The sequence below is a fragment of the Lotus japonicus genome, chromosome 5, assembly GCF_012489685.1.
Source record: "Lotus japonicus ecotype B-129 chromosome 5, LjGifu_v1.2".
Taxonomy (NCBI): domain Eukaryota; kingdom Viridiplantae; phylum Streptophyta; class Magnoliopsida; order Fabales; family Fabaceae; genus Lotus; species Lotus japonicus.
The window spans coordinates 12,573,547-12,644,704 of NC_080045.1; the positions used below are offsets into that span (position 1 = coordinate 12,573,547).

A 71,158-nucleotide genomic window follows, 5' to 3' on the forward strand; every position below is an offset into this window, starting at 1 on the left:
CTGAGCGGTCTGGTAAAGGGCCGAGATACCAATCCAACCGTGCGCTCAGAAGCTCCACTTAAATAGTTTCTCTCACACTTGTAGAGACTTCGAACACAGACATCGAGCCTATAAATACATGTTTCTTCGTTCATTTATGTAACATGTTGTTCATTCTTAGAATTTCTTAAGTTCTTCGGACTCATGGATTCTCTCTTTGCTCATTTACTGACTTGGGTGTCAGAGTATCTTCTGGATGTACTCCCCTTATGCTCGAGTCCAGCACCACCACTCTCTCATGCCTAGCTAGCCACGACAAAGCTCCGCCACTGCGTGCAAAAAGAGAAGTAATCCAGAATTCGGAAAGAATATTTAACAACCGAGATTGTATTCCTTTCGGACTACTTAGCTCGTTGGGCTATATCTCTGAAAATTGTTATTAGTACCCGCTGCTTGGTTGGACTATATTCTTCCCGACATAAAACATGGTTTATACGCCCATACAACTACTAAGAACAAATGATGAACTAATATATGCAAAGAGACACTTGGTATTATATCTATGTTATATATAGGGCCTCTAATAGGTTCTCACGTATTAAGTATCTCTACGGGGAACTCATCCAGACACTTAGGCAAAGAAATTGTATCATAACTAGGCAATTTATCTTAGTAAGCATGTATAAAAAATGTTAGTAAAAAAGCATGTTAGAAGATTTCATAGTCCAAAGTACAAGTTTTGTTTGCATAAATAGACATGATTGAATTTTTTCTTTAAAATTATCCTCCCCTTTCTTTTTCTTTTATTACTTTTTAATTTCTTACCCTTAACTACATTCCTTTTCTCCTCCTCCTTTTTGTCTATGTTTATATTTCTACAAACCTCACTAGGGAAAGAAGCGCAAGGATAATGTTTCTATCTTTAAAAAGAATAAGAAGGATCCAAGATAGGGACCTCTTTCTCTATGTCTTAGATCTAGATTACTTGCATCAAAAGAAACCCATACTCAACATGTAATAAAAGAGGAGAATGAAAATTATTAGATGGAAGAGGAAGTGAAGGAATACTAGGCGCCACAATCATCCATTAGAGGAAGGTAAATGAGCCTTGGTGTTGGACGGCCACAAGCTAGGAAGCTTGATAAAACACTAGAAGTTCCAAGAAAGGACATGAGAGAGAGACTAAAGCTCAAAAACACTACAAGCAAAGTGCTCATTAGCATCAACCGAATGCCGGCTTATGAGAAAAAAACCAACAACGTCACAACTGTTTTACCGTTGGCACTGAGGCAAAGATTAAAATGATTAATTGAAGCTAACTTGTAGAGTCGGTTCTAAGCCGACGCTACACATGTGGCATGGTGGCCGACGCTACCACACTAAAGTTATAGTGTCGGTCATATAAATCGACTCTAAACGTTATGTTATAGGGTCAGCCATAAATAAATGTATAAAAAAACAAAACAACTACACAACATAATATAAAACTCATAAATTGAAAAACTTAACAAAATAACCCACATGGTTGTCAAGATTTGTATTTCCTTCAAATACATTTAAGACTATTTTGAAAACATTTTTCCTATTCTATACATTTACACCATTTCGTTTAGTTTTTCAATTCATCAGTGTTACATATTATATAATATGGTTATTTAATTATTATTACATTAATTCATTCATATATTTCATACATCAATACCAACTTTTACTTACAACACATCAAAACATGAGAATATTCCTAGAATTCCTATATAGTGCTTCTCGATTACATACAATACATCAGAATATGAGAATGTTCCTATAGTTCCTGAAAGTGCTTCCCAATTTTGCATATAAATGGTCAAAAATAATAAAGGAACAAAACATTGTTAACTGGTTTCATTATATATTCTTTATGGGCTCTGAGATTGTCTCTTGACATATATTGTGTGTCGTCCTTTTTCATATACTGTGAGAGCACCACTTTTCATATAGTGCAGGTACATTTCTCTTTGAGAAATCGTTTTGTTGTTGTCTAAGCACAATGTATTTTGGTTACACTTTGACAAACAAATTCATCACATAAACACAACCTAACAAAATAATACTAAAAATATTAGCTTTCATAATCTTTTAAGCAAACTAAAACCCTCAAATCAATTTAAATTTGTAGACATACATGTGCCAAGTCGCCCTTGATCTTAAAATTACACTTTTGAAAAACGATTCATAACATATTCTGTCTATCACAGACAAACACAACCTATCAAATAAAACTAAAAAAGTCAGTAAAATTAAACTCATCCTCAGTAAATATATCTCACAAGTTAGGGTTGATCCCGACATTTTGGAGGCCCTGGGTAAATAATAAAAATAGACCCCTAAATTTTTTTTTTAGAGAAAGTTTAATGGAACACTACGCCAAAAAAAGCCTTTTACAGCGGTTCGGACCCGCTGTAAAGCTCGTCGTTGTAAAAGACTATACAACGGTCCAAACCGCTGTAAAAGATAGATTATTTACAGCGGTTTTTAAAGGACAACCGCTGTAAAAAAATTCACATTTTTTTTCTCGGGCCCCTTCTTTTTTGAGGCCCTGGGCTGTGGACCTGCTTGCACAGGCCCAGGGCCGGCCCTGTCACAAGTGAGTTACTTATCAAACAAAAATCAAATAAGATAATCATATACCGCCAAATTCGGCAGAAGGTAGTGAATATGATGACAATGTAGTAGTGGGGCGACAATGGACGGCGACAGTTGGGCGGCCCACCACGATGGGGTGTCACCTTGTAGAGTTGTAGTGGGAGTAAGACGGCGACGACGCAACATTAGGGCGACATGAGTGGACGACATTGGCACTATTAGAAATTGGGAGGCCTATACTCAACCACAAAAGCTAGCTCAAGAGTTGAGGTTTGCACAACCCTTATAAACACTTGATTGGCCTTATCTCTAGCCAATGTGGGACTTCTAACACACCCCCTCACGTCCAGGATTGAACAGACTGGAACGTGGGAACAACAACGGGTGGCCCAAATATGGGAGGTCTCCACACAACAAATGGATCTAGGATAGGCTCTGATACCATATTAGAAATTGGGAGGCCTATACTCAACCACAAAAGCTAGCTCAAGAGTTGAGGTTTGCACTACCCTTATAAAGCTTATCTTGGCTCTATCTCTAGCCAATGTGGGACTTCTAACACACCCCCTCACGTCCAGGATTGAACAGACTGGAACGTGGGATTAACAACGGGTGGCCCAATAATGGGAGGTCTCCACAACAAATGGATCTAGGATAGGCTCTAATACCATATTAGAAATTGGGAGGCCTATACTCAACCACAAAAGCTAGCTCAAGAGTTGAGGTTTGCACAACCCTTATAAACACTTGATTGGCCTTATCTCTAGCCAATGTGAGACTTCTAACACAACAATGCGACGGCAAGAGCGGGGTGATGACGGTGCGGTAATAGGGAGGCGGGAGAGGCTGAGGAAGAGAATGAGGATGGTGGATCTAGTGGCTGAGGGAGAAGGTGATGGTGGCGAAAGAGGAGGGAGGGGGCAGAAATACTTGAGGGAGGGTGATAGTGGCGGGGCCGGGACGAGGGTGGATGCTAGTTGAAACAGAGAAGAAAATGTCGTGTTACCATATATATAGTTATAAAAACCTTCCTCTAGTTTGCGAAGTAGGAATCGACCGGAAGTTGTGATTTCCTAGCTAGTTTCCTAGTTACATGTAAAATTAATTTCAAAAGAGCCGAGATTCCCATAGTCCCCTTCTCTAAGTTAAATTATTTAGTAAATAATCTAACATGTCACATTACATATATCATATATATGTAAACAAGGACCAGATGGAACTCTGCCCCAAAATCTTTTACAACATGTTTCTGCGTGTCTTAGTTTGAGAAAGAAACCAAAACTCATAAGCAAGCAAGGTTGAATATTTCTCCAGTTTTGTTAATTTCTTGAACAAAACTGGCACATCGTCACGTGTTTAGTGAAGTGGCAACGTTCCAATACATTACAATTGGGTTCCAGTCTTTGGTCTTAAATCTTAATGCATGCAGTGTGTGACTGACTACGTGTATATAACAGAAACAAACACACCATGTCCCTCTTCATGACAGGCATCAATTATACACACATGGACTTGTCCCAACTGCACTTCATCTACTCTTTCCCCAAACCCCATTGAGTACATTCAAAGTTTAAGCAGATAAAGGAACAAGATTTTTAACTTTATTACACCCTAACTAAAAATGAGTTAGTTAAATTAATCAATCTCATTAGAACTTATGGAAATATGACAAAAGATTACCTGAATATTTTTCAACAATCTTATCCAACTAAAACAGGTTGAGATATTCTCTCCTTAAATTACATTTAGCTTCTTATCTAATAAAATTATGTCATGTTAATTTAAAAAGAACATGCATGGATATGATATTTATAACATTACATAGGTGATTACTAAATGACATGACACAATTTTATTGGGGACAAAAAATGAGACACAATTTAATGATAAAAGATCTTCATCTAATTAAAAGTTGTATGCTTTTATGGCAAAGCTATAAGTTGCGTACTTTTTCACACACTTTTAAGTTTCAACTTCAAAATACTTAATTAAACGTGACGAGAATTGACATTAATTGACACTTGTGGTAGTTTATGACAGCCACAAATTAAAGTTGGTTTTTTTTAAAGAAAAACACATTGCAAATTTCACATATATTTTCATATGCGAAATTTGTCTCAGTTTCAATCAGTCAAATTGTGTTTAATATTTTTCTAACTTCTTGCTCTGTAGGTGTTAAAAATCGCCAAAAAACTGAGTAGGGCTCATATGCCAATAGTGTACGGAGTTCAATTACCTTTTTCCTTCAAGAAATTATAAGCCCTTTATATGTCTAATTAACCGTGACAACATGTAGGTGTGTGTTAAATCAAATATGGGTATGTTATGGAAGCATTAATGTCCCAAACCAACACATCCACACTTGTATCTTGCAACTTACTGCTGTGTGGATGGCGATGATTTCAATATGCAGCTAGCCTCACTGTCCCCACCATCACTAATAATTCATTAAAATCCTTCCCCTTTTTCAATTTTTTTTTCATTTTTTCCTCCTTATAAATGAATCCAACATTAGCACATTCTTCTTACTTCTAATAGTAAGTTTTAACAAAAATCCACAAGAAAAAAAATTGAGCATGCTGCATATGGAGCTTAGATCTACCTTCACCACCTGCTTCTTTCTCTTTCTCATCCTTGCTCTGCCCCATTTCCTAAGAGGTTTGTATCTAATTTTGTACACAGACTCATGCTTAATTTCTCTCTATAATATGCTTTTTATATAATTAATATGTCATAGTTAATGTGTTTGTTGATGGCAAACATATTTAATTAATTGATGCAGGGGAATCAGAAGCATTATTACATTCAGAGATTTATGAGATTGATTATAGAGGTCCTGAGACTCACTCGTCTGTTCCCCCTCCTCATCATTCTGGTGGTCATCCTCATTCAACTAGTCAGAAAGCACTGATCAGTGGTAATCACGAAGAAAATAAGGCAAGACTTTCATGCTCCTTGAAAATCATTGAATTTCTATGTTTAACAATTGAGTATTGATCATGATCTAGGTTTAATTTTAGTGCCTTTAACTTTAGTAGCAAGGGAAAGTAGAGATTAAATTACACATCCCCTTTTTTGTTTCCTTTCTGCTGAGATGTTATGATTTTATTTAACAGTAATTCTTAGACAAAAAAGAATAGTTCAATTAAAATGATTGGTTAGATTACATTGTTTATAAAATCAGACCAATTGTTGAACCGGTGAAAGTACTTACTAAGTTAATTAGTTCAAGTGTAATTAAACTGATAACAATCAAATATCATAACATGAAATTTGTAGTAGATTAGTGGTTATGCTTCTTGAGAGACAAAAAACCCAGGTATCCAACTTCTTGGGGATATTATACACATTTCCAATCAATACTATAATACAAGTCCCACATTGATTAGATCTTTGAGAGTGTGGATACTGGATGCTCTATATATTCTTACATTCTATGTACAAGTCCCACATCATATAGAGTTTATAAATGTGTTGGTAGAATGCTCATTAAAAGCAACTTCAATGGTTGCTAGATTTCCAAGGCTTCACAAGAATGCGTACCTAACAAACTCCCTATTATAAGTAAAAATAGTAAATAAAGTAGTAGGACGAGTCTCTCAAAATAGAAAAGCCCACATTTGAGTCATCTTAGCCAATTTATCAGTTATCGTGTTACAACTTTTAGATGCATGAATAAAAAAAAACCTCTCAATTTAGATGAAGAAGTTGAAGGATTGAAGTTATCTCTACTTATAAATAGGAATTGCACGTAACCACCATTATGGAGGAGGTCTACAACCTTAAAACAGTCAGACTCACATCTGAACCATGACAATCCCTCACAATTCGATCAGCTGATCACACGCTAAACGCTTGATGAAGAAAGGTTGTTGTCATTTGTATTCATTTTAACCAATTGATCTAGAGGAGGGGGCCAATTATTAGCAATGTCGTTTGCTGGAAAGACGTCGCCAACAGAATTAGAAGATCCATGTTCTGCACAACTAAGGAGATCGTGCGATGAACATGGGAGAGGGGCCAAACTGATTGGTCAAACACCGATTTATTGCGCTAAAGCCAAATCCACCAAGTATGCGTAAGAAACACAACACTTCTCACATGCTTGATCATAAACAACAACCAATCATGTAGGTTAACACCAAAGAAATTCAAAGTGAGAGGGAGGTTCAAATTTAGCCAAACCTGACGAGCATGAGGACATCCCCTTAAGAAGTTCAAAATATCTTCGGAAGGGCACAAAGATCTCGCACAATTGAGCAAATCAGCTAGGTTGTAATGAAAGTGGTATGCATTCGTAGGAAGACTGCCAAGAACATAAAGTCAAAGAAAGATTTTGATCTTCTCTTGGACAACAGATTTCCAAAGAGCAAGCCAAGGAAATGAGAGATCAGGCTCGTGGGACTGCGCCTATAGCTAGAACTTAGAAGTATGTAGTAGAAGGATTGTACCCAAAGTCCCAAACACAGGGGAGCTCGACCAGGCCCAAGCATCATCTGAATCACTAATATGAACTTAGACCCCCAAAAAAAAAATCACTAATTTCTTAGTTGCGGGACGGTTTTCGCATAAAGGATAAAGATAGGAGATCAAAAGTGCAATTAAGCCTTTGAACAAAGAGCTGAAATTAGTACTTCAGGCTTCACATTAATCAATTTAGACGATTAAAAAACAAAAAAGGTTTTCTATTTTAAAACAAAAAATTAAGAAATAGTTTTTAAATTTATTATCAAAAAAGTCCTAATCAAACAATTTTTTTAATTTTACGAAACACAAAAAATGTTTTTTTAATTCATTGGTTTTGTCAGATTCATCCTTTTGCGGTTTATACTGACATCAGAACCGGTTAGGGACTCGGCTTCCAGTTTAACCAACTTTATTTTAAAAACCACGACTGTTTTTAGTTTTCTTAAACATGGCTAAATCACATGACCATCCTAAAAACATGTAGTTTTTTTTTTTTTCATTGTAGGCTAAAATGTAAGATGATAAAAACATGAAATTAAGGGCTTGTTTGATTGTGTTTTCAATTTTTTTTGTTTTTAAAACTGTTTTGTAAAATGATTTTTAAGAACTATTTTTTAGAACAATATTAAAAGAAAACTTGTTTGGTAATTAGATTTTGGAAAAAAAAAACACAAAAACTTGTTTAATAAATTTGTTCTAAAAACATGTTTTAGAAAGAAAAAAAATAGAAAACTCGTTTGGGTCCATTAATCTTGTTTCATCATAAGATTTTTGAATAAAATTAAACTTCTTTTAAAAAGCATAGTGTAACATAAATCCACATGACAGATATTAATTTATATGTTTTAGAGCTTAACAAAATCATTCAAATGCACATTGGTTTTCCCTGTGAACTTCCTCCTCTTTCTTAAGGGTGAAACCATTCTGTCTTTATTATGGTCATCTAAAAACTTGTGTAAGGTTACACATTGCTATTTTGACTTGGCAGGTTTTTAAAAAAAAATCAAAAAACATATATATTAGTAAATTAGTTAATGAAGGATTAGGTTAATTAGTGAATAAATTATCCTCCTCCTTCCTCAACCCATCATCTTCACAAATCACTCCAGAAGATTTTCATCAAAGATTGGAACATGAACATAGCCCAAGATTGCAAGAAGCAAACAACACACAAATTAACAAAACCCAGATGCCAAAAAGGAAAAAGCAAGGAAATCTGGAAAAACAACACATACGCATTACAGTTTGTTGTTCTGCTACACCAAAATTCTCTCAAAGGAAGATGCTTTGTTGTTTCAATTCAAAGCAACAGTGGATATATATACAGAAAAACATGTGGGTATATTAAAAAATTTAAAATTTACACCCGATAGGAATCTCACATAGACACTTTTGATCTTCTCCAATGACACCAGAGCTGTTACCTTGCTGATTCCCCAAGCTCCTTCCTTTCCTCACGCTTGTTATCGCCGCCGCTGCAACCAATCGACAAGAAAATGGAGCAACCAACCTTGATCTGGGTTCGTCGCCGTCAGAACAACCTCCACCAACCTCCAGAAAACACCAAAATGGCAACCCAGAAGAGGAAGCAACCCAGATCTATGAGAAGAGGAAGCAACAAACCTCGATTTGGGTTCGTCGTCGTCGTCATCAACGCTCTCGGAATCTGGGTTCGTCGCCGTCATCGAGCGATTTTCGTGATCTGGGTTCTTTTGATAAAAGAGGGTTTCGTCCGACATGGTGGTGCGGCTCCAGATCGAGAGAAATCTAGATCCAGGAGAGAGAGAATGGGGTAAAAAAGGGAACGATCTTGGACGCACAACAAGGAGAGCGACTTCATGCGTACTTGGTTGCGGAGGTCGTGCGACGGCGGATTGGAGCGGTGATTCATGGTTGTTGCCATCTGGGTAAAGGGAAGAGGTTTGTGGGGTTGGTTTCTGGGTAATGGAAATAGATCTGTTGGTTCATATTTGTTTATCTTTCAGGACCTTTTTCTGTGTTTTTGGATTTGGGTGAAAGAAGGGGGGAAGATTATTTTTGTTTCTGAAAACAAGGGAGAAGGAGAATAAAGCGGTGGGTTGATGGGGTTTGGCTGCTGGGTGTTGTGTTGTGGCTATGGGTGGAGAAGGTTTAACATATGAAGATGAAGAAGTCAGATGAGGATTTGAGAAAAAAAAATGAGCGTGATTTGAGAAATTTTAATTGGGATTCACGAATTGAATTAGAACATAAGGAAAAAAAAACACGCATCAATCACCTGGGTTAATTTTAAACTAACCCTAATTATTCTCTAATTATTAACTTAAATATTGTATAATCTAATAACTATTTTATTTTTTAAAAAAAAAATGCAAAAAACCTGATGTACCAGGTCAAAAGGCTCATGTGCAACCTTACACCACTTTTTAGATGACCATAATAAATTTTTCCCATAACTACCACCTTGGATGTTAGAACCAAATACAAGAAGAAAGTAGAAAGCAAGAAACCACATGGGAAGTGACAAACCATGAGACCCCAATACAAGTATACAACTCTTGCCTTAAGTACCAAATACAAGATATAAAAACCAGCATCAGATAGATAGTGAGGGGCACCCATCCAACTTGGTCATGCGTGCGGAGAGACCAATCATCCACATCCCAAGAAATTTATTGTAAGAATACCATTGTACTAGCCCTTAACCTGGCATGGCTACCCCCCTCACCCATAGTCACGCACCATTAGCCGATTAAATAATTTAAAAACAGAGAATAAAAACAATTTTTTTCTGTTCTGATTTTTTTGTTTTTAAAACAATAAAATAGAAAACAGTTCTTAAATTAATTTTGAGAAAACAGTTTAATCAAGCAAGTTTTTTTGTTTTTTAATTTTATAAAACAGAAAGTTGTTTTTAAAAACAGTTATCAAACAGGCCCTAAGTCAAATTCAATTTTATTTTTTTTTTGAAAAGGGAAATATAATGGATTAGAAAAAGGAACTTGGGAACAAAGCTCGCCCAAGGAAGCTAACAAAAAGAGACAAAAAGAGAGAGCAAAACAAAAGACAGAACAAGAAAAAAAGCAATATAGAGCAAAAGAAAAGCAAGAACTAAAGCCACAAGAAATAGGACACAGTAGCAGCATAACCCCAAAAAATGCTCGTCAAATTCAATTTTTTATTGACATAAAATCATCATAATGTACATTTCATAAGATAAAAAATGAATAGTAAAAAGATAAATAATAATTCATGTATGTTTTTTTATAGGCAAATGTTTTTTTTCGGTTACAAGGAGGGAGGAGCCCCTTTATAGGTAACTGTTAGTTGTTAGTAATGCTAGTAAATTAGTCTCTCCTCAGGATTTAAACCGTGAATCTTTCACCATTCATTTCATCAAACTCTTATGTCTGCTACCTCTTACCACTTGAGTTAAGTATGTGAGTATCTAACTATATTAGATATTTATTTAAAATTTAAAATAAAACATTTTGTTGAATTTTTTTAGAGATTTGGAAACATGACCGATTCAGGCCGGATCAATAACATCGGTTTTGCCTCGGTTCTTAACTAGTTCTGAAATCTACCGGTTTTCTTTACTACTATATGAGTTATAAATGAAAAATATTAACTCTTAGTTCGAACCGCAAAATATTTTGATCCATAACTCTTTCACTCTTTTTTTTTCCTTCTGATCCTCTATGCTGGGAGGTTTTTTTATTCCGATATCTATTACCATTGTCATAGTTATCGTAGAAGCATGTGGAGCGATGAACAATTGGAGCTTACGGAGGATGAGGGGAGCGTAGTTCAAGTCACTAAAGAGAATGAAGGAAATGAGATACACGAGACTGCCTTTTTTTAGTACATCGGAAAGATAAATTGCACCCTCCTTCAGGAATTGATTTCTGGACATCCCCTACCCAACTCATATGTCTCCTAGCTCTTACTACATAAGCTATCATTCGAGGACACGAGACTGATCTGTTAGGCTTAATTATTAAAATCTAACGTAACACAATAATAAAATAAATTTCTATATCAATTATATTTATTTAAATAGATTAACGTGTTAGATTTAAAAGACTTTCTAAATGATTTGATACTAGTTTTTTTAACTAAATAGAATTTTGAAAAAAAAATGTCTTTAATTTTTTTGCTTTTTTATTTAACTCATGTATACATATCAATGTAGACTATATCATATGCCCCTGAAGGAAATGACTTATTTCCACCCTAATTTGAGTCTATCATATATCTTGTTCTAACTAAAGAGGTTGCTTACTCATAAGAATGGTTCTCAAATGAAAAAAAAAGTGACCTTATCATTTAAGTCATCTATGTTGTCTCTTACCTCAATTAAAAAAAAAATCTATGTTGAGCCAGATTAGTCACGTGAGACCCCTTTTCTCCGTGGAGACTGGTGGCCAAAAGGAAAAAAAATTATTATTTTGCTCACTCTTATTCCACCTACGTGCTCCAATCACATCTATTCTAATTTTATTCTTCACTGCAGGTTAAGGAAATCCGTGGATGAGGAAGGTTTACAAATAAAATAGGCTACGACCTTGTGTTCTCATACGGAAATGCTTTTATTTATAGAGTGTAATTATTGGAACGTTGAGATATATTGTACCATTGTGATCTGGTATGTGTACTTGATTAAAAAATTCTGAACATAAAGATGTTTAATGAATCATATTGGATTGTAAGTTGAAATAGTCAAATTGTAAATTAGTTATTGGGAAATAACCCTTTGAACCTCCCCAAGGTTTACTTTATCCCTACATCTTTCTATTTTGGGTAAAAAGAAGGTTCACTTATATACAAAAAAAAAATAATTTTTTTGTAAAAAGCAAAAGACTACTACTAAAAGAGCTTGAGATAGAACAAACACGAATCCTAGGGTTAACTATAAAAGGATGCTAAATACCCACCAACGCTAAAGATAATTAACCCCAAACAAGTAAGATAAAACGTCAAACCAAGGATCGAGGTACAACCCTTACGGAAGACAAAAAAGATTTATACAAAACTCCGAAACCAATAATCAACGTGATATATAGAGAAATCCTGACACCACATAAAAAAGATAACCCAAAAGGAAACAGAAAACAAGGTCAAAGGTCACTGAACAATCAATCACACAAGAAACCTAAGACAATATAACAACCCTCTATGAATTACTCTATAATATGAGGTAGAAAGCCTTTAGATGGTCTGCTAAACTTGTAATGTGTTCCTCATCAAAGATAGCACCAAGCCGCTTGACAAGCATCCAAGCTCTCCTTGCTCTTGTCAAAGCACCAATGGTTCCTAGGCCTCAAGAAGAATAAGAGAAGACTCCTTGGTCGGAGTTAGCTCCTAAGCCTCCGGTTCCCATACATCTTCTTCTAACCACTTTCGTAGGACGACCTCTCTTCCTAGGCACCACCGCCACTAAAACACCCAAAGACTCCAAACCACCTCTGCCACCAAGACCCGGCGAAGGAGCCATAGGAGCCCCAAGAGGTGCCTCAGTAGGGGTCTGACACACTAAATAACGATAATCAGCTAGCAAAGCCTCTTCTTCCAAAACAAGATGCAGCACCAAGGTTGAAACTAGATCAATAATCGACCCTTGGTCTGCCACCTCCGCTCCCCAACCTGTGCCCCAACACCCTTGTCCAGCAAAACTTCAACAAGATCACCATCCATGGGCAGGATTTTCAAAAATATAGCCTCAACCGGGATCCTAGACACCAAAACATAATCTCTAGCAGAAAGAGAGATCATTCTCTCCTCATCCTTAGATAAGGGCATCAAAAGATCACTCTTAAAATGAATCACATTTTATACAATTTTAAAATTACTTTTTAACCCTTAATCCAAATCAAGTGTGGTTTTATATTTAGAACAGATTTTCAAATTCAAAAGGACAGTAGGTGCATAATTTATTTACTAGGAAAACAGAACATGTCACATAGCCACAATGCAGGAATGTTTTGTAATTGCAATCTGTGTTGCTGCAGAAAAAATGACAAAGCAAAATCAAATATCACTTTGCTAATCGGTTGATCTATCATTTCCCTCTTCGCAGAATTTGATAAATAAGTTATGGTAAACAATAACAATAGACTAGACACTCCAATATCCTACGTATTAAGTTCACAAATAAATCAATTATATCACATGACTAATAAGAATAACCAAACAAGCTATAAAGGGGTTATTCTTTAATTTTGAAAAAAGTAGAAACTAAAACCTGACAGCACAAGGAGAAGGATATGTTAGTGAAACAGACACATAGCCAAGAATGGGGTAAGTCTTCAAATTGCAGTTTCTGATACTGAACAAAATGCAGAACAAATCAACTACCGGGTGGGTGGTTTGCTATCATTTGTTCTGTCATTTCAGTTGATCAAAATGTTCTGTCCCTTAATTGCATCTCATTCCTGTGTCTCATCTCCCTTAATTTCAGGGAAAGGAGACACAAGATGAGACAGAAGGCTTTCATTCCATTTCCCACGAATCAAGTCTAAAATCTCCTTTGTCAATGAAAATAATAACAATAGTAATCAATGCTATGTAACCAAGGAGACTAAAACCCCTCCCTAAGAAATTCAATAACCAGTAGACAACCAAACTGATGAGTTAGTCATGAAATAAATTTGTCCATGATATATTTGCTAGAGTACTATTTTATGTGGCCAAGGATTTCAATCAGTAGCAGTGTAGCACATAGGGTAGAACTAGAAAGATTAAATTTAACATAACTATAGAGGCCACAAACGAGAAAAAAAATTTGAGTATAATTTAACACCATAGAACATTAAGTGAGTAAAAAAGTATCTACTCTCCAGGTGCAGAGATGCCTTGCTTCAGCTTCTCCTTCTTCATCTTCTTCTTTGAGATCGGCTTCTTTTTTCTAGGAGGGAGGGTCTTCTGTGCATATATGTAGAGTACATAATTTCCAACAAGAAATACCAACACTAACCCAGCAACAACAAGGAGGACAATTAATCCTGGGTTGATCCCTTTTGAACCAGAATCGTTAATCCCATTTCCCTATGTGTAACAAAAACAAGACACTTCCATAAGGCCACATCATACAACACTCAATAACAACAATATACAGGCAAAACAAAAAAAAAAAATCCAACAGCAATATTGTCAAAACTCAAAAGTCACTCAAGCATATGATAAAATATACATTACAGTTTTCTTCAAAGGTGAACCTCTGTTTATTGCAATCAAGGAATGATAACAGGAGAAGGTGAACTTATATGGCCTGGACCGCCTGGTTAAGATATAACTTTTTCTTTTGAAGTAAATCCCCATTTTTCTCCTAATGTTAATAGGATTTTTCACATTAGTCCCTAAGTTAAAGAAATACAAATAAAAGGTCCTCTTATTAGCATTTTATCAATAACATTTGCCCTTAGCTGGGACTAATCTGACAGATAGGAAACAAGTCACACTTTTCATATATGGACTAATATGAAAATTCATGTCCAAATTGGGAATAAAAATTAAGGTATACTCTTATTTTGTTTTAAGAAAGAATGTCCATCATAAAACTATTTTACGATTGCACTAGCTTGAGATTTGCGAGAACAGTTTGCGAAATTGAAATATTTGAAGAGGCTACTTAGATGCTCAAAGTGTGCTCATAAAACCACAAGCTGTTTCAGAGTTTATCAGAAATGAATACTTCCCCCAATCTTAATGGTAAGGTAAACTCAAATTGAAGTAAATTATAAGTTACAAGGCTCAAAACAAAGTCACACAAATAGCTCAAGTCAAATTTTCAAACACTAAGAATACTAGACGCTTGTTCTGAATATCATTTACCTTACCCTACTTTAAAAATACAAACTGGTCTTAATCATATCTTATTGGGTGAAACGTTGAATGTTAATACTCGAAACTCGAATGTCGTCTCAATTCAAAAAAGAATTTCATGCATCCAAGGGAAATGCTACTCTTATATATGTATGAGTATGAGTATGACCCATTTCGTGCAGATCAGAGACATAAAAATTTCAAATCATCAGAGCCATTTCCATCCTATTCAAACAGCAAGGGTTGTGACATTTTCTGGTCTATATTCATCATAGTACTAGCACCTAAAGCATTGATGGAATGAACAAATACAAATTTCTAAAACGCCAAACACCCATAACCTCAAACAATCAGATAATCATGCCATTAGAGAACGATAAAAATGCCCAATACAATAGAAAGGGAAAAATCCATTTTCTTGAACAATTAAAACTAGAAAAACTAAAAGGGTCAGCGAAATAGCAAATGAATCTAAGGATCTGAGCTTCAAAGACATGATTTCGATTTAGAATCAACTTGATCCGTGATTAAAACAAAAATAAAGGAAGAAAATGAGAGAGAAAGCTGAAATGGAGATAACGTACCACGTCGTCAGCCATGGATGGAGGAGATCTAAGGTGAGGAAGGTGGGTGTTTGTTTGCGCGTAACGGAGACTTGTGTTCTCTCTCGACAAGGTCTCAGAAATCAGACAGGTTTATTAAAACGTGGTCTCTCTCTCTCTCTCTCTCTCTCTCTCTGGAAAAAAAAACAATTTCACTTCTTCCTAATAGAGGTGTAAGCGGGTATGGTCCGATCCGCGAATCTGATCAAACCGATCCGAACCGAACACATTATGGTGGGTTGGATTAGATCATTAGTTCGATTTAGATTTTTTTTACTGAATCCGATCACCAATGGTTCGGATATCAGATTTAGGGATTGAAAAACCGATCAATTCGAACCAACCCAATGAATTAAGAATTTTTTTTACATTAAGCTCAAACACTTTCACCTCATTACATTACATATTTATATTTGTATTAGAGATGTTAGTTTTATTTAGATTATATGGATTATGTATTTATCGAATGTTCTGTTCTTTAAAAATGTTGGATTTTTCTATATTTTTTATAATTTTTCACATTTTTAGAATAATTTTCATGCATATTTTCGAATAATTTTTTTTCATTGCAAACCCGACCATCCGAACCGAACCAATCCGATTGACATTGGGTTGGTTTGGTTCGGGTTTAGAAGTAAAAATAATGAAATCCGAACCAACCCAAACCTAACATGTTTAATTGGTTCGGACATTTAAACACCCTAAATCCGAACCAATCTGGTCTGATTACACCCCTACTTCCTAATCAATTTTTTAGTGTGTGTTTGTTTTGTAATTTGGGTTAAATATTTTGGTCTTTTTTTTTTACATCGAAAAACTTAAATATTTCGGTTTCTGATTAATACACGCGAATTTTTTTATGTTGGTGCATTTGAAAGATAAATTGTATATGTAAGAGATTAATCTCTGGACCTCCTACCCCAACTCATATGTCTTCTAACTCTTACCACTGAAGCTATCATTTGAGGACATACACACGAAACTAAAATGATTTTTGAAAATTCATATTTATTTTTCATTGGAATGGAATTTTTTGTCCGATTTAAATTAGTTATTCTTACGTCTTAAAATATAGTTGACATATGTTTTTCTAAGTCATCCTTCCATGTGGCAATTCTAATCAGATATAGTTTCTCTAAAGTGAATTTCTTTTCCTTTCTAGTATGGATTTCTATTTTTATAGTCGCCGATGGTTTCCCTCCACCCACCGCCTCTTTCGACTGATCTGAATGAGTTGTAAATTTGGAGTTGTTATATAAAAAGGGAAAAAACTCCATCGCTCAAAAATAATGACGGATTTAGAAATTTGGAGTTGTGGGGACAATACACACGTACATATAAATATGTAGTGGAGGCAAATAGTATTTAAAGAATAAAGAAAGTAATCTTTTTATAAGACAAATAATACAGACAACGCATAGTATTAAGAAAACATAAAAAAGTTGGTGGGGAAAATTTCCCTCGTACCCTATAGAGTGGATCCGACATTGCTCTAAAAGTCAACTTGGTTCATTATCGTTAATTTAGAGGCTTTGTATGATTTTTAGTATGTTAGTTACTTGTTTCAACATGAGTGTGCATGCTCTTATCTTAATGTTTTATTTGTTTGCACCATATCACTCCTTGTGATTTAATCTCACTAGTGTCATTGAACAACCTTTGGATATTAATCCAAGTAACATTGATAAAAAAAAAACCTATTTATCAAACCATATATATTAATTCCCAGTTGACTGAGTTCACTATATAGTGCATGCAAATTAAACATACATACTTGGCTAGCCTCTACCATTTAGTACATTGACCGGGGTGAGAGACGTAGCTACTCGTTGTGGAAATATTTTAAGACTAAAAGAAAGTTTAAACATGCATATATGCATGCATTCGCGCACCAAAATGGTTTGCTATTATTTAATTGGCATTGACATAGCGACAATCCTTTCTGATTTCTCCTTGGTCACCAGTTATAGGATTATTCTCTGATAACAAGATAATGGCCCTTGAGAACTGTTGGTGGAAGTATTCATTGTCCGCCGCCATTTTTATGACATACGGTGAGGTTATTGGGTCAGTGGCGAGTTCCTCATCTACAGTGAGAAGGCCCTTGTGTTGCAAGATGTTCTTGTAGTAGTTGTTGTCAATGATCATGGGGGTTATCTGATCATTCCTCGAATATTGGACAACTTTTGGATCGGGATTTGGTGTCGGGCATCGACGTTTCAGGTACTCAGCTTGTGCAAGGTCCATCGTTTTGTCCACATCAGGATAGAGCCTCTGCACCATATTCGTACAGTGAACTCTTCCCACTGAGTGTGCTCCTGATAAATCAATAACAAGTGGTATATTAGTGGCAGTTGATGCTAATTAGAAAAGATAAAATTTATATGACTGACGGTACGAATTGAATTCTAGACCACTTAATTATGCATAGAAATTCTAATACCATGTCAAACAATTAATTATCCGAAAAATTTAAGTTATTAGATAAAGACACATGAGTGATTATATTTCTAACTGATTCAATTTCATATTAGTGGCTTATGTGGGGTGTAATCATAACATCAACAACAAAGTAGAGTGTTTTTGTCTTGGTTTCTGCCTAGATGGTTAGGCATGTTTCCACACATTGGTTAAGAGAGTAATCATTTCAGGTAATGTAATGAAAGACGCTTAATTACATGTTGATGTTTGACTTTGAGAAAATATGTTAATGGTGGAAGGGCTTTCAATTGAATTGTAACAGATCATATATGTCAAGAAGATAAATTGATTATACCTAGAAGAGCGACTGTGGCTTCAACATCAATGCCAATGGATTGAAAACGAGAGAGCACTAAGGATATGGAGTCATTGTGGTTGGGAATGAAATCTTCCACCACCGTTGCATAGCTTTCTTTGCTATCCCTTCGCCCTGTCTTCATCTCAATACTTGGACCTCCCAACTGCATTAATCACCAACATCCATATATATACCAGTTGACCCAAAAAACAATAATCCATATTAAATATCAATCTATTTCAATTTCATTCACCAAAAAGAATTGTACTTTCTTATTTTATGAAGCTCTCAAAACTAAATAATTTTAGATAATTTAAATTGCATTCCATCCATCAAATTAATCATTCTCTATGTTTAATACGTACATATGCCTTTTACATGAGGTCATGTTGGCAAATACTCAGATTTTGGTGAGGCAAAATTTCCCATGTTTGTTTTTCAATTCACAAAACTTAAATGTGAGACATTTCTTAAGAAAAATCAACCATGCATCATGTGGGCTTATCACCTATATTTAAGAACTAATTTGATTAACATTCTCAATTTAGATATGATTACTTACCGATTATAAGGGCAATTCTATGGTGGATCATGTTAAAAACTGGTCCACTTATAAACCATGTTTTTACAACTAATATTCAGTACATGTTATTTATAATATACTCCGTATTACTTACAACTAATTTGCAAAAGGACCCTTTTTAATTTGTGAATTTAATATAATCGATATTATATCTTTAGTATTAATTTTATTCGATCTAGACTTACCATGACAATGCCATCTCTAGCTGAAAGAGCAACAATGTCAGCACATGACACAGTCAAGGGGCATTCTTCCTCAACAGCAGCTTTGATGGTGTTCACGAACTTGAAGTTCCTCATCCCAAAACTTCTCCCCGACGTCTGCTCCGACACAACCCCGCGCACGGTTGTTAAAAGTAGCGATGCATCACATGACTGCATGAGAAGAGGAACCCACATATATTTTGTTAACTTTTCACTGAAGACATGTCATTTATCTTTCTTGGATATGCTATGTGTGAGTGTATATAATCACTTACCTTGACTATGCAATCATGGAAGAGATTCCTAACCCATGAAACTGCGGTGTTTCCGTGCTCGTTATATAGCTTGATCACTTGTTGCTTGATGATCTCTTCTGCTTTTGGACAGCTTTGGGAGTAGTAGTTCAGCTGAAGTTGGCTTTTGCCTATACAAATAATATATGATATTATAGAAGATCAATATATAAGAAGTGCACCTTCAAGCCTATAGCAATACAATTATTTCCTAACAAATGTGTATTCCGTTGATAATATTCGTTGAAAATCGTGATGTCAACTTACAAGACACCAAATATTATTTTAAACTGAAAATCAAACATTTACAAACTAATCGATAGTTATTTCTTTGCAAATTAAATAGAGTATGTTTGGAAAAACATTTAACTCATATTAACACATATTAATTCTCACAAAATAAAAATGGAAAAATGCGTATTTTGATGCAAAATGTTCTATTAACCTTTTTTTTTTCTTAAGTTTGGCTAATAGAAGCATGCTTAGTTCGTAAGATTTTAGAGTGTACATAGTACTCTATAAGGAGGTTTTATGCGAAAAACATTCCTTTAGGAGCATGAAGTTCCCTCTCCATTGTTTTTTTTTTAAATAATGTTTTTATTATTTTTAACCCAATTTTAATACAAACGAACACTTAGACTTAGTCTGTGTGATCACACAGTTTATTTTAATGGTGACATGAGAATCCTCACATAATTGTCACAAGTCTACAAAACACTAGAAAAAGTAAACAGAGTGTAAGTAGATACTTAATACGTACCCAAATTAAAATGTGAGAGAAGCAATAGAAGGAGGAAACAAATATTAGAACAATGGTTAGCCGCCATATCTCTCACTCTAAGGTACTCGAAAGTAATTAATGTGACTCTTGAACTGTGATATCGTGAGAGGATTTAGGAAGCCTTATATAGAGCTATAGCTGTATTCATTCGTGCACTACTCAATTAGGTTAATGGGGGTTGGAAGAGTAGAACTGAAGACTCTGCCTCTCCACTAAGCAACTTTCTTTGACCTTCAACCCACGCTTGTGGTTGTGAACCCACTTAATTAGAGGCAACACCACCACTGCATGCAACCACTTGCTTATATAATTATTGGATTGTGTATGGAACATTAATATATACACTACATCAGTCTCAAAAGGAGATTATTTATTGTCAAAATTGATTATTGTAAAAAAGAAAAATCCTTGTGATGGAAAAATAAGTTAAAGAGACCAGCGTTCTGGCAATTCATCCTAACTCAACAACTTAGGGGGCGTTTGTTAGAGGTTTTAGAAAATGATACCCAGGAATCTTAATCCTAGGAATATTTTGATGGAAATGTTATTCCCGGGCATCTTCTTAAAAAAGTGTTTGGTTAATAAATTTCATTCCCGGGTATGTTCTTAATAATTTCTTAATTAAAATATTTAAAAATATAAAATTTGAAGTAAAAAGAAAAGTTAGTGGGAAATAACTTCCATTCCCATGGGAATGTAAGATACCCATCCTTGAACTTGGGAATGAAGTTTGGAGAAAAACAATGTAAATAGCATACCTGAGAATCTTTAATACCCGGGAATAATTTTTCTGAAACTTGTACCAAACATGGGAATGTTACATTCCCAACCTTACTTACCCGGGAATGTTTAAAGTTCCCTTCTACCAAACGCCCCCTTAAGGTAATTGCCACAGCCCACAATGCATATTAAGTGCTAAAGAGATATAAGAATAGAAAATTATATCCATAAGTACAGAGTGATGGAGAAATACTAGCCTCTCAAATTGGAATACCATGTCATTCCTCATTCGTATTAGTGGGGTTATATTCACACAGAAACTACTACACTACTTACCAACCACATAAAGCATCTATTCATCTAATTGTATTTAAACCATGTAAGAGGAAAGACGATGGCATTTGTTCGGCGATTGTTACTTTTACTTTTAGGCTCACAAAACTCTGTTTAGGATTTTGAGCTATGATATGAGTATTTATGGTACTGGAAGATTTCTAGGGACTGAATGCTTTGATCCTTGAAAAAACATAAGGTCCATCACTATAGGAACATCTTGATGAGATTTAAGATAGGCCCATTGAAGAGAAAGGGGAGAAGGTTTGGAAGGACTCCAAGGCCCAATGACAAAATATTAGAATACATCCATCAAAATTAAAATTAACAAACAAAATTTTAAACATGTAGATAGTGGATAGTTTATCCTTCTAAAGTTTTAGGTCACTTAAAATCCGTAACCTACATCATTAGACAATGATTAAGCTTATAACATAAGACAATAGTTCCTTTTAAAACCTACATAGGAGAGTGATGAATTTTCGTGAAGAATATATTTCTCATATCTGCTAATTCTTTTACTTTATGATTGGATTTTTTGGGGCAGAATTTGACAATAATTAAGCCATGGTGTACAACTTTCATATGTGCAGATATGATCAATTGTCCCTCTGCATTTGCCTTCAGCATTCCTACATATAGACAGGAGTAATTGTCCCTTACATTTCCCCACAATATTCTACATGTAGATATGATGGTTGCTCTCTCTAGCTCATTGAGTGTAGCAGCCAGAGTTTAGATACCTTAATAGCTTATCAACAAGGTTTATAAAACATCAATAAGGTGTTAGCATTTTCGATTCTTATACTGCACTTGAAAAAGAACATTTACTATGCACACAATCAGGCCAAAAAGGAGTAAACTCTCATATGTGCTTTCCAATGAGCAGTTAAGATAAGAGCAGTGAAACCAATACAACAAAAGCCTTATCCCACTAAGAACAATGAAACAAATAATTGAAGTAAATTGAACATACCAGCGAAAAAATCACACAATAACTAACCTAGAAAGATATTAGATTTTGAAGGGAAAATAGAAAGAAAAAAAAAAAGACGATGTCGAATGAGCTTTGCATAAAGAGCAAAACTGAGTTTTTTTTTAAGTTTATCAGAAAAGTTACAGGGTGAATGTATTGGGTAGGTATTAGGTATTAGTTATAAGCCAATGAAGAGCAAATATGACAAAATCCCAACTAAAGTATTATTAGATTACTAGGACCAGAAATAATAATAATAAAAATACAGATTCAGTGTCTTTCACATATGATTTAACATTAAGATTCATGTTTAGTTTCAGATTTCTCTGCAATCCAGATATAAAAAAATACCCTTACAAAATGACGAGTTATAAATGAACACCAGAACGAACAACTGGCTAATGTAACCATATAAGAAATATGATTTCAAAATAGCAAGTTTTTAAGGTTAATGTTTACAACAACAGATGATAGACTTCAACACTGCAAACACTTATATTGACAACATCAGATGCAGAATTTCAATCTTAATCCCTAAACATACCTAACTATAGTTGATACTAAAGGCAGATACCCATCGGATTTGCATTCTTGATTATCCAAGGATGTTCAATTATCTTTTCAAGAGAGAGCCTACGCGAGGAGTCTTTCACCAAGAGCTGCACCAATTTATAGATTGCTATCAGAAGAAAAAACTAATACGTTCACAGAAAGAATTTGCTTTGGCAAGGATATGAATACTTAATCACTTAGATATGAACATACCCGACTAATCAGATTTTTGGCATCAGAAGAAATAGAAGGGGTAGAAGGGAAGCTTAGGTCCACGTTCCTTATCCTACACAAAGCAGCTAAATACATTACATATATATTGGAAAAGCAAAGTCTATTTAACTAAATATCAAAAGGCATCCACACTTCTGTACCTTCTGAAGGTATCAATTTGACTCTCAGCCTCAAATGGAGGAACACCATAGAGGAACTCATAACAAAGGATACCCAGAGTCCAATTATCAACTGCGTAGTCATGAGCTTTGTTTTCAACCATTTCTGGTGCTAAATAATCCAATGTTCCACACATGGTACGTCTTTTGCTACTAGACTGTACAGACCAACCGAAATCCGCAATTTTAAGACGACCCTGTGAATAAAACTGTTACAAGATAGTTGTACAGTTCACTTATACCCCAAATATAATCAACCGCCCTTAACTAGCTAAGAAACAGATTCATCAAATATTAGAAAAAAAATTAAAAACAATATTTTCCATCTCAGAATTCTTTCACTTTGGCTTCTTTTTTGGGTGGGCAATGGAGCCAGGAAGGGGGCTAGAGAAGAAAAAGCAATAAGTAAATGACAATGCTCCAACACAATGGTGTCCAAACTTCGGGTATGAGAGCAAGCTTTTCAAGGAAACATACAATGAAACCTTAAAAGGACAAGTGCAGGATGTGGCAGAAAACTGCATTGAAAGAACTAGTGAGTGTTTTATACTTAATATTCTGAAGGTCCACAATTTCTTCCATCTGTATTGCAATAACTTGAGATAAAGTACAAAAAATACATTGCTAGCAGAAGAAAAAGCAAGGAAGGTATAAAGAGGTAAAAGAAGGGGGAAAAGTATAAGGAAATTTAGGCATACCTGATGGTCAAGTAACAAATTTTCAGGCTTGATATCCCTATGAATGACAGTCTTCTCATGACAATAAGCCAAGGCCTTTGTGAGGCTCAGAATATACTACAAATTTCATAATCAACAGAAGTTAAGGGTCAACATAATAAGAAAGATTTGCTTATAAGTAAAGGACCTGCAATATATTAGTAATATAACAAAACACAATTTGTGTGTCTACTCTAACCAACAGCTTAAATTTTTGTATTAGTTACTTCATGAGATAGTATTAGAGGTGCCTCCTTGCGGCCCCTATTCTTATGATAAAATGTTAAATTTAAGCTTAGAGTCTGCGTTTTATCCACACTTCAAGCCTATAGAATTCACGTGTGAGGGGGCGTGTTAGAAACATAATATTAAATCATTCATGTATATTCACCCAAAAGCTAGTTGATCCGTAACACTATAGTATAATCTCTTCCTAGAAGATATTTGAAAACATTTCAAGTTTCCAACCCATTTTCAATTAATTTCTCTATAACTCCATATTTCACAGCATGTCAGTTCAACCAAATTAATTGCTGCAATCATAACAAACATCTCATAATCCAACATTAAAGAAGGTTTATGCTTTGTTGTCAAGTCAATCTCTTCAGATAGGCAGTCATTTTTTTCTCACAAAACACACTATGGCATTTTTCTATTCAACTCAGCTTTTCTCAAAAGTAAAAAATAACCCAATCATCTGAAGTAATGCCTACAACTAATAAAAAAATGCACGGTTTCCCAAATAAAAAGATACATCCTTCCCTCAAAACAAAGTTAGAAGCAGTTTTGTCAAATAGCGGTATAGTGGCACGCTATAATGCTCTAACGTAGCGCTCTGAGGGCTCACCGCTATTCCGCTATTTACCGCTATTGTTCACTATTTTCCCGTATGATGACTTGGAATAGCGGATTTTAGGCTTTCCACTATTTTCCGCAATTAACAACACGTGTTAGAAGAGAGCAAAAACTAATGATTAGGTTAGTAAGAACTCAGAATGATAGAAGCTGCTGCAGCAATGACACTACGCAGAAAGGAAACACAATCACTTGAGCCATGACTCTAGTTTCTGAAACAAGCATTATACAATTTATGAACAAAGTTATAAAAACCGAAGCAACACATAAGAGAGGATTACTACCGTGGCAGCTTGCTTCTCAGAGAGATACCCTTTTTTCCTCAACTCCTTATAAAGCTCACCATTGTGAGCATACTCAAGAATCAAGAAAACGCGGTCCGCATCGTGGAACCAGCCATAGAGACGGAGAATGTTGGGGTGGTGAAGATTGCTCTGAATCTCCATTTCCCTCCTCAGTTGATGGTGAATTTTGTACTTCTCAATTTGTTCCTTGAAAATAACCTTCAATGCAACCACATATTTGTTCTAAAGAAGAAAAAGCAAAAAAAAAAAAAACAATTCAGTCCCATTTTCAACTCAATTCAGAAAGCAAAACCCTAAACCACATGCAAGTATCAAATTCAAGTTCTCAAATCACTGAAAACCCCCTAATTGGCTGAAAAATTCGATTTATGTAAACAATTTAGGTTTGCAAGTTCGATTTGTTGAATTGATTAAATTTGATGAACCTTGATTTCTCTGGCGACGTAGACTCTGCCGAATTTGCCTCTCCCGAGAGGTTTACCGATCTCGAAGTCTTTGAGGGACCAGTTTCGCTTTGAGTTTTCTTCTTCGTCCAGTGGGTTTTGCTGGGAAGCCATGTTTGGCCAGATCGAAATGCACAGAGAGTTTGGAGGAGAATTTGAATTTGTTCGATGGCGCGGAAACTCAATTCAGAGGAAGGGAAGCGACGGTCTCTAATGAATGAATCCATTTTGAAGTATTAAATTTGTCATGGTGTAGGAAAAACTTTTTTTTTTGACAGTTAGGAAAATAAAACATATTTAAATAATTTTTTTTTGGTTCCCCAAGGTACCCTCACAGCCGATAGCCATGAGACTAATTTTCGAGGCTCTGAGATCACGTTAAGTTGGTAGGCCTCTCCCAACAAATGCTTCTCCATACGCACCGTCCAGGAATCGAACCACCCGTTGTGCTACATAATTTCAAGATATTATAATCAAAATATAACTTATTAATAATAAAATAATAAAAATATAATTTGTATTGGCTAAACTACACTTTTGGTCCTCCACGATGCACGTTGTTCACTTGTGTGATTTTGGTCCTAAATGAAATTTATTAGCATTTCTCATCCATAATGTTAACTATCGTTTGCAGTTGTGATCCCTAGGTTTTCGAATTAGGGATTATATTCTCAATCCATGGTCACGGGAGGTGCACATGTCATGCCAACTCACCCCTCTCTTTTTTCTCTCTTCAACATGTGGTGCCAACTCACAGAAAATTAAAACTGCAAACAACAGTTAACATTAGGGATGAAAAATGCTAACGAATTTCATTTTGGGCCAAAATCGCACGAATGAACAACGTGGGGGGACTAAAAGTGCAGTTGAACCAATTATATTTATTGAAATAGTTCAACCTATTTGAGTTAAAAGGGTTATGGACAAGGTTGACAAGATCGGGATCCTGCCTAGGATCGAGAGACGGGCTAAAAGATTGTAAATCAGAAGATCAGGATCGGATCGTAAGATCCCACTAGAAATGAAAATATTTACTTCATTAAATAAACACATGTAGAAATTTACACAGGTGATGAAAATAATCTTATTCACGTGAGCTTAAACTAGAAATTTATAATATATTGGAATCCAACATTTGTTAAACGACCATAAATAAGGGCCTAACAAAACAAAACAAAATCATATAGTTTATTTAAAACTCTTAGATGATAAAATTCATTAAAGTTTTTAAATTTAAAACATATGGATGTAAGTGTCAGAGAATAACAACTCAAATAGTTCTATGTGATGGCCGATGGCAGAGGTCATGGCGAAGGTCAACAAAGAAGACGATGAGAGCGGTTGCGAAGGTCCTGCACCTCAAGCGAGTCTCTCTTTTGGTTCAAAACACTAGTTGGGATTGGATCGGGATCCTAGGTCATAGCCCCAAAGATCAGGATCTTTGAGAGATCCTACAACAATGAGATCCTATATGGGATCTGGATCGTAAAGCCCCAAAAGAATCGTAAAATCGTAAGATTCTAAGATGGGAGTAGCATGATCCCTAATGGATCTCCTTGCATCACACATCCTATACTCTTCTTCCCTAGTCCTCATAGCTTCATTATAAGCACGCAATGTGCCTCAATTCCAGGTCAATGTCTCGTCTCCAACTCTTCTGGAGTTCCAGCCATGATGCTCTTTGCCCTTCTTCTTTGTAAATTTTTCGGATAAAATAACAATGTACTGGATCAATTATACCTTGTACCCACTAACAAACAAGGATTAGAAGCACTAGTACAAAATAAGAAGAAATAAAATCGGGAACGACGCCAAAAACTTAATAGCTCCTCTACAAATGTACAAATTTTCTTGTAATAATAAAATGTCGAACCACAAGGATTGTGAATTTAATACTACTTTCAATTAATTTGGATATTAAGGTTTTGTTGTTAATTCCCCAATAAAAGAGAAATAGACAACAAATAGTTTAAAATGGCAATAATTATATGAGAAAAGAGTATATGGGGCATAACTTTTATCAATTTATAATTATTTCTTTAATATTGCGTATGAACTCCTTCATTCTATTTATGATGCTTTGTCAAGGTTTTTACTTGTTAATAATGTCTTAACCAAGTAAAGCTCTTAATTTAATTGTTAGAAGTAATGTCTCAGTTCCTAATCAAATTCAATTAAAAAATGATTACCCATAGCATCGACCCCCAAGCATTAACCTTATGTCTAGAGCGTAATTTTTTTTATCAATCCCCACCCAAAATTCTTATTCCTAACCAATCAGTCGATTGCGTGTGAACTAGTAAAATACTTGCGTATATTCAAATTCAATTAAAATAGGTGAAGAAATTCATAGTTGAAAAGAAAATCCATACATAATTCTGAAATGTTAAAGCATAATAAATAAATTGAATTTGTTAGCCCCAAGTACTGTAAACGTTTAGCCAATCATGGATTTTATGATCATCCTAGAAAAAGAAAAAGAGTCTAATATCTGACAAGAAATCCCTAATAGTGTGTATCTCCTCATATTTATATCATTACATTTTTGCTTTTGAAAAAAAAAATCCCTAATAGCGCCTCCCAAAAAAGCTGCCCAAAGTCCATAGTATCAAGTTAAATAGCAAAACAAATTGAACCAAATTCAAAAAAGAAAAGTTAAATAGAAAAACAAATTTTCCATCACAAAATTCTCAATTTTTGAGAAAAAATCTTCACAAATTAAATCGACTTAATCATTGGATACATTATTCTCATCATCAAAATATTCTATTTCAATAAAAAATAAAAATAGTCTTCGTGCGGAGCTTTTGACCATCCTCCGGGGTTTGAGTTTGTGTTGGGAGCATGTCACAGATGTGTGGAGCTTTTCACGAACTCGATGCTTGCTTTGGGTCTTATTACATCAGATCATCCTATGTTTCATCCGTATGCTTGCATTATTAGTAGCATTAAGAGCCTTCTTCGTCGGAGTTGAGTTGTTCACTGTCATCACTTGCTTCACGAAGGAAATGTTGTTGCTAACTATTTGGCCAAGCTTGGTTCAACCCACTCGAGTGCTATTTCCTTTTGGAGTTCTCATGTGGCTGTTGTTATATCCCTGTTGCAAGTTGATGCGCTTGGCGTGGCATTTTTAAGGCCTTAGTTTCTTCTGCCTTTTTTTCTTTTCTTTGCTGTTGTTATAAAAAAAATCTCATTTCCTCCAAAATCCTTCAAAATTTAACAAATTTTTACCATTTTTTTAAAACTTGTACAAGTGTATCATATATCAAATCCATCACTAAAGTGTTTCAAAAGAAAATAATGATTTAATGATTTTAAAGAAGGGAGTCCTCTATTGTCCAGTTGTTGTTCACTGTTGGTTAGTTCTGACCCATTCTTTCTCTGAAGGTTTACGGTTATCTTGAGAAGGGCATGCTATTGATGTCGTTGTTTTTTTGCTTCTAGTCGTGTTTTCTAGAGTTGACCTTTTCTATCTGGGTTCTGCCTTGCTGATCTTTATTTTCTTTTTTCTCTTTGTACAAGGGTTAGAGCACCCCTTGTGTCCTGTTATATTTATACATGTCCATTTTGCTTATTAAAAAAATAATCCATCACTAAAGTATTTCAAAAAAAAAAAATGATTTAATGATTTTATACATATGGCAATTGAGAGAGACCAAATGTGCACAATTTTTAAAGTAGAAGGACTTGAAATACGAAAGGGACCTAAATGGCACATAATCTAAATTAAGTGATGAAATATACAATTAAATCTAAGAAGAAAATACAGAATCAGGTTTTCAAATTTCAAGTTTCTTCTACCAGCTCAAAAGAGTTTTTTATTTAATAAAAAAATAGAAAAAAACTGCTCCATGTTCATTGTTGCTACTTTGATACAGCTGTCTACAGTCTCTTTCCTTTGCAAGTTCTGCTGAAACAAGAACCAGATCGAACTCCACCATCCCCAAATTCAGTTATTGTTGACTTCGTGAAAATAAGATTCCATTGTTGACTCCACCACCACACACCATGAGCGTCATCGACCTTCTAACCAGAGTTGACACCATTTGCAACAAGTACGACAAATACGACGTCGAACGCCACCGTGAATCCAACCTCTCCGGCGACGATGCATTTGCCAGACTCTACGCCACCGTCGACGCCGACATCGAGGCACTCAATCAGGTCAGTGTCTTGATTTTGTGCCCTAATTGGTCTAATCTTGTATGGGAATTAACGATTTCGAGTTGAATTTCTCGATTTTGTGTAGAAAGCTGAAACTGCTTCTAAGGAGAAAGGTAAGGCTTCTGCTGTAGCGATCAATGCGGAGATTCGTCGAACCAAGGCTAGGTTGCTTGAAGAAGTTCCCAAGTTGCAGAAATTGGCTGTCAAAAAGGTTTGTTGGGTTTTTTGATTTGGGAATTCTCATCAATTTTGTAGCTGGAGTTGTTAAGCTGCAATGAATGTTGACTTGTTTTGCTTAATGAATCTAAGTAATAGCTTGTTTGCTGCTAAGATGATTTGTTTAATGGAATTGGAGATTTTTTTGTTAATGTGTGAATTTTGAGAAAAACAAGACAGATTGTGTGTTGGAAAACCTATTAGGTTTTTAGGTTGGGAAGAGAAGTGATTTTGGTTGAAACTACTGATAATAGCTTTCATTGGGAGAGAAGTGATTCTGGAAGATTTAACTGTGGATCCAAGAGCACGTTGTTTATTGTATGACATCTGATTTTACTAGTGCAACTATCCATCTATGAAAAGGAGCAGACTTGTTATTTCTGTTTATAACTCTGATTGTTTCAGTTTATTATTGACATAGGAGAAGCTTTCTTGGTTAGCTTCTCGAAAAGCCATTAAGTTTATGAAATATGATTCAATTTAACCAAAGTTCCAAACATTACTTTTATACAGTGAAAATGCTTAATCCAAAAAAGAAGGTACCCGTTTGGACCAATAAACACTTATTGAAGCTTATGTAGTGCTTTTTCTACTAGATAAGCTCCGATAAGTCCGTATCAGTACAGGCTCAACTGCTCAAGGTCTCATACACCCTTCTAGCCTGTATCCAAATTGGATCTTCCATTTTGTTGGAAATATAATCATTCATATGTCCTTTACTCAATAGCTTATTTTGTTGGAAATATAATCATTCAGATGTCCTTTACCCAATAGCTTAAGCTTTTGGGATAATTGGTTCCTGATATAGTATCAAAGCCTCTATAACTAAGTGGTCTAGAGTTCGACCCTTGCCGTTCCCAATTCTTCTAATAAAAAGTTGAATTTTAGGACATGGTAGGTGGACCTGTGCATTGTCCACTCCACGCTTCAAGCCCAAGTGGGCTCTTGCATGAGAGAGCGTGTTAGAAATATAATCATTCATATGTCCTTTACCAATAGCTTAAGCTTTTGAGATAATTGGTTCATGACACATTTGGTTTGTTTGTTTTCTCCAAAGCCTGTTTGTTTGTTTTGCACTAAGTAACTTAATTGCATGAGGAGTTTCAAATTTAGTAGCATTTGGATGGTGCATGATACAATATATCCACAGGTAAAGGGGCTTTCATCGCAAGAATTTGCTGCCCGTAATGATTTGGTTCTTGCATTGCCGGAGAGAATCCAAGCTATCCCAGATGGGACTCCTGCTGCGCCAAAACAAACTGGAGGCTGGGCATCTTCGGGCTCACGTCCGGATATTAAGTTTGATTCTGGTAATTGAAGCTATCCATTCCAATGTCTCAGGCTGATTCAGTTATAGTATTCCATCTGTGGGAGGCTTTTGGATTGATTGCTCCATTCTTATGTGTGAATTACTGAATCATCTCAAATACAGATGGGCGATTTGATGACGAATACTTCCAACAAACTGAGGAATCAAGTCGATTCAGGAACGAATATGAAATGCGTAGAATAAAACAGGCAAGTATCTTTAGCAGTTGTGAGAACTTTGCTGTTGTCTTTTACTTGATATATATGCTGATTGTTGAATGTCAATTGACTCAGTCAAGCAAGGGTTTCAACTTCACTCTCTAATTAGATATGTCATATAACTTTTTAGGATCAAGGTTTGGATGTGATTGCAGAAGGGTTGGATACATTGAAAGACATGGCACATGATATGAATGAGGTCAGTTACCTTATTGTTTTTATCTTCCCTCCTCTGTGTGTGTGTGTGTGTGTGTGTGTGTTCAAATACTTGTTTCTGAATTTTTGTTTTTATGTCATTTTGTGCAAAATACAGGAACTGGATAGACAAGTTCCACTGATGGATGAGATTGACACTAAGGTGAGAATTATTAATTTCGCCAGTACCCCTATGGCCCAATCAAAGGCTAAAGAATTTGAAATATCGGCTTTTGCAACTTGAATGGCTAAGTTGAAGTTAATCTGATACAATTTTTTGTCATCTTTACAGGTGGACCAGGCAGCATCTGACCTTAAGAATACCAATGTTAGACTTAAAGACACAGTTATCCAGGTTACCTAACGACAACTCTGGTCTAAGATTCCCTTTAAGTTTTAGTTATATCAGTGATAGATCTCTTCCAGTGTTGCTTACATTTTATGCATTTTGGTTTTCACACAGCTTCGGTCCAGTCGAAATTTCTGCATCGATATTGTTTTGTTGATTATAATTCTGGGAATTGCTGCCTACTTATACAAGTAAGGCTGCTATCTCTTTTCATTAACTTTTTTCTCATGAATTTTAAGCCAAAAGTACTTCTTCTAGCCCTGCCTAATTTGCTTGTTGATTTGAATATGGGAACTATTTACTCTGTCACTTGAGTTTACATTTTTTATTTTGCCCCTTGCATTGAAGATCTAAAACGTAAATTCTGAAATTGGGCACATGGTTTGTTAGTAAAGCATGTCTAATGTTTCCAATGTCTGAACCGGTCATTGAACCACCTAAGACATTTCATTGTGTATTAATTCAACTGTGGTCAAACCAATGAGTATATTTTATTAAAAATTAACAGTACTATTGACTAATAAACATATTGTATGTCATGTAAAATAAAAAATCAATTAGGGAATAGATAATAATAATCCATGTACATTGGTTATAATTTGACACTGGACCTTTTATTTGGCCAAAATGTATTTTTTATTAAAATAAAATTAGAAAGAGAATAATTGAATAAAACAGAAATGAGTTGGTTCAAATTGTTATTTTACCACTGGTTCTGGACCGGTTTGATCAGTTATCACTGAATTCTGAAATACACCTGACCGGATCATCAGTTTTCTAGTTGAACTGGCTAGTCCGATCCAGTTTTGTGAACTGTGTATTCCTACTTTGTTTATTTAACTAAAGTGTGAAGTCACTGCCGAACATACATAATCTCATATTCTTCCTTAGATCCTGTGTCTCTTGTACCTTTGCTTAGTTTCCTACAATGGTAATCCTGTCATTGATTTCCTTCGCGATTCATATTAGCATCTCCTCCACTGCCTCGTTTAAATAATCATAATTCATGACCCTTCCATAGTGCTGTACTGCCAAATTTTATTGTAATTAGGGGAAGTTTAGGTGAATTGTAGCTAAGGCATCCGTTTGAAATTAGAGAAGAATATGCTTTTCCAGTAAAAATAGAATGTTTACCTGAAATAGTTACTTGTGATTTGCAAACCGCTCTAGCCAAATGAACTTCTGGGAAATTTGAAATGATACCATCATGTTATAGAAAGTTCAATCATATTCGTGGAGATGATAATCATGTAATGGTAGCAACTAGGGTAGGGAGTATTATAATTTTCTAGAATTGGGGATTGTGCATGTAATTTCCATTTTGACCCCCCTATATTGTTTCTTTAGAACATAAGAATAGAAAACTACAGTATAAATCAATTCCAATGCAATTGTGTTGAAAACAATTTATGTTCTGTTTGTACTTAAAATTTAATATTGTTATCTGTAGGAAGAGTTATTAGCTGAAACTCTTGTAAGTAATTCATGTTGGTCATTTTATTATAGCGTTGCTGAGATAATGGTTATCTTGGCATTTTCTTGGGTGGTGTTTACTACTTATCTTCCATGCTTTATTTGCTTCTTGGGATAACTTTCTGATTTGCGTTTGCAGTGTATTAAAGAAATGAATAGATGCACAAGACCACGGATGTGTTCGAATGGTTTCCTTATAATTCTTGTATCACAAGAATATCGTATCAATTTTTTTTTTTCAATTTTTTTTTTCTATCTTTGTGAAAAATTCTACTATCTGAGAGTTATACTGTCCTTTATATAAGCAGTCTTGCGTCTGCAGTTATGCTCCATAACATTAGTATGTTTAGTAGTTGCGGCTTGTTTTGTATATTTGATTAGGTATATTATGTTTATACATTATGGATACTGATGAATCTGGAAGAGTGCTTTGACTTGTGTTGAATTCTTCAAGTTGAAGTTAGCTACGAACATGAGGGGGAAAAAAGAGATCCGCTTAATGAAAGAAGTAATTCGAGTTAAGCTAACTATATTTTCGTGACAGCAGTCTTCGGCTAAAACTACGTGTTTCAGATGATTGTTGATTCATATACCGTCTCGATATTTGAACTCCCGCGATACGACATACATCGAAACTAGGTGTTTTGTGATGGTTAAAAAAAGCTTCAACCTTTTACTATTAGAAGAATGTAAAATGTAATTGTGACGGTTTAAATTGCCACAAGTTTTGTGATATTTTGCAAATGTGAAATTTGTGACGATCGAGTTTACCAATTAGTTTGTAAGGATGTGTCACGTTAATTAATGAAATTAAATAAAAGTACAAGTTTTCTCACATCTTTAAAATCTTATTGGTTGACGGTGTAAAAAATTTTTACACTGTCAGGATATAAAGGGGTTGTCTAAATGACCCATGATAAAGTTTGGGTTAAATAACCCATCATCCAATCACATTGGAGATAAATGAGTTGAAATAAATTAATAAATAAAATATAGAAATTCCAACTCACTTATCTCCAATGTGATTGGATGATGAGTTATTTAACCCAAACTTTATCATGGGTCATTTAGACAGCCCCGGATATAGAAATTAAACTCATAATAAGATTGTGAGATGTGTTTCATTTCAAGTGCAATGGTGCAATGTGTTATTCTGAGATTTTGTGTTACTGGTGTTCCTTGCACTTAATTTGTGTTACTGGAATTTTCCTCATTAAATTTGGGGTTGAAAGGTGAATGATATCTCAGGTCCACGCATACTTCTAATTTCCATGACCTGGTATTCATTTTCATACTACCCTTTATGTGTAATTGTTTAGAGAAAGGCTTAAGAAAAAATCATAAAACAGAGCACATTTGAACACAAAAGACCTGCTTCCATTTCATTGATAGGTAAACATTCTCCAAATACATTGCATAATTCGAATAGACATACACATCCATTAAACTCCTAACCAAAACACCAAGTCTCTAAACACAAATCAGAGCTTCCAATACATAAGGCCAATCACTATGACCAACACCACAATAACTACACAGCAAACTCCAATACACCAAAGTAAAAACTTCTCCTTCTTCTTCAAGCCTTCAACCACAGTAAGTAACCAAGCAATCACCTTCTTCTCGCGTTGATTGAACTCTTGATCATGCCACTGGAAAAACACACATCTCCTTTTCCTGCCCTGAAATTTTCAACAAAAGAATGGGTTGAGATTCAGATCGAGGGAATGTGAGGAGTGGACAACCGAATGAAAACCTCATGTTTACCTGATACAAGCCACATCCATAAAACCTTCTCCCTGGGTTCTCTCTGGTCCACGACGTCCTAAGTGGAGAAACAACCCCACAATCGCAAATCACTCTTCTGCCATGGGGGTCACTCACACTCGTCGCAGACGACGACGAAGCTTGAGGCACTCGCCCATTCATGTCCATTCACGAAGCCTGGAGAAAGTTCTTGGTCTGGGTTCGTGGTCTGGAGAACGTTGGTCTCGAACAACTGATTTCTAGGGTTTAGAATTGGGAAATTTTGGACTGAATCCTTATTTAAATGTCCATGGTAATTTTTTTATTTTATTCATCTTTTTTTAATCACATGGAAGCTTATCTGGAGTCATAGTGGCAGTACAGGTCATTAATGAGAGCCACGTAGGCCAATTTAAACGGTGAACTAACGGATGGACCCAATTTTCACGTTTCAAACTTACGTGTACCAAAATCGCTCGTTTTAAACACAGGGGATGAAAATTGCACAAGCACTATACATCAGGGACGAAAACTGCAATTAAGCCTTGACTTCAATTTCAATATGAGAAAATCATTTCAAAATAGGGGAACAAATCAGAGAACAATTCAAGTTGCGGTGCAACATATGTGAGAAACTGTTGCAGAAGATCATCCGAAGCATGACTTAATGTTATTGTGATTTTCACCAAGACATATAATAGCAGCTGGATTAATTTGTACATTAGCTAGCTGCAGAAGCATGTATAATATACCCTTGTAAACTAGATATAAGATTACTCGTGTGAGCCTAATTATTCCATCTCTGCAGATTGTGAATATGCTCTTATAAGTGTCTAAAAATGTTGATGCTACTAGTTTCATGAATTCAATTTTGTTCTATAGTTCCTGAAAAAAATGTCAGAAAGTGGATTGTAAAGTAAGAAATAATTGGTTAAAGTGGTATAGCTTTTGTCTGACATTGTTTGAGTTGAAATGTTCAAGTGTTGAAGGTCCAATCCAGGTTCTTTTAGAATCAAATCTCCTACCCTCAGAGATTTCTTACAGCATTATGTATGTATATATACTGCCACAAAGTCCAAGTTGGTTTCAATTTAAACTAAATTAAGTGTTGCTTTTCCAGATTTTTCCTTTACATAGACTAACTCCAAGGACAGATATTTATGTCATTGTCATCCATACAAATTAAAATAAGAAAAATGTCGACAAGATTGACACACTGGATAATAATTTGCAAAGAATATAAAATTTCCTTCTTACTTTGACATTAAGAAATTGGTCTATAATCCTCTTATAATTGATTCTAAAATTAAAACTAATTATTGTGACAAGCTTAGCTTTTGTGTGTTATGATTGATTCTTAGTAAAAATTAGCTGATCCAAACATGCTATTAATTTTGAAAAATAATAATAATTGTGAACTATTAAAAGTTGCCACATGTATAGTGGAAAAAATATACACGGTTGTGGCGGTTAAAACTCCCACGAATTTCTCATATGTTTTCGGACTCAAGATTATGGAGCTTCCAGATAGTTACAAATACTTGTATGTTTTTTTTAACTTTCCACTCTGGGTGGGTCTTTGACCGTCAAGGAGTCGCCAAGGTCGGTGTGGCTTACATATGGCGGTCGTTTACAAAAAATGATTGACGAACCACTGTATAATGAAAATCACCTGCAACACCTACGTTTCTGACTGTTTTAAACCCTAAAAAACGTAGTTTATTCAAGCTTCCCACATTTTGGTCGTCTAAAACCATCACTAAAGTGAATTTCCTGACACCTTTAATGGTTTACGTATCACCGTCGGCTATTTGCATTAAATTATTGTACTTGCTTTTAGATTCAACACAAAAATGACCCACCTTTTTCTTTCCCTTTTTTGAAGTATTTCTGCAGAGTCTGGTGACTGGTAATAAACAGGGAAGGAAAGTTAATAGTCTCTTGAGAGGTGCCCTCTTTTCAGCTAACCTCAAAACAAAAACTTAAGAAATCTATCTTACTATATGGGTATACCAACCAGGATTTGAACATGCAAAAAAGAAAAAGAAATAATCGAGCTACTTGATTTGATTTGAACATATATAAAGATGGGCATGGGCCAAGAATGTCAGGAGATGCTTGCATTTGGCATTATTCCTCCTCCCATACCAATACCACAAGTCCTATTGCACAAAATTCCAAGAAACAGAACATGCATTAATGCAAAGCTAAAGGGACATAATAAAACCAACTGGATTCTGTTATTTGGTTTCTTCTTTTTGGATCTAATAAACTCAATTATCAATTTTCTTTATCACCTTTATGGACTGTCTGTTTTGACATATCTCTCTGCATTTCAATCAGTGAAACCATTAGTCCATGAAGAAGTCCCACTTCTCAGATAAAGTTCTTGGTATTTGTGTTATCTTTCCCTCTTCAAAATATCAGATCAAGAGAGTGATGGTCAATGTGATCTATAGAAATTACAGAAATTGGCAAGTAGTTTGCAAACACTTTTTCTTTCTTGTGTGTGTGAAATGGGTATTGAAAGAACATTCCAATTTGTTTTGCTTAGGCTGTACGTATTATATAACTTCAAAACGTGGTTTCCAATCTGTCTTGTATACAATCAGTGGCGCCTGAGACAAGGCCAGGTTTTAAATTTCTAATGGAAACAAGTAAAGATTGTATATGAAATATCAATAAAATTACCCAACCTGTGTGTTGTGTATAAGTATACCATATTAATGGTAGATTGAAACTCGTCAATGAATTTCATAAGCGTTGATGAATTTCATGTGAAGGACAAGGTTTTTTTATTTAAAAAAAGGCTTAATTGCAACTTTGGTCCCTGACATTTACCAATTCTACAATTTTAGTCCCCCACCTAATTTAATTACACGGATGGTCCCTGACTTTGCTGCCCGTCTGCAATGTTGGTCATGTCGTTTATTTGTTAACGGAGGAGGCTTACGTGGATGTCCAATTGGAGAGAGAAAGAAGGACCGAAGAGAGAGGGAAGCACATGAGTTGCACGTGAGACCTGCAACGGTCATCTTCTACCCTCTTCCTCCTTAAAAAACAGAGCACTGTGAGGAAGATGTTTCTAAGCTTGAGATTTAGCGAAAAGGGGAGAGATAAAGAACGAACGAGTCCCTAGAGACGAGGAAGAAGGTTGAATCAGTTGCTGGTCTCTTTCTCTCTCCAATTCAACTTCCACATCAGCTAAGTGACCATCCACGTAAACCTCCTCTATTAACAAACAAACGGTAGGACCGACGTTGCAGACTGCCAGCAAAGTCAGGGACCATCTGTGTAATTAAATTAGGTGGGGGACTAAAATCGTGGAATTGATAAACGTCAAGGACCAAAGTTGCAATTAAGCCTAAAAAAAGCCAAGGGGTGCTTCAACCCCAATATAACAGTGAATGACAAGTTTGAAGTCGAGTTCGTTCAAATGCAAACTACAACACATGAAAATTATATTAGTTCATAGTTTGAAAAATGCTATCAACACTCTCTTTAACACTCAATTATTTATTGGTTGAAATTTATATGGTATCCTTTAAAAATGTGGATCACACTTCCAATTTAGTACATTATTATATTATAAGAAAGGTTTGATTTAGCGCCAAAATTTAACACCAACCTCCATGCAAATACTAAATTTTACTCATTAGCGTCAACATATCCCAAGTAAAGGGTTAATTTTTAATTATGTTCCACTTAAAGGTACGTAGCATCGACTTGGCTGCCGCTAATTAGCTCCGACTATACCAACACTAATTAGGGTTGGCTGGTCCCCACTTAGTGTTGGTTTTGGCACAGTAAATTCATAAGATAAATTTGCGTCCGACAATCGTTCATCATCGTCCTTTAAATTTTCAGGCTAATGCTAAGGTCATTGACCAAATTAGCGTCGATATGGTAAAAAACTATGTGAACTCAATTTGACTCATCTAATCATCCCACGACTTCGTGTCGGCTTATCCAATGCTAATTTTTGTCATTCTAAACTCGGTTGGATCCTAACCACTCTTACTTCCACTCCCCTTCTCAAACCCTAGCCTTGTCACCCCTTTCATCCTTGCTCACCAAGTTGCCCCGTGCCGCTTGCCCTTGCACCACCACGAAGCCCCAACCCTAGGCCTCCTCTGCCTTAGCCCCATGTCTCCACCATCTCTTCTTCAAATCCCCGCCTCGTGTCGCCGTCGCACGACATCCTCGCCCAACCGCACACCTCTAAGAGACCATATCCTTCCCCATAGCTCTACCACTCTAGCCCTACACTACTGCTTTGCATCTTTGCCCACCCTCGCCTCCAACATGTCATAAAGGCCTATGAAGATTCATCTAGTTAAGGTTTTAACTTTAAGTCATCCATATTGCTAACATGACTTTTTTTTGTACTAGTATAGCTTGTAAAATGTGAAATTGGTGATATAAAATGTGAATTTGATGATATAAATTCTGAACTTTAAAATAATTAAATAATTGTACGTACCACATGAATGGTAAAATTGATGAGTTGTAGAACTTACCGTAATAGTCTAGATGTATGGAAATAGGAAAAATACTCATCAAAATGGTCACAAATGTATTTGCAAAGAACAAAAAGCCTTGTCAACCAGTTTACCCATATAGCGTGCTCCACTTGACTTTCATTGACGATGGATGGACTTTGGGTTTCCTAATTTTCTATGGAGGGGCAAAATATTCACTTGATTCTTACCTTTTTTAACTGCTCAATACTCCATCGAATAGTGGGCTTGCAAAGAGACTAGAAATCAAGTGGACGGTCTTTTTTTGAAAGGCGACAAATATATTATTAGTAGGAAGCACAATGGATGAGATCAAGTGGAAGGTGCTAACGGTTGTTGTCGTATACGGTTGTGTGCGTATTTCCACGAATCAAAAGAACATATAAGAATGCTTTAAGAGTTATATTACCGTTTTATTATTATATGTGATGGTGTATTAATTCCAAGTATTGATGATTCGAATAAATTTTCCCCCTACATATCTACCATAGTGCAATAAGTATTATTTATGATGCCTTGGATGTCAAATAAAAAGGAAGAAATTGGCTTGGAATTAATATTTGATTACTTTATACACAAGCAAGTAGATCCACTTGTGAATATAGTACCGCTCTCCCTTTCTCTCTTTAATGCATGTATATTCATTGTTTATGCATAGAAAATTTCTACCATCAGCAAATATTTATACCAACATAGAATTGCTAGAGTCTTTGAAAAACTTGCACTAAAACGCGTTTTTGGATGACAAAATATTGTAGTTTAATTTGGAAAGTGGATCCAGTAGAGGTGTTTGCAATTTGCAAGCTAATTAAGTCCAAGAAGCTTTGATTTATAAGCTAGAATGAACGATGCGGCTTTGGATCTCTATATGCTTGTGGGGAAGATGGAGAATCTATTAAATGGGTGGATTTGATATTAGGGATATGTCGTTATCTCAATGGAATAACATATGTATTTAAAAAAAATTGTCATCAGTCATCAATTGTATTTTTATGTGATACCATAAGTTTCATTCCTTTCCGGGCCTACCTGAAAACTAAATTAAAGTTACTATTAATACATATATAAAACTTTTTTTTGTGTAAATATATGTATTAATATATAAAACTATTACTATTATTTGTGGAAATATATATTATCTTTTTGGCTTAATAGCACTTTTGGTCCCCACGTTTCAAAAATGTGCAATATTAATCCCCCACGTTTGAAAATAGCATAATGGTACCTCAACGTTTATCTCCGTTAGCAGTTTTGGTCCCTCAGCTAATTTGCCGTTAGAAACTTAACGTTTTTGTGTGACCAAAAGTGCTATTAAGCCAGAAATAAAAAAATAAAACTTCATCCTCCAACAGCAACCGAATCCAGATCTTTTAATTCATCATCTTCATCATTCTTCCATCAAAACCACAAACTTCAAGCACCATAACCACAAAACCACCAAATATCTCATTTATATCACTTTTCCCTTTCTCTTTCCTTTAAAATCCCTAATCTGAAGAAAGCTTTCAATACACCATAACCACAAATCGTTCTCATTCCCTAACCCTTCTTCTACTAGAGCCACCACCACTACCACACCGCCGTCACCTCCAAACAACAAGCCGTTGCAGCAATCGACCACCACCGCTCCTCACCATCGAGTCATTAGCTCACCACCAACATTTCGAAGCTTCTCAAAACAACGGAGTCACCGCCTCTTCGAACCCAGATCTGAAGAAAGCTTTGATTTTTCTTTTCTTTTCTTTTCTTCACGTTGTAGATCTGATTGGGTTGCAGTGGGCGGGGGGTTCTGGGTTAGGGAGATGGCTTGATGGGTGGTGTTGTCTGTGTGGAATGGAAACGGGCTTGGGTGATATTGTTGGTGAAGAAGATATGATGTTAGAGGATGACTTGATGAAGATGATTTGCTGGAATGGGAAGGCCTGTTAGAGGATTTGATATTGTTGGTGAAGAAGATATTTAACACATATTTGGTGTTAGATTCCATGTTTTTTGTTTTATTTTTGGGTTTCTGGAACTGAGTTTTGAGTTGAAAAAAATTCATGCTTTTATTCATGATTTATGTGTTGGGAAAAATCAATTTATTCATGATTTATGGTTTGGGTGGTGCCTGGGGAGGTTGGAGGTGAAGAAGAAGATAAAATGATGAAGGGGAAGATTTTAATTAATTTCATAATATTTTCCATTTTTTGTTTAATTTTTAATTAGATTTTTGACGGAAAACGTTAAAATGTTAACGGTGGGACCAAAAATGCACACGTTGTCAAATGTGTGGGACTAATTTTGTTATTTTCAAATGTGGGGGATTAATATTGCACATTTTTGAAACGTGGGGGACCAAAAGTGCTATTAAGCCTATTTTTTTTGGTGACATGCACACAGAAACTAAATAGATAAGAAAATATATGTTTTTGTGATCATTATGTTTTGGTGTGGCTCACTAATATTTCCAAATTATGAAATTATTAATTCACACATGGGGCTTTGAATGTTTGTCCATATGACTACTGAGTGACTGGAGGAATTGATCATAGGATACCAAAATATGATGATCGATGGAGAAATAAATAATATTTCGATTGGAACTTTGAAGTGAAGCTCCAGGTGCAATAAGCCAGCTGAAGCAGTTGAGTTGTCTGGTATTTTTATAACATCTCACATTACGTTTCCCCCCAGTTACTATAATAATCATATTATATTTTCTTTATTTTCCCATCAAATTAACTATAATGTAAATAGAAAAAGATGTAACGTATACCCCTGTCCCTGTGCGCCGATCCCTTGCACATTCCTGAATACAATATTGTCAAATCAGATTGATCCCACATTTTCAAATACTTTATTGAGTTTATTCTCTAATTCTATAGCTAAGTAGTACTTCCTCATCCGTTTCTAAATAACTGACACTATTTTTAACTAAATTTTGTTCCTAATTATCTGTTACTTTATAAAGTTCAAGAAAACATTAATTATACATTACCAATTGTACCCTTCATTTATTGATGGTAGAAAAATTGAAAAGTTAGAATTAATATGAGAGATAAAGGGTATAGTAGGAAGTTTAGATTGTAATTTTAATAAAACAAGAACATTAATTGTTATTTCTTAATACTTGTGGAACAATCTTAAAGTGTCAGTTATTTAGGAACGGCGGGAATAATTATTTGTTGGTTTGAATGCTAGTTTTCACCTAATTCTCTTCCTTGGGAACTCCACTAGCTAGCCAAGCTACAAGCTCATAATGCCATATTCTTAATCCCCTTAATAAATTATATAACCTTTACTAATAGAGGCAAGTAGCAAGTGTGAATTAAGGTTTTTCTTTATCAACCCAAATATAGTAACTCAAATTAGGAAAATGCTGTGGGGCACGACCTTGGGGCTCGTGCACCACGCACGAAGCATTTTCTGGCGGTTAGAAACCGCCAGAAACCGTAGCTTTTTTTTTTATTTTGACAGTTGTAATTTTGTGGCGGTTTTGAACCGCCAGAAATAGTAGGTTTGCTTTTTTTTTGGCAGTTGTAATTTTGTGGCGGTTTAAAACCGCCACAAAATTACTCTCGTGCATTCTTCGTATGTGCCCTCTCGTACTATATAGCATTGCTCCTCAAATTAATATATTATTCTCTACCTCTTGTGAGTTGTAACAAAATTAAAAAACTTAATATAGGAGTATTTACTACCATTATTGGAATCAAAAAAGTGAGGGCGATGTAGGAGTTGCAATTGGAGGGCCCCATCTTTTTCATTAATTACTACTTTTAGATTAACCAAATGAGGTTAACGTTTATTGACGTTTGGATACTTGGATATATCATGACCACAAAAATGGGGTTAATCCAAGGTGAATTCTATGGTACCCATCATTATTTTTAGTATGATACCTTATTTTAAATTATAATTTTGCTATTTTATTAAAAAAAAGCCGATGATTTTGTTGTTCTAATTTCTAAAAATTAAAATAATGAATTAATAACATTGTTTTTAAGTTCATTTATATTATTGAATACACGATTTTCTATTGGTCTATATCGTTTTATATCCCACATTTTAATCTCGTTTAAGGTACCAAACTAATTAAGCACTTCACTTCAACCGGCTAAATGTATGATCTTAATAATTCTCGTGTTTACATGTGGATTGAAAATGATATACTAATAAAGTAGGATGGTCCTACTATTAATTGCATAATTAAACACTTAATTAGCTAGGTTTAGGTTTATAGGACGGTAAAGGCTCACCCTCTCCACATCTAATCCATATTGCAATGAAAGTCAACTAGCTAGTCTATGCATATGTGGACCAAGTCGATAGATATGCGTGTACACTTATCTATTAACAAACATTTTTTTTTATAGACAATTAGACATATATTGAACAGAAGTACAAGAGGTACTTGAACCAAATATAAGAGATGATAAGAAGAAGAGAGAAGAAAAGAAAACTAATGAACAAGAGCGAAAGTAAAAACCTACCAATGCCGAAGCTACCCCACCTAATACCCTCTTGAAAATAGACTTAACAAAACAGGCCTCATTAAAACCTTCCTAGGATAAAACCTCCTTGGGAAAACCTAGAAAGGAAAAAGAGTACCCAATTTGCAAAGTCAAAATGAAATTTTCAAGGGGTTTACAAAAAGTCTAATAACCCACCCTAAATGCCATGCCACCAGAAGCTAGTGAACCAACCAACGAAATCATGTTGTGGAACTATTTGAGCAGCAATGACAAACTTGCAAATAGAAAACTTAAGAATCAATTCACATGGGTAAAATCAATTTTGAAAAACATTATAGATATATTTGAGAATTATATCAAAAATTTAATTCTAGTCCTAAACTCAATTTCAACGGAAGTTAATTAGAGTGGATATTCTGCATTGAACATAATTAGGTGTCCAATTTTTACAACTAAATTTTACAATTTTATCCTATGAAAACCATTTTTTTTATGAATGTTTATCTAACCTAAATAATTTTGCTTTTTTAACTCACTTTTTTCATCATCTTTATCAAAACTAATTTCGTGTTTGAATAGGGCGTGTTGAGTTGATGGAGAATGCATAATCTAAGTTATGATAACCTCTGAAATTATACATTCTACTTTCTTTTTAAAAAGTGATTATGAGACACGCAACCATAAAACAAATCGCCCTATAAATATAACTTTTATGGAGAAGTGATTTTGTAACAAGATTAAAAGTGAATTCACCCATACTGTGTGAGACAACCAGGGCTCTCTGTCTATATACGTAAAACTAGTCTTCATATTAACCTTAGTTTTAAATAGTTAGTTGGGGTGGAAATTAAAAAGCCCAATTTTGTTACTTGTGATAGCAGATTTTGTTCTCACATGACACACGTAGGGTTGTTGAAAATAGACCGAAAGAGTTATGACTAGGAATCATAATGTATAAATTTTCAAAGCTAAATAATCTTTAATCACGAGGACTGCATATGGTATAGATTAATTAGCTTGGGCTACTATTATTCTATGCAACTAGCAGATTATTGGCTTCCTTAACTAGTTATTGTTCAATTAAAATAGGTAAGATTATAAATAGGAGGATCGATTGTGCAACTGCAATATGTATACATGCATGTGCGTGTAACACTAGTCCCATAGATTTCTAAGATGATTTTCTTTTTTCTTGCCAGAAAAGTTGAATGTGTAGTAAATTTTGGTTATAGTGTAACTAAAAATAGAGAAATCTATTTCGATTTGAATTTGATGAAATAAGAAATTTATCCAACAAAAGAAAGAGATTATTAAATGATTGTGTTGGCTTTGTGATCATATAATTATTATCTCATTAATTATGGGAGGGTGATTTTAAGTAAGGTGAGGTGTCTTTGTCAATCAAGTAATCCCCAAACCTATCTTTTAGTCCTTGTTTAATTAGTTGGCAATATTCCTTTTAAGTTTCATAGTTTTTTAATATCTCAGATTTTTTTTCAATATTCGTGAAAACTAATTCCTTTAATAGAGTGAAATAGAACGAAGTGGGTTGGTGTAGTGGTGCAGGGGTGCAACACTTCATTTTTAAGTAAGTAATTGAGGGTTCGAATCTCAGGGCAGCCCCCTACCGCTTAGTGCGCTGACCGCGGGGCGATAGATTAATCTCACGGCTGTTGGTTGTGGGAATACCTTTGTCAAGACCAAAAGAAAAATTAAAGTGAAATGGTTAAGTCCTTCACCATAATTGCATTTTTTATTAATATTGCATTAAATATTTATTCTCTTTAACAAGTACTCCCTCCATTCCTTATTAACTGTCCACTTTGAAGAAAAAAATTTGTTCCTATATATCTGTCCACTTAGAGTTTCAAGAGAGCATTAATTAATTGATGTTTTTCTAAGAAATACCCTTACAGAAACAATAAATGAAGAAAGATAAAATACATTTTAAAGGGTGATATAGAAAAACAAATAATACTTTTATGAAAATCAATATAATTAATTGTTTTCCTTAATTTGTGTGAATCTTCTCCTCCTGGACTGATAAATAGGAACGGAAGGAGTATTTATTCACACCGGCCGCAATGGTTAAAAAAATTCTTAGATTGAAAGTTCAATTCTTAGCAGTTACTTATGTGGGAAGACATTATTTGACTTTCACTACATTAAAATTACAATTATAAAAGCAATTTAATTTTTTTAAAAGGTCCTTAGATAATTAATTAAATACCATGTGGGTCCTTTAAACTAGGCATGATCGTCGTGGGATGACTAAATTAACAAAACCATCATATAATTCCTAGACAATCTAGCATTAATATATACGCGTATATAGGAATGTACGTACGTCAACTAACAATCTAACATGATGAAATTATTAATATTCAAGGAGTATATATTTTGAGTAAATTTCTATGCACTGATGGTGTAAATTTTTTTTACGCCGTCAACCAATCAGATTTCATGAATGTGAGAAAATTTCTCTTTTTTATTTAATTTCATTAATTGAGGTGACACATTCTTGAAATTTGATTGGTTAACGGTGTAAAAAAACCTTACACCGTTGGCGCATCATCCTTTTTCTCATATATTTTTCACTAAAACTATGACATGTGGAATATGTAAATAAATTTTGCTTAAGGAAGTTTTAAAGAAAAATTAAATTTCTTTTTAGTATGGAAAAATAAAAAAGCATTTGTGTTTGTTTGAATAATAATCGAGCCAAGATGAATTGGCTTTCATCTTAATTTTTTAAGAGAATTTCGCGAAGTGAATTGGATATAATCTATAGACATTCACCACAAAATCTTAAGGCAATAATGAATGAGTCATTTCACACACTTGTTGTTCAACCCTTGTTTTAAATATAATGTTAGAATATTTCATTCACACATGTACTTCAACAACATAATGGTTCAATACATGTCCCTTAAGCAAGTGATTGAGAGTTCAATTATTTGAATATGAAAAAAACTAATTGGTCAAACTTTCTACCGCTTAGTGCGTTGACCGTGACACTAGATGTGAGATCTCATAATTAACTAGTGAATGTGATGATATCTCTTGGTTAAAACAAAAAACCAGTGCACACTCCGAACTTCAAGTTCTCTGAGCTAATCACTTAGGACTTGGAGGGTTGTCTACCCTTTGTTTGGTAATCCCAAACCCGGCCAGAACCAACGTCTCATTCCCTTCTCAATAAATAAAGGTGTTATAACTCCTTCTCAATAAATAAGGGAGTCGTAACTCCCACCGTTGTTCCCACCCGAATTAGTGGTGTTGTCCCATTCAATATGTCAACCTTAACACTTAGTTATATAACACCATCAATGCTCTATGAAACCCATAACAACCCAACGGAAAAAGTATGCTTATGGGGGAACTTGGGCTCCAGCATCTGAGGCATCTTCCCTTTAACGTAATCCAAAACTTAAGCTTTGACTTTACCTTATGAGCTTAGGACCCCCGGAGTTTAGGGAGAACAAAAGTACATGGTAACGTCCATTTTACAGTGACACAAAAAAAGAGTCCAATTAGTATTGTATTAATAAAGCTTGTATGTATTAATAAAAGAGATCCACTATATGACATGTGTACGTAACAACTCGATTTGACAATTAGCATCAAGGTAACAACACGAGCATTTTTTAGAACATTTTATCCTCACTCACACGCTTCCTAGGAAAACTTTGTAGGAGCTCACCCATCTTCTGAGGCAAGCACACTTAATCTTGAAGTTTTTATGACTTGGACTCCCGAAAAGAGAATGCACCTTGTTATGAGTAGTACCATTAGAATCTTATGAGTCGTCCTCAACTGTACGGTCTCATACCTATACAATTTCAGAATACCTCTCATTCTGGTGTGCGATTGGTTCATTTATATGTCCCTTTACCTAGAAACCTTACCAAAGTCACTCCTTATTTGTGGCTTCTCATAGCACAAACAATCACTCCCCACCGTCGGCAGCCTAAGATGCCACAATATGGAAGTTCTATGGGAATTTCTCATATCTGAGATTGGAAGGAAATTATGATAATGGGATAGAATAAAATTGTTGTATAATACAAATTAGCGCTATCCAAAACATCCGGTCCGACCTAGCCCAAACCCTCAAAACTCGAGTTTATTGTGCAACCGGACGATTCTCTTCAGTTTAGGGTCGTGCTGTTCAAAAAACTGATCTTCTGTGGTTAGCAGCAGGTGATTTTAGATTGGGCTCCAGCCCGACCGAACCAAGTCTTTAAACAGAAAAAAACGATGCACCTCCAAGCCCAACCCACTTAAGCCTCAAATACCCAACCCCAATCCTAGCAGCCACACTCTCTCAAGATCTCTTTCACTCTCAACATCTCCAACCCTAGCCGCCACACTCTTGAGTCTATCTATCACTCTCAACCGCCACCTGCCCACCGCCACCACCACATCCCTTCTCCCCTTTGCTGCAACAACCTCCACACAAAGATCCATTCTCTTCTCTTGCTTTCACCATCTTCTCCATCAATGCCACCCACCGTTTTCACCTTCAACACCATTCTCGCCCTTTCCTTCTCCCTATCGTATATTTGTGGAAGCTTCATCTCCTCATCCATATTGCAGATTGAAAGAGAGATCTCGTCACGACGGAGGAGATTGTCACGACAGAGGAGATATTGTTGCATGCCTTAAATCCCAATCCTTGAGTTGTGAGAAGACAAAGAATAGGAGGACAAAGAGGATGAAGAGATCAAGGGGACAAACCCAAAAGCCACAGAGTATTAGCTTAAAGACTTAGCCTTTTTCAACAACATCCTCTGAAACCCCAACTAGAAGCTCACTCCACCTCAAACATTCTTCCACTATTGCTAAACATCATGACAAAGACATCATCAAGAAATCTCACAAGAAGATTGGTAAATTTTTTCTCCCCGACCTCTTAGCTCCCATTGCCTGGAGGCAAGATTAGTGACCATAAGGATTTGGGAACCAAAAGCCTCATTCTCTACCCTTATGATGGAGCAGACTTCACTGGAATATTGATGGCGCGACTGAGTAGGAGCCTCCTCAGATCAGCGATGAAACTTCCTCTTCTATGGGATTTGATGTATTTTGTTAAGATTAGATTTTCTGTGTTGTGTTGTATGGAACATGAATTTGCTTTTTTCATCTTTCTTTTTTGTGAGTATTTTCAGGATTGACAAAACGTGCGAATGCACCTATCAAAACCACCATCATACAAAACCAAACGTGACTAATCCGTAGTTGAGAACGAACGTTGGCAAGCTTGATTTTTTGGTGTTATTAAATTCATAAGACCGATGATCTTGGTCTGGAACTGACCAAATGGACATTTCTAATTAATTTTTTTACCATCTTATTTTTTCTTTAATGAAATTTATATATCAAAGAGAGACATAAAAAACTTGTTCAATGAATACGTATTAATTAATTTTTTTTATACAAAATTATCAAACAACTCATAACTAAAACTTATAAATAAATAAAAATAATTAGGAAATAAATATTCTATAATTCTTCTGTCGTATTGTATCTACTCGACCTGTGATTTTCTATGATGAACTTGTACCTGTAAGGGCCACTGTATGCTAATGCACAAGTATTGATCACTCACACTTTTTTGGAGATGGATCAACGGTGCATCATCAAGGGTCCAATTTTGGGTCCCACACCATGAACCTGACAGAGACAGAGGTATCACGGACGGTCCTATGACCTTGCATCGGGAACCGAGCACCCTCCCCACACAGGCCCCACTCATAGGACATTGACCCCACACACAAACCCTCTTATATACAATCTCATCACTGTCGACCCTGCGCGCTGTTTGTCTATGACTACGTGACTCTGATCTGATCCTGATTTTTAATCTCTCGCATGCTAAAAAGGGGTGTGCATCTTCATCACTGTAATTATGGCTTAATCATTCTACTTCTCATAAAGGCTCTGGTAAAAGGTAAACCACTTTTCTGTTACCCTTGGGCAGAACAACCACGGAATCACTTTTTTTAACCTTGATTTTCTAGATCAACTTCATGCACACTACTACTCACAAGCAGTCAACCACAACAATCATCTCTACTATATACTATGAGTCTAGCTACAAGTAGTACTACTACTTTTACTATTTAGCTCTCGAGAAATTCAATATCAGATCATATTTTTATTCACTTCTACGAAAAGCTAGTACTTACTTCGAAAGCTTTTTTTTTTTTTAAATTGGAGTTTGTGCTAGAAAATAAGGTCATCAAAGAAACTACCCTCCATCTACATTTAAATTTAACACTTTAACACCATTTTTTCTAACACTCTCTAACTAATTAGTTAAAATTTATCGACAATTAAAAAGTGTTAAAATAAGTTAAAAGAAATTTAAAAAACAGTTTTTGCTGTGTGCTAGCATCAGCATTCGTGTGATTTCCATGAAATTGATTATAACAAAATTAATCATATCAAAAGTGAAAAAATTTATGTTTAAAACATTTATAATAAATGATTTTTGTTAAATAGTATTATGAAATTCATTGGTGAAATCTCATAATAAATTGATCATATATGTTTAACATATAAATTACTTTCTCTAGCTTCTAGGTAAATTGTTTCTTGATCTTAAATCAAATTAACATAATTACTTTCAAATTTGTTAAATTTTCATTCAGAAATTATTTTACTCTACATAATTAATTCTCACAAAACACACTCTCGATCCCTCAAACACAAGACACACCATTCCACAATATTGTGCGTGTGGTTTGTGTTTGTTTTTGTATGTCCCTGTGTGTGACAATGAAAGAGAGAGAGAGTTTGTGCAATTTGAGTGTGGTGGCCCATCAGAATACATGGCTCACCGTCTTTGAGGACACCATTAAACAAGATGAGAAAGAGACTACTCCCAAGACCAAACACAGCAAGAGAGAGAGAAACGAGGTCATGAAATATTATAGCTATCCTATTCCTACATGTTTATATAGTAGGCTTTTGGTTTTATCTCCTCAGAAATGAAACCAAACAAACAAGAAACCGGATCACAAGTTGGAAGCTCTTGCATTAGTATTATATAGTTTTTCTCTTTTCAGTCTCTTTAAATATTTTTGGTTCGACTCAACTCAAGTTTCGTTTATGGCTTTTTCTTGTCTTTTGGCAGAACGATACGCATAGCAAAAGAATTTGGGGTACCCTCCAAAAGAATTTATGTTCGTTTCTTGGCTTTTGCTACTCCAAAACCATTGTTTTCTTCCTTGTACTCTCTGAAAACCTTTCAAACTTTCCTGTTTTCTTCTGCAACCTGCCTTTTCTATAGCCACCACTACACCTCCCTTTGCTATATAGCTTTCTCAAACATGCAAATGATCCCAGGTGACCCCTTTTCATTATCCACTCCACTCGGAGGGTTTAGCACTCAAGAGCAAAACACAAACCCTAACCCTAAACCTAATGCTCCGACCACCACCAAGAAGAAGAGAAACCTGCCCGGAACACCAGGTTAGACATCATCATTATTGACAAAATTAAAACTTTAATCTTTTCTACTACTATGAGCTCCCTTTAGATACAAAAATAAATATAAAATAGTTATCAGAGTTTTTATGCTAGAAAAAGTACTAAATAAGCTTCGATAATTGCTTTTTAGTCTGCATCTGAACGAACTGATTTTTCTTCCTCTAATGAACTTTGCATTGTGATTTCTTGATTGCAGATCCAGATGCCGAGGTCATTGCTCTCTCCCCAAAGACCCTCATGGCGACGAACCGCTTCGTCTGTGAAATATGCAACAAAGGCTTCCAGAGAGACCAGAATCTCCAGCTCCACAGAAGAGGCCACAACCTCCCATGGAAGCTCCGGCAGAGATCCAACAAGGAGGTTCGTAAAAAGGTCTACATCTGCCCGGAGAAGACCTGCGTCCACCACGACGCGTCGCGAGCACTCGGCGACCTCACCGGCATCAAGAAGCACTTCAGCAGAAAGCACGGTGAGAAGAAGTGGAAGTGTGAGAAGTGCTCCAAGAAATACGCAGTCCAATCAGATTGGAAAGCTCACACCAAAACATGCGGCACCAGGGAGTACAAGTGTGACTGTGGCACCCTCTTCTCCAGGCACGTAATTAATACACACAAACACAATCTCCTTAGTTTTCAGCAAATCTTTGCTTTCTTCTATTGCAAAAGAATAAAAATTAAATGCTTCTTTACATTTCATATTTATGTAACATGTCCGAGGTTTTCTCATTCGTTGTTAGGTTTGTGAATTTAATGCTGCTTCCTTAATTATTAATGGCGATTGAATTTTTTTGCTTTTTGTTTGGTTTTCATTGAATGATGAACAGAAAGGATAGCTTCATAACACATAGAGCTTTCTGTGATGCGTTGGCGGAAGAGAGTGCTAGGCTAACCTCAGTTACTTCTTCTACAAATCTGAATTTCAAGGATGAAGATTGTATTTCTTTGATTCCAAAAAATTTTGATGGCAGCATTCCGCAGTTTGGCCCACACGGGTTTCGCCTGGATTTCAACCACAACAATAACTCTTTGATGGGTGCTGGTGACCAACACCAACATATTAGGCCGAGTTTGTCGCTGTGGTTGAACCAGGCAAACCCTCCTCCTCATCATCCTCACGATGTGGGAGGGATTTTCGTGTCGTCGTCATTGGGTTTGCCTGAGATTGTGCAAATGCAACAACCACAGGTTCACAATAATGGCATGATTGGGTCTTCATCAATGTTGCCTAATTTTGTTCCTGGTTCGAATTCAAACACTGCAAGCCTTTCACTTTCTGAGGGTCAAAATAAGCAATCAAATTCATCAAAACCTGCTTCTCCTATGTCAGCAACTGCCCTTCTTCAGAAGGCAGCTCAAATGGGATCCACTAGAAGCTCCAACAACCCTTCCATTTTCAGTGGTAGTTTTGGGGTGATGACCTCATCACCTAACTCCTCTCAAACTACCACTACTCTCAACAATAATAGCCATAATGGTAATGAGATTAACCAGGTTTTTCAGGCCATGAAGCAACCACAGGATTTTACTTCAAATGGAGGTGAAGCCATAATGGGGAATAGTGCCAGTTTCAGCTCAATGGCGCATTCATCAAACGCTTATGATCAACTTGTGATGCAAAACAATGGGAAAATGAAGCTCCACCTTTCAAACGCTGCGGATCATAATTTGACAAGAGATTTTCTTGGCGTGAGTGGAGGAGGAGCTGGTCCTCAATTCCTACCTCAAGAGCTAGCAAAGTTTTTGCATCCATAGGTTCAACAATGGGGTTGAATCAATTCACAGTCAATCAATCAGTGAATTTTTGTTTTTCTGAGAAAAGTTCGTTCATGTCAAGTGTTTGTAAGATATAAATTTGAAATGGAGGCTTAATGGGATGTTCAATTGGCTCTTGTTGTTGCTTTTAGATCTTCTCATGTAATGTTAAAAGATTTATGTTTTCTTCATAAATATTTCCACTTATTTAATATTGAATAAACACAAAATTTTACTCCTTCTCTTCTCCACTAAGAAATGATTTTTTCTCTTTATATTAATTTTAACACAAAGAATATATTTTAAATTAATAATATCTACTCAAGGTTAGTCGTTAAAACATGAGATTAATACGAGATTATGCAAACCCTTAGATTAGATGTATGTGAACTTTGCTTCCCTGCCATTGCATTTTTCTAAATTTACTGCAATCACAAATATTATAGATGTCTGATTAATACTAAATGGTTCAAATTTAAAACCAAATTTCAAATGTATAATCATCAATGACTATATTAAATTTAAGATGAATCTTGATTAAGTAAATTACTGTGCAGCTAGCAAATCTAAATTCTGTTTTGGGAGCAGGGGGACCATTTTATAACTCGTTTTGTGAGCGGTTCAGAACGCAGTGTGGGGACCCACTGCATGAACTCATGCATGTTATCCTACCTGTTATTGTTGTTTTATCTCTTGTCATAGCATTGTTATCGTTTTTTGCCTTTCCTTCCTTGAGATAAACGAAGGGATCAGACATAAAATAAAATAATCATAAAGTTCAATTAGAAAGACACTGATGAGAATTCTTTGTGAAATGCTGAAAACTACATGTTAACTATTACCGTTGACCGTCAAAAACCGGCTCCTTCAATTTCTCAGCTACCATGGTGACTTAATTAATCAGAAAAAAGAAAAGATAGTAATATTATTAAGTTGCAATGTTAATTGACCCAATTTGATTCCTTTTGGATGTGTTTTTCTAAAAATAATTCAGGGGAGTTTCAGGATAAGAAGTGCTGCATGCAGCATAGTACTAGTACTAGTTATAATGTAGCAAGAATCTAGCTAGGTGGCAGAGTAGCTATTTTGGTAGACCCTGATTCCCTTGTAACTGTGGCAAGGTGAAGTGTGCAGCTAACTAAGAAGGGTTAAACAGTGAAAGTGGCCTTCAAGCCGTTGGATGTGTCAAGTTGACAGTAGCTACAGCTAAGTGTAATTAGAATCTGAGCTCCAATCAATATATATGAGTGAATGGTCAAATTCATGGCTGAAAGTGTTGACACCGGTAAGTTCGTCTGAATTTAGGAAATATTTTTTACGGTACTTGATTGTGTACAATATCAATTAAATTAATTCTTGTGATTAAATAGAAAGGCGGTCAAATTAATTTTCTTAATTAAGATTTTATAGAATTAGAAACCGCAAATTTAAATATATTTTCTTCTTCTAGTGACGAACTTGTATGCATCCAACCATTTCAACGACCAATTTGATCATTCACTCCGTGTGTATATGGATAGCGTTATAGCTAGCTGCTGGTCAAACACGTTTGACTCCCTATCTGGAATGAGGATTGACACTTCATTGCTTGACAGTTTGTGGTTGCTGCCTGCAACCTCTCTCTGTACAATAACTTTAAAATAAGTGTGTCCTTGACTGCTTCCAAAAGTTGGTCCGAAAACTATGCAAATATCCTTGTAACACCAAGAATCATTACGAATGCTTTACTCATCCATGTTGTGCAATGGACAACCCGACATTACTATCAGAGCAATAAACAGGCCAGGTCTACTTTCAAGGAAAAACAACATCTTGAAGAAACTGAAAATAAAATTTGGCGATAAATTAGAATCATATTTTGAGTTTGAGTTTGAAATATTTTTGAGTCAATTACATTGAAATTGTATATGTTTCGGTTGGCCCAAAATGCTATAGGCTCAATATTGTCTAAATGTTGCTTGAAGGATCCACAAGAGTTCATGTTAGTCAGCTGAGATGGCTAACATGAAGTCCTCTTAATTGGACAATTGTTGTGATGCGATTCGTTGGACAGAGGCGCCTAATGGTTGCTATTCGACTAGTTCTGTGTATGCCTTTTTATCTGGTGCCCCTCAGCACACCCGTGGAGTTTGGAGAGTTATTTGAAAACTTAAAGTGCTGGAGAAAATCAGGTTTATCCTTTGACTCGTTAAGAAGGAGGTGTTGCCTTCCAATGAGAAACTGTTTATGAATCACCTCAGTCCCCAAACTCTTTGTCCTCGTTGCCTTGAAGGACCTTGATCACATCTTTCGTCACTGCCCCATGGCCCATCAACTTTGGCTCCACTTTGGAACGTCGCTTCCCTCTTTGGATGCACCGGCTCATTTCCAGACATGGCATGATCGTATCCTACGGCGACAAAATATTATGGCTTGTTCTGGATTATTAGAGCTGGAGATTATGGCCCTCTGTTTCTGACTCGCATTCTTCGTCGTTCGACAAGGTTGTGCCAGCTACTAAATGCAGAGTTTTGGTAGATGGTAGTTGGAACCCGAACACATCTCGTATGGTTGTAGTGCAATTATGAAGAATGCCCATGGGCCATGGCTTCTGGATCTTTGGTGTCGCCTCTAGTTTTGAAGGAGGTAACACGTTTCTTGCTGAGCTTCTAGCTGTAGAGCTGGGTCTGCGACATGCCTAAGTTCAAGGTCCACTTTGATGTTTCAACGTTCTGTGCCCGAGCAACGGTGCCCCACATTCGTGCCTTGCTTGAGATGGACTGGCATGATGACATGTGTCTTATCCCCAGGGAGAAGAACAATGCTTCTGATTTTATGTCTCGAGATGGACTGACACGTTGATGTGTTAGGCTAGTCTCTTGCTCTGTTTAATTTTTCTCTTGTAACAAAAAAAAAGTTCAAAGTAAAAAAAATTATATTTAATGCACGTGGTAGATTTTATTTAGTTTTAAAAATAATAAAATGTTAATTCTTTCTTTTCTTATTTTTTGATATTTTATTAAATTAGATTAGAGGAAGTTCTTTAAATTAAATAAATTCAGACTGATATTTCAATTTTTATAAGTTAAAACAAACATTATGTTAAACTGATCAAAAGATATAGGGTTATCCTCCAACGGTGGATGGGTGGGTGGCTGGGTGCCCTCTGTGGGTAGGGCCAACAGAATTCTTGAAAATACACAAAAAGAGAGCACATAAATCTAAAGAAAAGGTAAAACCCTTTTTCTTGGGCTTGGCTAATGAGATTTCAACTTTTTATTGGTATTGTCACAGCCAGCTTTTTGAGACCTCACTTGGTCCTAGCAATTTCTTTGAAGTTTGAACTCCGTTTCCTAACAATAATTCTACTGCTGGGCCTATGTTTTTGTTTTTTTTTTTGTTTTTTTTTAACAGATAGAAATTGAGGATTATTATACTTCTCTTGTTTCTATCCACTTGGCATGAAAAAAAAAACAAGGGTTATTGAACAAAAAATAAAATAAAATAAGAGTTTTAATCCATTCACACTTCTTCATTTCATTTCCTTTAACTTTTTTACCTTATCACATCATTTATCAAATATTTCATTTATCTTTTTTCTCTTCTTCTCTCTCATTTGTGTGAGTGTTTGGATCATCTCTAGTGACATGATAAATCAAGTGAGATATTGTGTCTATCTTTCTTAGTAAATATTCAAAGGGTCTCTCATACTCCTATGGTTCTTAATATAAGAACTAAATTAAAGGTATATCTGGACCCTTTTTTTAAGAACTAACTTGAAGTTCATGGTACATTAATTTTTTTTACAAGGACACTCTTATTTAATTGAATTTTTTTCCACTCACACGAGAATTAATGGTGAATATAAATTAATAAAGTGGGTTATGGGCAATTTTTGAAAGTTAATAAAATTTGACAACAAATTTAATGTAATTGACTAAATTAACTAAACTTCTTAAGGGGGTTTGAAGTACCTGTTTGATTCCTATATTAAGGATTGGAGGAAATATTTAATACACTTTTTTTTTGAATGTAATATTTAATACATTGAAGAGAGAGATAGAAGAATAACCTCCGCATGAAGGTAAATACAAGAGTTTTCACATGATAAGATTTTGATCTAACTGTAAATAGGTATGTCACTGTAGGATAGCTCAAGTGGTAGGAGCTGTGGGACATATGAGTTGGGTAGGGGGGAAGTACAAGGATCGATTTCTGACGGGTGCAATTTATCTTTACAATGTAAAAAAAAAACTGTGAATGAGTATTTAAGTCTTAATTTCTTGTGTTGCAGCACTGTTTAGTTGTGTAGCATAGTATTTTTTTTTTTAAATAGCATAATATTGTTTATATGGAGTTAGTTTGTTGATGTAAGTGGTTTAGTACCTCTAGTGCCTTTGATTTAATCATCCTTGACAAAAAATAGTCATAATTTCTAAATAAAAAATTAATAACTTTAGAGGAGGGATCCATTAACTTTAAGAGTCAATTAAAAAACCTACTCCCAATCTCAACCGTTTGATTATATTAAAATATAACAGCTGGGATTAAAAGATAATCATCCCTCACGTGACCTATTCTACTCACTGTGGTATGTATACATGCTTCCTGGGCCGGCCGCACCCCCCATGCCAGCAATTACGTAGATACAAACCTTGAAAGATTTGAGGAAGAAGGGATGCCCACGGGGAAGGTTGCGTCCATTTTCAATAATGGTGAGTCTTCCTTCAAAGATAGAGATTGCTGGAATCATATTATAAATCTTAGAAGGAAGAATTTAGATGTTGGAGATGTTCAAGCTGTTTTCAATTATTGTAAAGGAAAACAGGTTGAAAATTCTAACTTTTTCTTTCAAATTCAATGCGATGAAGATTCTCAAATGGTAAATTTTTTCTGGGTAGATGCAAGATCAAGATGCATACTAGCAACTTGGTGATGTCATAACTTTTGATACCACGTACAAAACTAACAAGTATAGTATGCCTTTTGCCCCATATACTGGATTGAATAATCACTACCAGCCAATTTTATTCGGTTGTACTTTATTGCAAGATGAGACAGAGGCTTCATTTACATGGTTGTTTGAAACTTGACAACAGGCAATGGATGGTAAAAAAACCTATATCTATCATAACTGATCAGGATTTGGCTATGAAAGCTGCTTTGGCAAAAGTATTTCCTGAAACTCGTCATCGCCTTTGTTTGTGGAACATCAGAAAGAAGTTTCCTTTGGTTCGGGTTTACGGTAAAGGAAACTTCTTTCTGATGTTCCCCAAACAAAGGCGACAACGAGTTTCAGGAAATACTTTTGCCAAAGTAGATTTCATAGCCAAATCCTGATCAGTTATGATAGATATAGGTTTTTTACCATCCATTGCCTCTAGCCAAGTTTCAAACAATCATGTAAAAGAAGCATCTGTCTCATCTTGCAATAAAGCACAACCGAATAAAGTTGTCTGGTAGTGATTATTCAATCCAATAAATGGGGCAAAAGGCATACTATACTTGTTAGTTTTGTACGTGGTATCAAAAGTTATGACATCACCAAATTGCTGGTATCCTAATCTTGATCTTGCATCTACCAGAAAAAATTTATCATTTGAGAATCTTCATCGCATTGAATTTGAAAGAAAAAGTTAGAATTTTCAACCTGTTTTCGTTTACAATAATTGAAAACAGCTTGAGCATCTCCAACATCTAAATTCTTCCTTCAAAGATTTCTAATATGATTCCAACAATCTCTATCTCTAAAGACTCACTACTATTGAAAATGGACGCAACCTTCCCCGTGGGCATCCCTTCTTTCTCAAAATTTTCAACAAGGCTCTTTGCAGCAACACTCATCTTTTTATGAGACCTCAAGTAAGACACATTTTTGGGGCTAACCATGACATGATTATGATCATCGTTAAAAGATTTTATAATCCAATTACCTCTTATCGTGCCTCTTGAAAGTTGAAACAATAAGAGAAGCTTGATAGTCAGTTCGAGATGTCGAACACTTTCTTTTACTTTGACCCTTACTCGCATGAACTTCTTCATTACCACAACTTTTCACTTTGTATCTACCTTCTCTACAACATACCAAAACTGCTCTTTTTGGTTTAGTTGAACGCATATGCGTACTCCGAAACCTCTATTCATAGCAAATGAATTGTAGAAGTCTCTAACCATTTCAATTGTCTCAAACTCCATTCCAATAGAAGGCTTGGCACTAAGACCATCACATACATGAGGATCATTGAGGATAATATTTTCATTACTTATTTCTGTTTCTCCGAACACATTGTCATCTGCTTCAAGGTCTTGTAATGCACAATCATTAGAAGTTGTAGCATTGACATCCATTTTAGTTCTAGAAATATTTTTTTTTAAATGAAAACACAATAAAAGAGATTAAATCATTTTAAAGAAGTAACAAGAGTGTATGAGATCTAGCAAACACATCATACCCATTAAATAAAACAATCAACATGATAATTATGTTATGCCTTTTGACAGGGAAACGAGAGTGTATGAGATCAGAGGTATGCAATCCATAAAGAAAGCAAGGGAAATTTCCAATGGAAATTGAAAAAAAGAAAGAAAAAAAAAACTGATGAACAAGCAAATTGAAACCCCAATTCCATGCACAATAAGTCATGCACTTGAACCCTCAAACCCACAGCCAAATGAGCAAACGAACAAATTAAATCAAGCAGCAGCACCACCCACACGGGTTTAATATTGCAGAGTGACTTACATGAATCAATTGATTGTCAAGGATTCATTCAAGTCAAAGGTATAAAATACTGAGAGATAGAATCACTAATTCTTGCACCCTCTCCACAAATAGAATCACTCTGTATAATGTAAATTCTGAGATGATGAAGAAATACCTTAAGAGGAGAAGAGGCACTGAGAAAACTTGTTTCGTTATATCACGGCCGGCCTAAGGGTCAAGCAACCAAAGCAAGAGCTTTAGGCCTAAAAAAAATAAATTTACTAAGTAAAAAAGGCCTCCAAATTTTTTTTACTAAGCAAAAAAAGGCCCCAAAAATTTTAATAAATAAATATATTTTAGGTAAATAGGCCTCACTTTAAAATTTGTTTTAGGCCTCGTTTAGTGTTGGGCCGGCCTTGCGTTATTATTTTAATATAATCAAACGGTTGAGATTGGGAGTAGGTTTTTTAATTAACTGTGGAGTTGGAGTTAACAAATCCCTCGTCATTTTATATAACTCCCATTTTGACAATATATTCATTAATTATATCTACTCCCCTTTTGTCCTTAATAGAAAGGATTTTTTTTTGGTACAAGGGAAGAAAATAATAAAAAGGAAATAAAAGAGAGTCTCTTGTGTTGCTTCTGAAGAAAACTTTCATGTACTGCATTCCTACATTAATTTTTTTTTTCTCAATTGCTTGTCTGAAATCATGGTGACTCTCAGTAGGAGATACAAATGATGTTTAATCCTTTTCCTTAATTTCCAGAGCTTGTTGGTGTTGGTGTTGGCTTCAAAATTCTCTTCATGCTTGTTATAATTCTTCCTTTCATCTCAAGATAAACCACATACGTTTTAGAAATTTTTAGGATAAGCTTTCAATGTTGCATATAGAACACGACTTTTAGATTTTCAAGGTATAGCAAGTAATCACACTTACAATTACAGATTCGGTTCTACCAAGAATTACAATTCATGATGCTTCTTTGGTGGCTTCCCAAATAGACAATCAAATTATTTCTCAAAGAAATGCATCATGCTTACACAGGACTATGTAGACCTCAAGGAATCTATAGAAAGATATATATGTACATCAATCACATAAATCAAAACAGTAGTCTCTGACTCAGAATTCTCTTCATGTGTCCAAGGAGTGAGTCCTTAGAAATGGAAAAAAGATCAATTTTGTCTGACATAAAAACTAAAAAGATACTTCTCTTTGTCAAGAGAGATTGGGTTAAGGCATCAAGCCAAACCAAATAGTACATACAAAGCAAATGGTAATCAAACCTTAACTAAGAGCAATACATCTCAGCACCGCAAATACTCGAAAAAATTCAAGCTCGCTTACTCTAATCAACTTCAACATCACATACCAGGAAAAGAAAAAAACACATTCAGATCAGGATGCTTCCAAGCCTCCACTTTTGATTCTAACTTCAACATCTTTTTTGTCTCGTAGGATGGCCTGAGACAACCATTTAGCTAAGATCGAGAAGGAACTAGTTACTAGATATCTAGAATAAGAATGCAGGATGATGTCTAGATGAGAAACCCTTCTTTTCCATGTTTAGAACCACTATAAGCGTCTAACTCTGTCCCAACTTTATGGAAATGCATGGAGGCCTTCGACTAGATCCGTTGCAAAGAAATTTCACACTACAAGATTCCTTACCATCTACAGATGTTAAACTTGACTACATTGTGAATTTGTTTTTGTTTCCACCATTGACTGCATGAGGTCTAACTTAAGCATAGGTCTCATGTTCGAGGGGTTAAACGATTAATGTCAACTCACAAATGCTCAATGTGCTCAAACTTGACTATATACAATATATACTTATATCTACAGCTAGAGAAAAGTTTATGAGGACAGTTTTCAAGCAAAATCTTGAATAAGTGTTCTATTAGCTCATTTGGGCAGGGGTGACTCCTCTATTACTTTCAGTATGTTGAGGATCAGCCTGAGCTTGATGAGTGGCTGCAGATGATTGCTCGGGCGGTACCACAGCCTCTTGCAAACCGCTCTGTCGATTCAACTGGGCAGCAAGCCATCTTTCCCTCCACTTCAAAATCTCCATAAGAACAGAAGCTCCAAACATAACAGCTCCAAACCCAGAAAATGTAGCTAGTAGGATAGCTATAACAGCCTGCATATGAGCCTGCCATTCCAAATTAATGTATTAAAATGTTTGATATTAGACAGATCTTGATATGCAAATTCCGAACAATCGTTTACTGATTCATTGAGAAAACCAACATTTGAAACCACAAGCAAGCTACTTTTAAGTACATTTTCATGAGGAAGTTCGTGTTTGGATCAACGTTGTCAGAATTGATTTTGGTAAAAATGAGTTAAAAGTGAAGTCATTTTTATTTGGATACACTTATGGGAAAAATTATTTCTATAGAGTAATGTTGCGAAATCCAATCATAAAATCCCACAAATAATAAAGTTCACCTCAGTAACTACTCTCTCTAATCTCTCTTCAGAATTGAGTTTGCGACTAAAGTCAATTTTCTAAGTCGATTGTCATGCATTTATATAACTGTCTAAAAGTAATACTGGTCAATTAGAATTGATTATAAGACTCTCAAGCATGGGACCAAACACACAGGAAGACGAGTAAATAGAGAAGGGGGCTGAAAAGATACAAAAAACAGAAAATGTACCATAACTATGGTTGCAAAAAAGAATCTCTTACCAATGAATAGAAAAGATGTGCAGCCAGAGCCACCAGACCAAACTGAGCAGTTGCATAAAACCAAACATGTTTTCTCCTCACTAAGAAAATTTTGGAGGAATTAATGTAAATTGTATAATACCATAGGAGGAATTCAAGTACACATTGAACAGAAGTAGAAAAAAACCTAACCCATTGTTGTAGCGGTCATGCTCGCAAGAAGACCAAGTATACAAGAAAATGGGAGAGACATAGCAATAGCACTAGATCCCATCTTTGAAACCTGTCCATCGATAAAATTGGAAATTCATATGGCTAAAGGGAATGCTATCTACAAGAGAAGCTGAACTTACAAGAAGCTGCTCAAGAAAACAAAAGTAAGCCAGCATGTTGACAATGACAAGAATGGGGGCATCCTGCAAAACCCTGTAGAAGTTTTGTATCAGTAATGTTGTATCAGAACAAGGATTTGGGTTACCAGCAGTCAGAGAAATCCTACATTCATGAAGTCAAGAAATATGCACTGTTTGATCAAGATCGGTCGGCTCATATATTTTATGAAGATCGGTCGGTAGAAATTAGCTTAAGATTTTAGCTGTCCGATCTTTGATACAACAGCTCAGATTCTGACTGTGAATTTAGGAATTCTTTGACTACACAGAATCCAAATTCGTCAGCATAAGGGATCAGAAAAGCTTGAACTTGAAGTCCTTTATATGCCAAACTAAACTGATGTATAGTCTATTAGTATAACAAATCATCAGTAGTTTTTATTATGAGTTTATAACGCTTATGCAGAAGCTTGTAAGTTGTCAATGAAATACGGCCTAAAGTTCGTAACCATAAAATCATCGCTAGAAAGTCTAGAAAGTTTTCCAAAACCAAAATAACTAGTCAAGTACAAGAATAATTTGCCCTTGCCTGTATTGAGAAGTCTCTGCTAGCTGACCTCTGCTCCCTAGAACAGTTTGAACTCGTAAAAGAGTGACGGGTAGGTTCTTAACTTCTTGCTTGCAAACATCACATGTTCTGTTACCTTTAATCCTAAACCATTTAACTGCACATTCTTGGTGTGCCAGTGAAAGCTCACCTTTGCAGCTGCACTCCAATTTAAAAGTATTAGCACCTTCTCCCAGTTCAACCATACAAATTCTACAAACAGCTTCTTCTTCAGGAATATCTTCACCGCCATCCTCATTTTCAACTGACCACAATACTCAGATGCACTTGTTGGTTATTGAAAGAATTAATCTAGAGGTTTAAACCAATAAATAAATGATATATGTGGAAATTAGCAGCATTACCAAAGTCAGTTTAATCCTAAAAAATAAGTTTATGTAAATTAAACCAGAGAAGATATTGCAACTCCACTATGAATGAGAGAACAATATATTTGACTTGGATTGAATCCTCTAAAGTGAGGGACTCGCTTTGGAGGGTAAAGTGCAATCACAACCCTTGATCGACTCAGTTGAGATAGCGGTAATACACTTATTCATGTATAACAAACTGATGTTCTTTAACTTTTAACCATTGGTTTTTCAATTAAGGGTTGTGGTTGCTTGCTTTGCCCTCTAAAGTGACTCTTCAATTTCTCTTCAATTTTAGAAGAGTCAAATCCATATAATTTTAGTGAGGACAAGTAAAATATTGTTAAAGATTCTAAGGTTGACAAATCTTTTATAAAACAAATATGATAAATAGCTCTTACCAGCATCATCAGTTGGAGATTTGGTAGATGTTGTTGTGGCAATTTTCTCATCGATTCGTGGCGTGGTCGGAATTACACGAAACTTTGCGCCTACAGGTGTGGTATTACCTTCTTCTGTAAATGAAGGAACTGACCGGGAACGATGAATTGGTAATTGCACTCCTTTCTCCTGTAAAATGAGGGAAGAAGTATATATCAGATACAATCATGTAGGTGTATAACAAATTATCCTGAAGATAGATAAATGTCTAATGGTGATTTTGAGAAGCACAAAAGCATTTTCCTTATCAAGCTGAAGTGATGCAGACTTAAAAGTAACTTGAAGAAAGGGATAAAGCATTGACTGGCCAGAATTAAAAAGATGGATCTCTTGAAGAAAACCATTTAGTTCATTGAGCTCTATGATTTAAGCTAATATTTTACACAATTATCATCAGATGGATGTATGTGGACCCCATAATAAAATAGAGAGTGAATAGTCACTATAGTTCATGGAGGATATAATTTAAGTCCGTCACTTTCGTCCCTTACTAAGGAAATAGGCAAAGTAGTTCCTGAAAGATGAAACCAAATTTAATTTTAGTCTTCGAGGACTAAAATGGATGGTCACTTTTCATCTTTCAAGGATTATATTAATCATGATTTTCATCTTTCAATGACTAAATTGATTGCATTTTATCTTTGCCTATTTCCATCTTTTAGGGACTAAGTTTTAGGGACAAAATGACTATCTAAAATAGAAAATATTGTTTCCATGTTACTCAATCCTGGTTTCTTCAGCGACCAATAAAACAGTTTACAGTCTTATAGACAATAAATGCATACAGTTAAATCAGAAAACTTGGTTTCAAGAATACAAGGCTAGGTTAAAACAACTATGATAATTACAATGTCACATATTGCAAAAACTGCAGTTACTCACAACAGTTGTTGCTAGATAAGCCATGTTGCCTCCATGTAAAGACCCTGGATGTGAATGAGCAATTGGTGTTGCAGGTAAGGACGACGTGGTAGTTTTGGTACGAGATAATGTCCTTGAAAGAAAAGGTTTTTTTGGTGCAGAACCTTCAAGTGCTAGGAATGCAGCTTTTTCAATATCTGAACTTGTGTTGAGAAATTTAAAGCTGAGTTTGGGAAGAAAGGTTTTAATTGTTGATCTACTTTTCGATGAGGAAGGACCAGGAGATTCATTGGCTCTGGAAAAACCAGGACTTAGACAAGGGGGAAATATCACTCTTCTTGGAGATGGAGTTGGAGGTATGTCTATTCTCAAATAATCTTCTCTTGCTTCCTCTTGAGTTATTGTAGGTATCTCCAATATAATGTTAGGCCTTGTCTCATATTGTCCACTTGTGAGTTCCTCAGTTATTTCAGGTGACACTAGATCCTATATATGAAGAACAAAAAAACCACAACTATATAAGAATGAAGTTTATTCATTAAGCTACAAAGTAATAAATCTTATAGTGAGCAAATATTTCAGAAATTGAGTTGGAGGATGCTTAAATTCGGTTCAATCAATTGAAGTTATCTTCACTAGATATATACATCATTAATAACCTCCACCTACAAAAAATGAAAATAAAAACTTGTTGCAGAGAGTAGTGGTTAGAAACTGTAATGATACTATTTTTTTTTTTCTCTACCTCTCTCTTCTATCATATATCACATCAATTAGTTCACTCTCTTCTCTTCCTTTCTCATCCTCATCCTCAGTGTTTGTTGGATGTCTGTACTATCCAGATTTCTACAAATCATTTTCTGGTTACAAAAATGATGTCTTTGACTGCATAGGGAGATGTACAAAGTAGATGAGAAAGAACGTCATGTGATTTATGATGATGTCACTGTTTGGATAACATCACAGAGAGGCTGGGAGAGGCAGAATCATTCAAGTCGGCAATTAAATGGCATTCATTGAAATTGTTGAAGCTTTCATGAATCTAGTTATGGAGCCCCATCTTCCATAGTCACAAGCAACAACACTAATAAAAAAACTTTAAGTTTTTCATGCTTTGTTGATTCTTATCAAGTAACTCAGTTTGGTGAGAATTCCCCCCAATTTTTCTAGAGTATTTTTAGAACAAATGACAAGGTATCTAAATTTGAAGAGTCATGACTTATTAGGAAATTTTGGAGTCAAAAGTTTATGTCAAATAGATTTATCCAATTGCCAATTAACAAAGATTGAACTTGAAATCTAAGAGTTAGAGAATTCAGAGAGCCTGAAACATTTCAGCATGATACAAATTATGAAGCAGGGCAACATTGCTATGGTAAAGTTTCAGGGATATTTAAACCTCTAAAATCTACCTAATTTCTGGAGCAATTTGCAAAACCGAATTCTCAACCTTTAGTAAGATATCAATTACTATCTCTGCTAAAATTTCAAGATGCCAATATGGCAGGCTTTCCTATAAAACATGTAAAGTCAATGCATACAAAGAATACCCACAAGCTTCAGATGAAGAAAACAAATATTCAACTTCAAGTGTGTTAATCAAAAGTATGATAAAGAATAGAAGCATTAGAAGCACCTTCTGAATTTGGATATCAACTTTATCTTCAATGGTGCCAGCGCCTTGGTTATTATTATCCTTGGAAAAGTTTGCACCTTCAGTTGCCATAGTCAATGGGGAACCCACCAAACCAAAGAGGAAAAGCTGCACAAGTTTGAGCTGAAAATTGGAAACTGAGACACTTTTTTAAATTTTTGGAAAGAAATTAGATGAAACCTTCCCTTGATCATGGGAGCTGGAAATTCGCTGGAGAGAAGCAAAGACAGTATATAGCAAGTAGTGGAGAAGAGAGACACCATGGAAACAGCTTATGGAATAAGCATGAAGCTGACATGATACATGTTTTCTCAATTAAATACAAAATACAAGTCTTGCATCATATATAATACATGGTTAGGCATTTTTATGTGCAATAAATATATTCACTACCGGGCAATCATGTCTAGTTAGGAACATTCATATCATGATGAGATTAGCTTTCTGAGGGAGTTTTTTTTTTCTTTTTTTCCTTTCATTTATAAGACTTGAATCCGAAATTTTATTTAACGAAATATTTGTCATATTTGACATTTGGGCGGCTATAACATCACTCTCATGATTTTGTTATATATTTACATTTGGTGCTCAAAGTCAAATTAGGAAATTGAGAACACTCACTCACTTGTTATATTGCATCAATCTTTAAAATATTTACCATTAATAAAATAAAGCAAGCTAGCCTACCTTACCAGCTTATTCTATTTATTAGTCAACATCCTTTTATTTTATCCAGCCACTCTATAATGACGCGCTAACCTCCAAAGTTTTGCCTTGTGTAGCTGTTAAAATAAACAGTAGTATATGATATTTGTTTATTGCATATTTCAGAATCTTTCGTTAATTGTGTTTAATTTTCATAGTGTATTCTTATGTTTATTAAAGGCATGAAGCCAAATTCAGGTATAGGGTGAAGAAGCCAAAGTTTAATTTATTCTAAGGTTTTTGTTATTAGAGGTTTTCGTGATGTGGATTTGAAAGAAATCTATTTTGTGACCTTCAGGTAGTGGACCATCCCCTGCAAAAAAAGATTGTCTTATATTTCAGAAACCAACTAGGGAGATCCTCACACTTGCTTCTTTTTGTTTTTGTCTTATTATTACAATTTGTGAAGTTAAAAAATTATAAATCATTATGTATAATTGCAAGATGGTGCGCTTGACAAACCAGCTAGAGATTGTCATTATCGAAACCACCAATGTTAGTATTAATGGCTTGTTTTACATGGAGTGAAATTTAGAAAGAGAAGATATTATTGGTGCAATGTTCATCTGCTTGAATGAAAGAAAATTTTGGGGTGTATAAATTACAAATGAAAAGTTTGGCTCAAATATTTCATCGTCCAATAACATTGAAGATAAGTGAGTTAAAATTTATATATTTTATTTATTAATTTATTTATAAAAAATCATATTAATAATTGAGTTGTGGGTTAGTAACCCACATGTGTCATTTAGACAACCCTTCGAAAATTAGTATGTTCCCATTCTCAAAATAATTATGTCATAGTCTCCGAACGATAGCTCAAGTGATAAGTGTGAATGACATATGAATTGGGTAGGGGAGGTCCAAGAATCAATCCCTAGCAGAGTGCAATTTATCTTTCCGATGTAAAAAATAATAATAATTATGCCATAATCAATATCAATCAATATATATTAGAAAAGAAGAACTTCTATCAGGCTGATTTAGTGGCGTGTCATTCTCACGTTAATTCTAATAAAAAAAATTACACGTGTCATTCTCAGGTTAATTCTCATAAAAAAATATATTTTTAAATTTTAGATTTGATTAGGATTTAGGTTGTTTATTTCTTGATTTTATCTTAATTTATCTTATTATTTATTTTTAGAGTATTAATTAATTTTTATGGTATTTTTATTGAATTTTCAGATACCTATTTTTTAATGGTAATTTTAAATTTGAGAATCTTTTTTATAAAATATTAAAATTTTACAAGATTTGCCTTACTAGAGAGCTTTTATTTGTAAACCTGTCCCTTCTCTTCTCCCCTGCTTTCGACGGGGTTAATCTCATGGCAGAGCGGTGTGATTACCTTTGAGACTCACGATATTGCTCAGGTTCGTGCTATGATCTATGATGAAAAAACTGATGTATGGTTGTTTGGTTTTCTCCATCTTGCTTTAACTCTTTAGTTACCAAACAAAAATATATTCATTGCAAGTTATGCTTATATTCTTATCTCAATGAACTCCTATTTTTACCAATTCTTCACTACCTGCTTCAATATCACATTTTTTACTTCACTTTAGAACTGTGAAATAATGGCAATTCAAATGTATGTTATGTTATGTTACAATTAGGGTAGAATTGACGAGAGCTTTCACGGTTGATTACAGTTGTGTAGAAATGTGGATCTGCACTTCATATTTTTAATCAAGGGAAATATGTCTCCTCCCGCTTCTCCATCAGGCTCATCCATGAGGCTCATGGCTTCTGACTCACCTGCTTCCATCTCGATCCCAGGTTCCAAACCACTACGATAGGCCCTTGATGTCCTCTTCTTCCCCATCATTCTACCTGATCTCATCTTCCGTCGACTGACGTTCTCGCTGTTGCGTCGCCCAGACTCTGTCCATCTCCTCCGATATCGTGTTTGGTTCAGGATTTCCACATGACTGTCTCAGATACCGCTTCAAATCCAGAGAGAATTTATGAGTGTTCCAAGTGATAAACAGAGCCTAGATGGAACACCTGATGCTGCTGCTACTTGGAATGGTTCAGAAGAATATTCAGTTTAGAGGACATCCCCAAACATCAACATATCTTTGTCTGATGAATAGATGGTACTGTTTTTTCTCATGACATGTTTCACTTTCAAGTGATCAAGTCTATGAATTAGTCTTCTCAAATTTTATCATATTCTAACCTTTTTCTTCTATTTTCTGATGATGCAGAGGCTGACATGGTAACTGAATGAAACTAACACCAAAAGTTTGTGATGACAACTAGGTTATATATTTGCCACAATGTACAGTTGTCAGGAATTAGGAAGGATTGTTATGACCTCAATTTTTTTTATCTCACAGTTTCTGAACACTTACAAGTTTTCTATTTCTCTATGGCTCTTTTATGGTTCCCTTTTTATAAGGGCTGACCAAGATTATATTTAATGGTTTCCATTAATTGATTTGATTTGTTTCAGACTGAGAATGATTATGTGAAGCAGAGTTCCTGTGCTTGAACCAGTGGTGATCTTTCTTACTCTTCCTCTTCAAAGTTGCTAACATCGCTTGCTATTGTCATATGCACCATTAACATCTACATTGTCTTCACAATTATATCCAAATCAGTGTTCTTTTGTAATGGATGGTTTTGTTTCTCACATCATTTGATTGGTATTCATGGTTGCAGTTATGGTGTTATGCATTGTTGCTCTCTTTTTTCATACTTTCTGTGCAGAACTGCCTCAGATTTGCTTTTATTTATTTGAATGTGGATGCTAAACTAAAAGGGTGCAAGATTGAATGGGGGGATTTGTCAGTGATCCATGATTTGAACTCTTTCATTGAGTCCTCTCTCCAGTTCATGGCCAAGAGGATTGAGCTTGCATACTCTTAGAATTATGTGACATCAGACAAAGATTCAAATGAAAATAGGCTGAATCATAGGTGTAGTATTTCTTTTACTTTCTATGTATTTTGATATTAGATTCTAATTTCTTTTACTCCTTTTTTTATTGAATGTTTGTGTAAAGATATAAGGGGCCAGGTGAGGTAACATCTTGAAGGTCTTTGTCTCTTCCTTTTCTCTTTTGTTGGAGCCTTTGTATTTTCAATGTTTGGCATCCATGATGTTCTATTCTCATCCATATTTTGCTTTAGTTTTAAATTGGCTCAAGATTAGCGGGACCATATATTTGTTTTCAGGGCCATATGTCTCTAATTGCATTATTTTCATATTTGAAGTCCAAGTGCAATTTGCAATGCTTCATTCTATTCGCAATCTTAGTCCTTAAAGATAATAATTTTGTATTTGAGTCTCTCAGGATCATGATGACAACTTTATTATTTCTGCTTGATCCTGCAGTGATTATTAATTGACTGATCATTAATTGACTGAATCTCCTCAAGTTTATGAAAATATGACCACTTTCACATGCTAGAGGAGATAAGTCATCCACAATTGGGAACTTCATTTGTATCTACTATCTAATAATTAGTGTCTTCTATATGAATTTATTGTTTCATTTTTAATTTTAGGCG

The 71,158-nt window shown here is 35.2% G+C and overlaps 8 protein-coding genes across 9 annotated transcripts; 3 read left to right on the forward strand and 5 right to left on the reverse strand.

The window, feature by feature from the left end:
* Positions 1-5,090: 5,090 nt before the first annotated feature.
* Positions 5,091-11,834, forward strand: LOC130721376 (uncharacterized). Its single transcript, XM_057572168.1, has 3 exons — positions 5,091-5,259; positions 5,384-5,538; positions 11,564-11,834. The coding sequence occupies exons 1-3, from the start codon at positions 5,178-5,180 to the stop codon at positions 11,582-11,584; spliced, it is 258 nt and encodes an 85-aa protein (XP_057428151.1). The 5' UTR covers positions 5,091-5,177; the 3' UTR covers positions 11,585-11,834.
* A 1,846-nt stretch (positions 11,835-13,680) lies between these two features.
* On the reverse strand, positions 13,681-15,604 carry LOC130720862 (DNA-binding protein S1FA-like). Its single transcript, XM_057571561.1, has 2 exons — positions 15,456-15,604; positions 13,681-14,094 (listed from the first exon to the last, which is right to left on the reverse strand). Exons 1-2 carry the CDS (start codon positions 15,468-15,470, stop codon positions 13,879-13,881), a joined length of 231 nt encoding a protein of 76 aa, XP_057427544.1. The 5' UTR covers positions 15,471-15,604; the 3' UTR covers positions 13,681-13,878.
* A 1,569-nt stretch (positions 15,605-17,173) lies between these two features.
* LOC130720333 (peroxidase 21) lies at positions 17,174-20,248 on the reverse strand. Its single transcript, XM_057570960.1, has 5 exons — positions 20,092-20,248; positions 19,314-19,462; positions 19,021-19,209; positions 18,250-18,415; positions 17,174-17,791 (listed from the first exon to the last, which is right to left on the reverse strand). The coding sequence occupies exons 1-5, from the start codon at positions 20,156-20,158 to the stop codon at positions 17,385-17,387; spliced, it is 978 nt and encodes a 325-aa protein (XP_057426943.1). The 5' UTR covers positions 20,159-20,248; the 3' UTR covers positions 17,174-17,384.
* Positions 20,249-22,417: 2,169 nt separating this feature from the next.
* LOC130720334 (serine/threonine-protein kinase Aurora-3-like) lies at positions 22,418-25,630 on the reverse strand. Of its 2 annotated transcripts, none has more exons than XM_057570961.1 (6): positions 25,387-25,630; positions 24,941-25,183; positions 23,784-23,879; positions 23,068-23,294; positions 22,907-22,979; positions 22,418-22,800 (listed from the first exon to the last, which is right to left on the reverse strand). In XM_057570961.1, exons 1-6 carry the CDS (start codon positions 25,516-25,518, stop codon positions 22,702-22,704), a joined length of 870 nt encoding a protein of 289 aa, XP_057426944.1. In that variant the 5' UTR covers positions 25,519-25,630; the 3' UTR covers positions 22,418-22,701. The 2 variants fall into 2 exon arrangements, with proteins under 2 accessions (XP_057426944.1, XP_057426945.1); XM_057570962.1 differs by having other exon boundaries at positions 23,068-23,282; positions 25,387-25,628.
* A 3,589-nt stretch (positions 25,631-29,219) lies between these two features.
* On the forward strand, positions 29,220-33,773 carry LOC130718862 (syntaxin-71-like). Its single transcript, XM_057569490.1, has 9 exons — positions 29,220-29,568; positions 29,654-29,779; positions 30,935-31,094; positions 31,217-31,302; positions 31,442-31,510; positions 31,625-31,669; positions 31,799-31,861; positions 31,970-32,046; positions 33,468-33,773. Exons 1-9 carry the CDS (start codon positions 29,413-29,415, stop codon positions 33,481-33,483), a joined length of 798 nt encoding a protein of 265 aa, XP_057425473.1. The 5' UTR covers positions 29,220-29,412; the 3' UTR covers positions 33,484-33,773.
* An 826-nt stretch (positions 33,774-34,599) lies between these two features.
* Positions 34,600-35,462, reverse strand: LOC130718863 (uncharacterized). The gene is made up of 2 exons (XM_057569491.1): positions 35,096-35,462; positions 34,600-35,010 (listed from the first exon to the last, which is right to left on the reverse strand). Exons 1-2 carry the CDS (start codon positions 35,261-35,263, stop codon positions 34,810-34,812), a joined length of 369 nt encoding a protein of 122 aa, XP_057425474.1. The 5' UTR covers positions 35,264-35,462; the 3' UTR covers positions 34,600-34,809.
* A 15,497-nt stretch (positions 35,463-50,959) lies between these two features.
* Positions 50,960-53,450, forward strand: LOC130720682 (zinc finger protein JACKDAW). The gene is given in 4 exon segments (XM_057571362.1): positions 50,960-51,530; positions 51,745-52,141; positions 52,372-53,284; positions 53,287-53,450. Coding segments are annotated over 4 exon segments (1,563 nt in total). The 5' UTR covers positions 50,960-51,388; the 3' UTR covers positions 53,398-53,450.
* A 7,634-nt stretch (positions 53,451-61,084) lies between these two features.
* On the reverse strand, positions 61,085-67,259 carry LOC130717653 (uncharacterized). Its single transcript, XM_057567978.1, has 8 exons — positions 66,915-67,259; positions 65,300-65,764; positions 64,378-64,546; positions 63,588-63,870; positions 63,020-63,092; positions 62,859-62,949; positions 62,688-62,767; positions 61,085-62,144 (listed from the first exon to the last, which is right to left on the reverse strand). The coding sequence occupies exons 1-8, from the start codon at positions 67,002-67,004 to the stop codon at positions 61,890-61,892; spliced, it is 1,506 nt and encodes a 501-aa protein (XP_057423961.1). The 5' UTR covers positions 67,005-67,259; the 3' UTR covers positions 61,085-61,889.
* Positions 67,260-71,158: the final 3,899 nt, after the last annotated feature.

Excerpts from the sequence above, each read along its gene's own strand:
- LOC130717653 (XM_057567978.1), bottom strand. The coding sequence starts at position 67,004 with ATGGCAACTGAAGGTGCAAACTTTTCCAAGGATAATAATAACCAAGGC. Across the intron at positions 62,950-63,019 it reads GTTTTCTTGAGCAGCTTCTT|GTTTCAAAGATGGGATCTAG; the intron begins GTAAGTTCAGCT and ends ATCGATGGACAG. Across the intron at positions 62,768-62,858 it reads CATGACCGCTACAACAATGG|TGAGGAGAAAACATGTTTGG; the intron begins GTTAGGTTTTTT and ends AAATTTTCTTAG.
- LOC130718863 (XM_057569491.1), bottom strand. The coding sequence starts at position 35,263 with ATGGACATGAATGGGCGAGTGCCTCAAGCTTCGTCGTCGTCTGCGACG. Across the intron at positions 35,011-35,095 it reads ATGGATGTGGCTTGTATCAG|GGCAGGAAAAGGAGATGTGT; the intron begins GTAAACATGAGG and ends TGAAAATTTCAG.
- LOC130720334 (XM_057570961.1), bottom strand. The coding sequence starts at position 25,518 with ATGGCTTCCCAGCAAAACCCACTGGACGAAGAAGAAAACTCAAAGCGA. Across the intron at positions 25,184-25,386 it reads ACGTCGCCAGAGAAATCAAG|AACAAATATGTGGTTGCATT; the intron begins GTTCATCAAATT and ends TTTCTTCTTTAG. Across the intron at positions 22,801-22,906 it reads CCAAAAATCTGATTAGTCGG|CTCTTGGTGAAAGACTCCTC; the intron begins GTATGTTCATAT and ends AAATTGGTGCAG.
- LOC130718862 (XM_057569490.1), top strand. The coding sequence starts at position 29,413 with ATGAGCGTCATCGACCTTCTAACCAGAGTTGACACCATTTGCAACAAG. Across the intron at positions 31,095-31,216 it reads GGATATTAAGTTTGATTCTG|ATGGGCGATTTGATGACGAA; the intron begins GTAATTGAAGCT and ends TCTCAAATACAG. Across the intron at positions 31,303-31,441 it reads AAATGCGTAGAATAAAACAG|GATCAAGGTTTGGATGTGAT; the intron begins GCAAGTATCTTT and ends ATAACTTTTTAG.
- LOC130721376 (XM_057572168.1), top strand. The coding sequence starts at position 5,178 with ATGCTGCATATGGAGCTTAGATCTACCTTCACCACCTGCTTCTTTCTC. Across the intron at positions 5,260-5,383 it reads TCTGCCCCATTTCCTAAGAG|GGGAATCAGAAGCATTATTA; the intron begins GTTTGTATCTAA and ends TAATTGATGCAG. Across the intron at positions 5,539-11,563 it reads GTAATCACGAAGAAAATAAG|GTTAAGGAAATCCGTGGATG; the intron begins GCAAGACTTTCA and ends TCTTCACTGCAG.
- LOC130720333 (XM_057570960.1), bottom strand. The coding sequence starts at position 20,158 with ATGGCGGCTAACCATTGTTCTAATATTTGTTTCCTCCTTCTATTGCTT. Across the intron at positions 19,210-19,313 it reads TCCATGATTGCATAGTCAAG|TCATGTGATGCATCGCTACT; the intron begins GTAAGTGATTAT and ends CTTCTCATGCAG. Across the intron at positions 18,416-19,020 it reads CTAGAGATGGCATTGTCATG|TTGGGAGGTCCAAGTATTGA; the intron begins GTAAGTCTAGAT and ends TGATTAATGCAG.